The sequence below is a fragment of the Geotrypetes seraphini genome, chromosome 2, assembly GCF_902459505.1.
Source record: "Geotrypetes seraphini chromosome 2, aGeoSer1.1, whole genome shotgun sequence".
Taxonomy (NCBI): domain Eukaryota; kingdom Metazoa; phylum Chordata; class Amphibia; order Gymnophiona; family Dermophiidae; genus Geotrypetes; species Geotrypetes seraphini.
In genome coordinates, this window is record NC_047085.1 from 521001531 (window position 1) to 521064110 (window position 62580).

General features: G+C 45.4%; 2 protein-coding genes and 1 pseudogene across 5 annotated transcripts; 1 reads left to right on the forward strand and 2 right to left on the reverse strand.

The window, feature by feature from the left end:
• Nucleotides 1-1119, reverse strand: part of LOC117354696 — a 15629-nt pseudogene extending 14510 nt beyond the window's left edge.
• An 11053-nt stretch (nt 1120-12172) lies between these two features.
• Nucleotides 12173-25301, reverse strand: LOC117354698 (gastrula zinc finger protein XlCGF28.1-like). Of its 3 annotated transcripts, none has more exons than XM_033932576.1 (4): nt 25154-25301; nt 23832-23958; nt 19751-19864; nt 12173-15196 (listed from the first exon to the last, which is right to left on the reverse strand). In XM_033932576.1, the coding sequence occupies exons 1-4, from the start codon at nt 25175-25177 to the stop codon at nt 13983-13985; spliced, it is 1479 nt and encodes a 492-aa protein (XP_033788467.1). In that variant the 5' UTR covers nt 25178-25301; the 3' UTR covers nt 12173-13982. The 3 variants fall into 3 exon arrangements, with proteins under 3 accessions (XP_033788467.1, XP_033788468.1, XP_033788466.1); XM_033932577.1 differs by lacking the exon at nt 25154-25301 and adding an exon at nt 24651-24810 and having other exon boundaries at nt 12173-15193; XM_033932575.1 differs by lacking the exon at nt 25154-25301 and adding an exon at nt 24651-24807.
• A 6504-nt stretch (nt 25302-31805) lies between these two features.
• Nucleotides 31806-57675, forward strand: LOC117354697 (oocyte zinc finger protein XlCOF6-like). 2 transcript variants are annotated; one of them, XM_033932573.1, is made up of 4 exons: nt 31806-32541; nt 33796-33922; nt 36815-36934; nt 54681-57675. In XM_033932573.1, exons 1-4 carry the CDS (start codon nt 32518-32520, stop codon nt 57242-57244), a joined length of 2835 nt encoding a protein of 944 aa, XP_033788464.1. In that variant the 5' UTR covers nt 31806-32517; the 3' UTR covers nt 57245-57675. The 2 variants fall into 2 exon arrangements, with proteins under 2 accessions (XP_033788464.1, XP_033788465.1); XM_033932574.1 differs by lacking the exons at nt 31806-32541; nt 33796-33922 and adding an exon at nt 54520-54590 and having other exon boundaries at nt 36857-36934.
• The last annotated feature ends 4905 nt before the right edge of the window (nt 57676-62580 follow it).

Below are 62580 nucleotides of genomic sequence, written 5' to 3' on the forward strand. Positions count from 1 at the left end.
GATCTCTCAGTAGGGCAGTAATTCAGTCTCAACCCAAATCTCCCTTTATGGGACTCCTGATCTCTCTCCTTTGCCACAAGACCTACCTGGGCTGAAGCTCCTGCAGCCATTTCCCTCTCTACTGCTCTACCATTAGAAATGAATATGGCCGAGGGAGAAAGAAGAAAAGGGCGGGAAGGGAGATTGAGAGCCGGAAGTTTCTGTCAGAAGCAGAGAAGACTCGTTTCCTGTTGACATCACAAAAGGGAGGCAGAGCTTCACTCGCAGCACATTGTGTACAGAGGGAGGCATAGTCTCTTCTTGTTGGTCCCGCCCCTTTCAGTGCTGATTGGTCAGATAGTTGCTGGGGGTGGAAGACTAGTTCAAACGTTCCATCCTGTATCACTGAGACAGAGGGAGGGGTTTGGGCTCCTCCTGGCACTCATTGGTCAGAATGTTCCTGGGGCGGGGAGAGGAGCAGTTTAACCCTTTCAGGACCATAAGGATCGTAGGCCAATTTTTGTGGTTTTGACGACATTTTTATGGTAAAAAGGGCTTGCAGATGCCAAAAAATTGATTTTTTTTGTGAAATATCATTATTTTTTTTAAAAAAAATCAAACTTCTGCCTTATGGACAGTGTGGCAAGTGTAGCAACGACGCTAATGAATGAATGTCGGAACCAGTTTGTTTACATAAAGGCAGTATCATATGGAATCCGTACATATCAAATTTAGAACTGTAGACTATCCCAATCAAAATTTATAGGATTTTAAAGTTATGGGACAAATATGTCCCTTGGTCCTGAAAGGGTTAAGAGTGGTCCCAGGGCTGGTGCTCAGTTAGGCATGAGGAGATGTTTTGGGGTGTACACAGGCACATTAGGTTCCAATTCCCCCTTTGTGGGACTCCTGATCTCTCTCCTTTACCACAAGACCTACCTGGGCTGAAGCTCCTGCAGCCATTTCCCTCTCTGCTGCTCTACCATTAGAAATGAATGTGGCCGAGGGAGAAAGAAGAAAAGGGCGGAAAGGGAGATTCAGAGCCGGAAGTTCCTGTTAGAAGTCGAGAAGACTCGTTTCCTGTTGACATCACAAAAGGGAGGCGGAGCTTCACTCGCAGCATATTGTCTACAGAGGGAGGCACAGTCTCTTCTTGTTGGTCCCGCCCCTTTCAGTGCTGATTGGTCAGATAGTTGCTGGGGGTGGAAGACTAGTTCAAACGTTCCGTCCTGTAGCACTGAGACAGAGGGAGGGGTTTGGGCTCCTCCTGGCACTCATTGGTCAGAATGTTCCTGGGGCGGGGAGAGGAGCAGTTTAACCCTTTCAGGACCATAAGGATCGTAGGCCAATTTTTGTGGTTTTGATGACATTTTTATGGTAAAAAGGGCTTGCAGATGCCAAAAAATTGATTTTTTTTGTGAAATATCATTATTTTTTTTTTTAAAAATCAAACTTCTGCCTTATGGACAGTGTGGCAAGTGTAGCAACGACGCTAATGAATGAATGTCAGAACCAGTTTGTTTACATAAAGGCAGTATCATATGGAATCCGTACATATCAAATTTAGAACTGTAGACTATCCCAATCAAAATTTATAGGATTTTAAAGTTATGGGACAAATATGTCCCTTGGTCCTGAAAGGGTTAAGAGTGGTCCCAGGGCTGGTGCTCGGTTAGGCATGAGGAGATGTTTTGGGGTGTACACAGGCACATTAGGTTCCAATTCCCCCTTTGTGGGACTCCTGATCTCTCTCCTTTACCACAAGACCTACCTGGGCTGAAGCTCCTGCAGCCATTTCCCTCTCTGCTGCTCTACCATTAGAAATGAATGTGGCCGAGGGAGAAAGAAGAAAAGGGCGGAAAGGGAGATTCAGAGCCGGAAGTTCCTGTTAGAAGTCGAGAAGACTCGTTTCCTGTTGACATCACAAAAGGGAGGCGGAGCTTCACTCGCAGCATATTGTCTACAGAGGGAGGCACAGTCTCTTCTTGTTGGTCCCGCCCCTTTCAGTGCTGATTGGTCAGATAGTTGCTGGGGAAGGAAGACTAGTTCAAACTTTCCGTCCTGTAGCACTGAGACAGGGGGAGGGGTTTGGGCTCCTCCTGGCACCCATTGGTCAGAAGAAGGATAACTGCAGGTCTTTCTTGTTGGGCCCGCCCCTTTCAGTGCAGATTGGTCAGATAGTTGCTGGGGAAGGAAGACTAGTTCAAACGTTCCGTCCTGTAGCACTGAGACAGAGGGAGGGGTTTGGGCTCCTCCTGGCACTCATTGGTCAGAATGTTCCTGGGGCGGGGAGAGGAGGAGTTTAAGAGTGGTCCCAGGGCTGGTGCTCGGTTAGGCATGAGGAGATGTTTTGGGGTGTACACAGGCACATTAGGTTCCAATTCCCCCTTTGTGGGACTCCTGATCTCTCTCCTTTGCAACAAGACCTTCCTGGGCTGAAGCTCCTGCAGCCATTTCCCTCTCTGCTGCTCTACCATTAGAAATGAATGTGGCCGAGGGAGAAAGAAGAAAAGGGCGGGAAGGAAGATTCAGAGCCGGAAGTTCCTGTTAGAAGTCGAGAAGACTCGTTTCCTGTTGGGTACAGGATGTTGACATCATAAAAGGGAGGCGGAGCTTCACTCTCAGCGCTCCGTCTTGTCTTTTCTCTTTGGTCCCGCCCCTTTCAGTGCTGATTGGTCAGAATGTTCCTGGGGCGCGGAGAGAAGGATAACTGCAGGCCTTTTTTGTTGGTCCCGCCCCTTTCAGTGCTGATTGGTCAGATAGTTGCTGGGGTGGAAGAGGAGTTAAAATGTTCCGCTCTGTAGCACTGAGAGGGTGGGAGGGGGAGGAGTTTAGGCTCCTCCTGGCACTCATTGATCAGAATGTTCCTGAGGCGGGGAGAGGAGGAGTTTAAGGCGGGAGCAAAGGCTGGAAGTCCTGCTCTATTACATGAGGGCTGGAGGATAACAGGGCTTTCTTGTTCGTCCCGCCCCTTTCAGTGCTGATTGGTCAGATAGTTGCTGGGGCGGGGAGAGGAGTTTAAGGAGGGAGGGGAAGAGCTAAGGAATGCTGGAAGGGCAGGAGAATAACTGCAGGGCTTTCTGCTCTTGTGTAGGAGAGAGACTGACCCCCTCCCTCCCTCCAGTCAGTCTCCCCTCAGTTGAAGGAAATCTCTATCTACTTCAGTCTGTGACAGAAGGGGGCGGAGACTCTTCAGCCGTGGGGTGGAGTCTAGGTAACGTAGTGGCGTCCCGCCCCTTTGTGACGTCACCTGGGAAGCTCCTCCCCTGGATCTAGACAATGAGAGGAATGCTTAAAAGATGAATGCGAGGAGGGAGGGTTCTTGAGTGAACAGACTTGTTGGGTCCTCGGCCCTTTTCTGCCCTCATACTCAGTTTCTATGAAGATTCTGCTCAGGCAGGACATTGACTGGGAGAAAGAGATTCAGCCCAGCAGAAAACTTACAAAGGCGGTTAATAAAACCCAAGAAATCAAGAAACCAAATAGATACATCCAGTTTGGTGACTCAACAGAGATGGATGTGGGGCTCGACTGGACTGAGCTGAAGCTATGAATTTAGCTCACTTGGATTTCATTTGGCTGCTAGGTTTATGTTTAATTTCTTTTATTTCGCCTTTGATATTACATGACATAAGAATAGCCTTACTGGATCAGACCAATGGTCCATCAAGCCTAGTAGCCCGTCCTCAGAGTGGCCAATCCAGGTTCCTAATACCTGGCCAAAACCCAAAGAGTAGTAACACTCCATACAGAATCGCAAGGTTAAACTAAACTAAACTAAACCTTAGGCTTATATACCGCATCTTCTCTATAACAATAGAGCTCGACACGGGTTACAAGAAATTAGAAAGAACAGATACAATATGGATTTGGAATAGTATGGAAATGAAGGAATTTACAACTTTTCAGAATCCCAAAGAGTAACAAGATTCTAGAACCCCAAAGACTAGCAACATTCCGGAATCCCAGACAGTAACAAAATTCTAGAACTCCAAGGAGTAGCAACATTCCATGCTACCAATCCAGGGCAAGGCTTCTCCCATGTCTTTCTCAATAACAGACTATGGACTTTTCCTCCAGGAACTTGTTCTTAAAACCAGCTATGCTATCTGCCCTTACCACAACCTCTGGCAATGCGTTCCAGAGCTCTGTGAGTAAAAAAATATTTCCTCCTATTGGTTTTAAAAGTATTTAATCGATCCACTTGTACCTGTTCTACTTCACTCAGGATTTTGTAGACTTCAATCATATCTCCCCTCAGCTGTCTCTTTTCCAAGCTGAAGAGCCCTAACTTTTTAAATCTTCCCTCCTACAAGAGGAGTTCCATCCCCTTTATCATCTTGGTCACTCTTCTTTGAACCTTTTCTAGTGCTGTTATATCTTCAGATAAGGAGACCAGAATTAAATGCAGTGAAACAGGGGCATTATAACATTCTTAGTCTTGTTAACCATCCCTTTTTTAATTCCTAGTATCTTGTTGCTTTTTTGAGCACCACTGCTCATTAGGCGGAAGGTTTCATCGCAATGTCTATGACACCCAGATCTTTTTCTTGGGCGCAAACTCCCAAGGTGGACTCTAGCATCTGGTAACTATGATTCGGGTTATTCTTCCCCAATGTGTATCACTTTGCATTTGAAAGCAGCAGTTAGGATCTGCATACTGATATCCTGGATTTGGCGCTAAGGCCCTGAAGCAGTGGTTACCGGCCACAAAATGTTCATCGGCCTGGTCTGTTTGTGTTCAGTGGTTTTTAACATTAATCATTCTCAGCTATTTTTTTGCTCCCACCTGCTAACTTTAAACTTGTGAGAAAGTTTTTTGCCTATGATGCTTTGGTGGAAGAGTGCTTTGGTGTGGGTACATCTTTCCGTTTGTCTGAGACTTTTCTTTCGCTTAAGTAATAAGCTAGCTTTCTTGGCTTGTATGGTGCTTTTATTTCATAGTGATATTTTTGTATTATACTTCCCTCCATTCCTCCCTGTTTTTTGTGGTTGTATACATCACTTTGCATTGGTCCACATTAAATTTCATCTGCCACTTGGACGTCAAGTCTTCCTTTTTCCTTTTATAATCCACATCCATTTTAACATCTGCAAATTTAATCACCTCACTTGTTCCAATTTCCAGATCATTTATGTTCAAATACAGTGGTACCTCGGTTTATGAGTGCACTGGTTTGCGAGTGTTTTGCAAGACAAGCAAATCATTCGCAAAATCGGCGCCTCGAAAACCGGGCGTGCCTCGATTTGCGAGCAGCACCCCCCGCGATCCTTTGGACTTATCTTATTTGAGCAGTTCTTATTAGGAAAGGACATCAGCTGACAGGCCTTGAGGATGTGCAAAGACTCAGGCCCTGTCCACATGTTAATCAGGCCCTTGTCTAAGTGTTGAGTTGGAGGATGATCACACGGTAAAAGCACGAGGTAAAGGGAGGGTAATCACGAGTTAAAAGCATGTACCTATCTTTGTATCCACCAATGTAAAGCCATGTACCTTTGTACCCACCAATCATGAGATGTGTAAACAAGGGAGTTACTATGATGTCATTAGCTTAGAAGCATAATAAATAGGGACTCTGAGCTAGCCCTTGCTAGCGCCTCCTCCCGACTCTAAGATTGCATGTGTGCGTTTCCTTTGTGGGGCATTCCTACATAAAAGCCAAATTCAGAGATAAGGTCCAATGCTGCTGGTAAAGAATCCTCAGACCTGGTAAGAATCAAAAACATGTCATCCGCAAATGCTAAGGTCTTTAGCTCTACCCCATTAACACGAAGGCCCTGCACTTCATCAAACCCCGAAGAGTGCAAAGCAGGTGTTCTAAAGAAAGCAGAAAAAATAATGGTGAAAGGGGGCAGCCCTGCCGAGTACCTCGAAGAATAGGAAAGGAATCCTTGCATATCCCATTAACCAGAAGAGAAGCCCTCGGGTTGGAGTCGAGAGAACGCACGGCACTAAGATAAAAGCCACCCACACCAACATATTCAAGGGTACGAAACAAGAAGGACCAATGGATACTATTAAAGGCTTTAGAAGCATCTAAACTGACAAACAAAGCTGGAATGTGATCAGATTGACAATGGGCTAGTGCAAAAAGAGACGTCTCAACAGAAATGTAACTTCATCTTTCTGGAGAGAGATCTCACTTTGCTCTAACAATATTTTTACCTATATACCTAAAATAATTGTGACATCATTTTTACTACCTTCATATAATTGGTTAAAATATTTTCCCCTCCATATAAGGCACATTTTTATACACTCCATGCATAGTAAGAGGGTGTGGTTATCACTAACAAAGATATTCCTAAGTTTACAATTCATAATACTGAATTTAAAGAAATGAAAAGAAAAACAGCTCTAATGTATATTTTCCTAAAGTATGACTTACAAAAATATTCATGTGGAAAGACAGAAACTGTTCCACCTCTGATCACAGACCTTAAAATTCAAAACTGCTTATCTTTAGCAGTCTACAGCTCCCTGTCTCAATGTTAAGAAGGGGAGGGGGGTTAAATAGTTCTAAAAAAAAGTATGCTAATATGTTCCTCTACATTTTTGTGTAAGTTGCCTAATACAATTTGAGGTAAATATGTTTTAGTCAAAAGAAAGCCCTTAAGTATTTGAGTATTCACTTATATTTCAACTTCTGTATTCCTTATGTATCCACTTTCTTTAGCATCTCTCCAGACTGGTACAGTTCACTGATGGGTAATAGCTCACCATGACCAGCAGGTGGAGACTGAGACAATACTTTGGCTGTAATACTAATATATACTTTTTTTTTTCTTATTTTATTTCTTTATTAATTTTCAATTTAAATCAAGCTAAGCACTTGTACAGAAAGCAATAGTCATAATAACAAAATAATCATGAAGTAATTTAACATTCAATAAGAAAACATTATTTAACTATTTAAGCTCAAATCCTCCTAAAGGATCCAAGATTTTAAATTAGCGAAAAATTAAAATTATAGAAATTATTTTGCAAGATGTTCAAAGCAGAAGCGCTGAAAAATGAGGTTCTTAATTATATTAGGGTTCAAGATGATTCTCCATCCAGACGAGACGTAGCTACAAAAGTTGTCAATTGAGATGGTTCAAAGAATACATATTTAACAGAACGGTAACACACTATACATTTACATGGGTGTCTCAAATAAAAGGTAGCCCCCAGAGAAGTAACCCCAGGTTTCAAAAGGAGAAATTCACGGCGACGCTTCTGTGTCTCCCTTGTAAGATCAGGAAACATCTGTACTTTACAACCAAGAAAGATTTTTTGTCTATTTTTAAAGTAAAGTCTTAATAACCATGTTTTATCTAACGGAAGCGCCACAGTTAGAATCAAAGTTGTTGGTGATGCCAAGTCTTTATCAGATGTCTCCAATAATTCTGAAACATTTAAAGTTTGTTGGCCCAATTCTTTTTGTTGATTTACAGAAACTTTCATAGGCAGATAATAGACACGTGAGAATGGTGGTAACATTTCTTCTGATACTTCTAAAATTTCCATCAAGTATCTCTTAAGCATTTCTCTTGGATTTACCATTTCTAATTTAGGAAAGTTAATTAACCTTAAATTATTACTACGAGAATTATTCTCAAGCATTTCAACTTTCCTTCTCAAGTTGGTATTGTCTTTAATTAAAGTCTCTTGAAGTTGTTTTGATGTAATTATTTCCTTTTAAATTTTCTGAATGGTTTTATCTGAGTCAGACAGTTCTTTTCTTAAATCTGTAAGTTCTTATATATGTTCTGTAATTTTTCCTTCCAAATATTGAAATTTAGGCGTAGTGAGCTTTACAAAACCAGCAATTAGGTCCCATAATGAATCTAAGGTTACAACTTCAGGTTTTACCAAAGAAATTGAAGCTTGTAAAATAGTAGAGTGCTCACCATTCTGTAGAGAATCTTCAGGGCCTGTCTCTTGGATTTCACCCCCTTGTAAAGCTGGATTCTCTTCAGGTATATTTGTTAGGGCTCCTTGAGCATGAGCCCCAACCTCCAAACCTTCTCCCAGATTTACACTTGCCTCTGAGGGAGAGAACACCTCCAACTCCCCACCCCTGGGAGTGGGAGAGGGTTTCCCCACCCCTGGGAGAACTGGTAACCTGAGAGTGTGGGGGCGGCTCCCTTACATCGGGGCTTCCATGCCCTGGAGGAACAGCTATGGGTTCGCCTCCCTGTGTCCTCAGCGGGCCGCCTTCCGACGCTCGAGAAATCTCCTGGACTCGCCTCAAGAGCCGCTCGATATTGCCCAGAGAGGGAACCTCGGGACGCCGCGAGACAGCAGCAGAGCTCCATCCTCTTCTCTTGGGCATAATTGTAAGTAATCAAAAACCCTTTCCAGAGTTCAGTTGTGAAGAAATTCTTGATTTGTGAGCAAGCCCAACGCGAGCAGCTCAGCGCGTCTGACTTGAAGCAGCCATCTTGGATCATCCTCTCACTAATATATACTTTTATATACCGCAATACCACAAACTGTTTAGAGTGGTGTACAGAGGAAGAGACTGTATACAGACAGTGATAATACAAAAAACTTTAGCTGTGCTTCCCTCTAGTCTAAGCAGTCTCAGCAGGTGTGGTAAGCTGTGTTAGTCTTCCCTAAAAATGGTTAGTGTAAGCCAATTGGAAATTGTTTAGTGGCCTTCTTGTCCCTGTTTGGTACCATAATGAGCTTGGGGGGACCCTTTTGGGAGTCCGTGCGACCTCGGGGGTGTCATACTTGACGGGTCACAATTTGAGTCCCTCCCCCCATTTCCTCCACCTCCCCAAAATTTTTCTAGGGGTGCCTCAGCTGTAAGCCTTGCCACCGATACCGGCAAGGCATATGGCTAAGAGAGCCAGTGGAGACTGCTCTGACAGAAGAAAAAAAAAATCCTGAGGCAGTGCCAGTCTGAAGGGAGCCTTCAGTTATTTGTAATAGCTTTTTATTGCTAACTGGTACTTTTTTCCTTAGCTAGGTCGCATATTGCGCAATGAGAACCTTTCAAGGGAAAAAGTGCTAGTTGTGCTCCAGCCATGTGGATGATACAGCCGGCCTGTGCTTGCGATGTACCAGCCACCGAAGGAGAATCCTCGTCCGCTTTGGGTGCCAGCGTCCAGGGAACCCCTTCGTGAGTGCCTCGCATGCCGGTAGCTGACAGCGGGGAAGCCCGGGCTTCCCTCACCGTCCACACAAGGATCCTCCCGGCCGACAGTCATGGAAATAAGGTTTCTTTTACTACCGATGCTACTGGAAACATAGAAACATAGAGTATGACGGCAGAAAAGGGCCGACGGCCCAAAAAGTCTGCCCACTCAAGAACCCTCCCTCCCTCGAGAATCCATCTCTGGAGCGACCCACCTGTCTATCCCATCATCCCTTGAAGTCAAGCGTGTTATTGGCCTCGACTACCTGACGTGGAAGACCATTCCATCGATCAATTACCCTTTCGGTGAAAAAGTATTTCCTGGTGTCCTCATGAAATCTTCCCCCTGTGTTTTAGCGGATGCCCCCTTGTCGCCGTGGGACCCATAAGAAAAAAGATTTCTTCCTCCACCTCAATGCGGCCCGTGATGTATTTAAATGTTTCTATCATGTCCCCCCTTTCTCTGCGCTCCCTTACTGCTGTTGCCGGCTTGCCTGAGATTTTGGTCTCTGGCGCAGCCTCCAAAAAAGCCCCAAAATTGCAACCAAACACTTGAGACAGAGGGGGAAGCCACACATTTAGTTAGTTAATTTTATAGCCTATCCTCCATCATGAGCCCTGAATGGGTTACAAGGACACATACAGAGAGTCTTCAGGATCAGTGACACATAACTTAAAGAGAACTGAGACTGTTTCGATGACATTCATGCTATGGAGAACTAAAGCATAATATGGAGAAACTAAGAATCCACATGATTTGCTGAATCTAGAGAATACAAGCAGAGTCTCATAATGGTTATCTACATGGCTCAGGTGCTAAGAGTCTTGGTCTGTTAAAGTTTGAGATCAGGAGTGCTCTGGTTCATGAACAGTAGCGTTTTTACTGCTTTTTGGAAGGGCAGTAGTTTATCAATTGCCCTGATGGCAGGAGGGAGTCGATTCCATAGTATTTAGTCTCTTTCGGGCTGTCTCCAGGTGGAGGCAATTTGTTGGAGGACTGGAAAGCCTGAGTTCCAGTTGCGATCGGAGAGGCCCTTGAGGACGATAAGTTGGGAGCTTCCTTGTTACATAGTCAGGTGTCATGTCATGGAAGCTTTTAAACACCAACACTAGTTGCTTGAAGATGTTGCACTGGTGTATTGGGAGCCAGAGGGCCTGGTTCGAAAGGGCCAAGGTTCTTTAGGGGTCACACTGCAGCATACAATACAATGTGCAGTGGCAGCAAAAAGGGTGAATAGAATGCTAGGGATGATTAAGAAGGGAATCACAAACAGATCGGAGAAGGTTATCATGCCGCTGTACCGGGCCATGGTACGCCCCCCCCCCCCCCCCGCCCTCACCCCCCTCCCCGGAATACTGCGTCCAGCACTGGTTGCCCGACATGAAGAAGGACACAGTCCTACTTGTAAATATAAAACCTTTCTAGATAGAACTTTTATGTACCAAGCAAACAAACAACAACACTGGCTAAACAACTACATTAATGGAGCTAGACTGACCTAAGTCGCTTTTAGAAAAGTCATAAAAACTGTCTTATTCGACAGATATATCACCTAAACATTAACTACTCCAAACACTAATTCCAATTTTTTCCTAATATGTCCCCTCTGAAAATTCTTAACAAATTGTATTCTGTAATTCGCTACTTTTTTTTCTAAAAGGGCCCCTCTGAAATTCTAAATAAACTGTATATTGTAATTCACTGCAATTTTAAGATTCTGCATACTGTAATTTCACTGACTATCTGCATATTGTAACTCGCCGATTGTCCAGCTCTCTTAGATGTGAACCGCCTAGAAATCGCACGATTGTGGCGGTATAGAAGAATAAAGTTATTATTATTATTGAAAGGGTCCAGAGAAGAGTGATTAAAATGGTTAAGGGGCTGGAGGAGTTGCCGTACAGTCAGAGATTAGAGAAACTGGGCCTCTTTGCCCTTGAAAAGAGGAGAAGAGATGGACATGACTGAAACATTCAAGATAATGAAGGGAATAGAATTAGTAGATAAAGACAAGTTGTTCACCTTCTCCAAGGCAGAGAGAATGAGAGGGCACTCTCTAAACTTAAAAGGGGATAGATTCCGTACAAACGTAAGGAAGTTCTTCTTCACCCAGAGAGTGGTAGAAAACTGGAAGGCTCTTCCGGAGTCTGTTATAAGGGAAAACGCCCTCCAGGGATTCAAGACAAAGTTAGACAAGTTCCTGCTGAACCAGAACGTAAGCAGGTAAGGCTAGTTTCAGTGGGGGCACTGGTCTTTGACCTAAGGGCTGCCGCGTGAGCAGACTGCTTAGCAAAATGGACCACTGGTCTGACCCAGCAGCGGCAATTCTTATGGGACACATTTTTGTTTCAGCTCCCCACAGGAGAGAAGAGTATAATCATCCTTCAAGACATGAGTTAGCAAAGATACCCCTGCTAGTTTCCACTTGCCAGAAATACCTGGAGAATAAGATAAATTCCCAATTAGTAACATGAGGATCCTGACCCTATAATGAAACAACTGGCTTCCAGACTGCCAAGAGTGGTTGAAAGAGGACACTGCTCGGGTCTTGTCTAGGCAGGTCCTCCAAATGGGCATGGAATAGATAAGTTAAATGAAAAGGGTAAAAGTAATCCCTCTCAAAATTAATATCAGTATATAATTGAGTACCCAGGACCCAATCTCTCAGATGACATATAAAACAAGCTTGGTTATATAGGTGGATGTCTGGCATACCCAAGCCTCCTCTGTCCCAAGACCCTACCAAAGGAGCCCATTTCAATTTAGGTCCCCTCCCCCCACCCAGCAAAAATGAGACGGCAAGGAGTATAAGCTCCTAATGAATGCGTCCTTCTTGAACAAGCATAAGGGGAGTGTTTGTAAAACATAGAACCACTTGGGAAATAAAACCACATGATAGAGATGGACTCTGCCACTTAGCCAAAAGAGATCTCGTCTCATGTAACTATTTATCAACATTAAGGTGATAGATCTTATGAACATCCATAGTCATCTGTATGCCCAACAATGAAAAGAAGTATCAGCCCATTTTAACAGGAAAGAAGGGCCCCCAACTCAACGGAGATGGTTTGAAGAAGCTAAAGCTTCCAACTTTCCACATTTATTTGTCTTATTATTCCATTGCAAGGATAAAAACCATCTGGGCAGCTTACAATCTAAAATCAATTCCAACATAAAAATAAGATCATATTATAACAAACATATAAGATTAAAAATGAACTACAATTGTTATAGGAAAGTAGGGAGGGATACATTAGGATCTAACTTCCCATGTCTTCCAGAATACTTTCAGAAGTCAAGAACAACTATTACAATAAGCATCATTAAAGAGAAATGTTTTTAATTCAGTTTTGAACTTATCAATTATACTCAATAGTCGAAGATTCAGAGGCATAAAATTCCAAAGTTGTGGACCTTTTACTGAGAAAATGTCTGTCCTAATATGCTCATGGACAATTTCTCGATATATTGGAATAAGTCATTTTTGATTTTCAGATCTAGACGGAGTATATGGAGTCCAAAACATGCAAGATATTGGTGTTCACCCGTTGTTAATACTTTAAATGTCAATAAAAGTATTTTATAAGTGATACGGTATGGAATGGGGAGCCAGTGAGCTTCTTTCAAAAAAATGGGTAATATGATCAAATTTATGAATATTAAACATTAACTGAATAGCTGTATTTTGAATGTCATTTTTGACATACCCCAGCATAAAGAGCATTACAATAATCCAATTGGTGGATTACTAATGAATGTGCCAATATGTTTAAGGCGTCTGGGAAAAGTAATGAATGAACAGATCGAATTAATCTTAATTAAAAAAAAGAAGTTACTACCTTTGAAATCCGTAATTCATCTAATAACTTTGAATCAAATATTATCCCAAGAAGCTTCATAGATGTAACTAAGGGGATTGGTATATTGTTTAACTGAATCTTTAGAGGTAAAGCAACATGATGATAAGGAGTACAGACTAGATGTTGATTTATTCAAAGCAAAACCTTAAAAATCCCCATATTCAGAGACTTTCCAGGAATTCTGGAAGAGACTTATGCGATGTAGACAAATAGACCAAGAGGTCATCCGCAAATGCTGCAATTCTGAAGCGAGTAGCAATAAGCAGAAGACCGCAGATCCCAATGTTGGTTTTGAATCTCAAATGAGGATCCAATGACTGCACAAATAAAAGTGATCTTGTCCTCTGCTACATCTGCTCTATCACAGAATTCTGCACCTCAAATCTTACCATCTCTGGCATTCACAACTCATTACCCTGCCCCCCAAACCCGACTAATCACTACCCATACATTGAGGAACCTTCAGGCTGTCTCTTTTCCAAGCTAAAGAGCCCTAACTCAGTACATATATATCTGGCTTGGACCCGTTGTGGATTATTTTGTGGCTTTCTAGAGTTGAAGGGTAAATGAAGCTTTTATTACATTCACTACATGTATATGGTTTGGACTCTGTGTGGATCATTTTGTGACTTTTCAGATGTGAAAGGTGACTGAAGCTTTTATTACACTCAGTACATTTAAATGGTTTGTCTCCTCTGTGGTTCATCTGGTGAACTTTTAGATTTGAAATGTAAGTGAAGCTTTTATCACACTCAGTATATGTAAATTGTTTTTACCCTATGTGGGTCACTATATGTCTTTTCAGATTTGAAATCTGAGTAAAGCTTTTATTACACTCAGTACATGTATATGTTTCGACCCTGTGTGGATCATTATGTGACTTTTTAGATGTGAAGGATAAACGAAGCTTTTATTACACTTGGTACATGTAATTGGTTTGTCTCTTCTGTGGATCCTCTGGTGAATTTTTAGGTTCGAAATCTGAGTAAAGCTTTTATAACACTCAGTACATGTCTATGGTTTGGACCCTGTGTGGATCATTTTGTGTCTTTTTAGAGTTGAAAAGTGAATGAAGCTTTTATTACACTCAGTACATGTATATGGTTTGGACCCTGTGTGGATCCTTGTGTGATTTTTAAGATTTGAAACGCGAGTGAAGCTTTTATTACAAACAGTACATGTATATGGTTTGGACCCTGTATGGATCATTGTGTGATTTTTAAGATTTGAAACGCGAGTGAAGCTTTTATTACAAACAGTACATGTATATGGTTTGGACCCTGTATGGATCATTTTGTGACTTTTTAGTTTTGAAACGTGAGCGAAGCTTTTATTACACTCAGTACATGTATATGGTTTGGAACCGGTGTGGATCATTTTGTGGGTTTTTAGAAATGAAAGCCGAGCAAAGTTTTTATTACACTCAGTACATGTATATGGTTTGGACCCTGTGTGGGTCATATTGTGTCTTTTTAGATGTGAAAGGTAAGCAAAGCTTTTATTACACTCAGTACATTTAAATGGTTTGTCTCCTATGTGGTTCATCTGGTGAACTTTTAAATTTTTAACGCAAGTGAAGCTTTTATCACACTCAGTACACGTATATGGTTTGGACCCTGTGTGGATCATTTTGTGACTTTTTAGATTTGAAAGCTGAGTGAAACTTTTATTACACTCAGTACATGTAAATGGTTTGGACCCCGTGTGGATCCTTGTGTGATTTTTAAGATTTGATACGTGAGTGAAACTTTTATTACAGACAGTACATGTAAATGGTTTAGACCCTGTATGGATCCTTTGGTGTCTGTTTAGATTTGAAAGCTTAGTAAAGCTTTTATTACACTCAGTACATGTAAATGGTGTCTGATTTTTATGACCCCTTTTGTATATTTGGAATTCTTTCTGGTGTTTTTTTCCTTTCCTCTTACCATGGTGGTCTTCTGAAGTAACTTTATTGCTATTATTAATTTGGAAGGCTCTCTTGTCCTCAGGGATGTTACTGAGCTCGCTATCAGTTCTCTCACACTTAATGCCTTCATCTGTTAAGTCTCCTGCAGAGTCTCTCTGTTCCTTTGATTCCTGCTTACATTTCTTTGTGTTAATCCTCTCAGGGCTCTGGGAAATATTCTCACATACATTTTCTGACTGTGTTTGACTTTGTTCCATTTCTACCACATCTTCTCCTTGATTCTTTTGTCTCTTCCATTCATGTCGGATCTGCTGATCTGCTGGATATAAAGAGAAGATATTTCTCATGAGTTAGAAAACAGCAGTGGTTTCTAAGATATAACCTGTGTAGAATGAGAAAGGATAGGTTATGTCGCACCAGAAATTTCCATGTGTGGCTTTGAGAATTGGTCAGTTTCCTATTTGCAAAGCATTTTTTCAAACATTTATCTCTAGACAGTGCAAGCTTGTGAGCTGTTCCTTGCAAATGGGAGCGTGGAGTCAGTTCTCTCAAGGGTGCCATTAATCGGAGTACTCAGAGAGTAATCTACAGGTTTTGCATGTAGGTACAGGAATCGCATATATGCCCCGACTTAGTACTACGGACTTAATGTGTCTGTTCATAATGGTAAGAAAGCTCCTACCCAGACAAATTCCTCTCACTGGGTCGTACCTGCTGATTGCCTAAACTCCTTCTAAAACTCTTTCCCAGCTTACTCAAATCTACTTGTTATACCCTCATTACATAACATCTATAACAGCGGTCTCAAACTTAAACCCTTTGCAGGGCCACACTTTGGATTTCGAGGTACCTGGAGGGTCTTATGCTCTGGAACATTACCCGACTCACTGCTGCAACCTCACGGAAGCGCTTTCCTCCGTCTATATGCAATTGTCCTCTCCAATCCACCTCACAATCGCGTACAGACACAGGAAAGCGCTTGCTTGAGGTTACAGCAGTGAGGTGGGCAATGTTCCAGAACGTAAGGTAACCACTGGAGGCAATGCAGCTTGTGCGTGTGTACGTAATCTCGTGCTGGAGGTGAGAGCTGAAGGCAGTTGCAGAGGTGACTACCGTACACTTAAGGCACAAGTTTTCCATAAAGATTCATTCTTTATAATACCGAAGGCCTCAAAATAGTACCTGGTGGGCCTCATGCAGCCCCTGGGCCACGAGTTTGAGACCACTGATCTATAACAAATCTATTTGGTCACCAATCTTCAGTGAAACTGGCCTGACTTTTGGCACCCTGGAATGCACTTCCCTCAACTCCCACACTTCCTTCACTTGAAGAATCACACACAAGATTCAAATGAGGTCTCAACATCTTATTTAAGGATGCCTTTGACCAATTATATGCCTCTAAACCACCTACTTGGCAACTGGACTTGGTTATCAGTGATCTAAAATAGAGAATGACACAGTGGCTGTTACCCGCGGCTAGTCACGGGTAACCCGCCAAAACGGTGGGAAAAAACCTGTATTCACCATGGCTACGGGGACAAGACCATTCACCGCCCCTTGTCCCCACAGTTAATGGAGGGAACACGCACGATCACCTATTGCGCTCCCTCCCTCCTTAATGCCGCCGCCGAGTTTAAACATCTCCCTACTCCCTCCCTGCCCCTTACCTTCGTGGCCACGATTTCTAAACTGCCTTCTCACAGCAGCCAGAGCGTTGAAGCTGCCGTAAAGGTCATCTCTGCGCAACCAGAAGTTGCATCAGAGACGACCTTTCCGGCAGTCATATGCAACTTCAACACTCCGGCTGCTGTAAGAAGGTAGTTTAGAAATAATAATAATAACTTTATTTTTGTATACCGCAGTACCACAACAGTTCAGAGCGGTTTACAGAGGAAGAGACTGTACACAGACAGCAATGTTACATACAAGACATTCAGATTAGCTTAGCAAGTCGAGAGAAGTCAGGTATATCCGGAGGCATATCAGAGATACGAGGCAGGGAGGGAGTCAGAGAAATTTATCAAAGAGATAGGTTTTAATTGATTTCCTGAAAGTTTGGTAGGAGGGTGAATTTGAAATGAGGGTGATTAGACATTTATTCCTTTTGCCTGCTTGGAATGACAGAGATCTATCAAGGAATCTCTTGTAGATACAGCCCTTTAAGGATGGGAAGGCAAACAGGTAGGCATTACGTGTGCGGGTGGGGCCTGAAAATTAAAAATGTTCCGAAAGGTAGATAGGGGAAGAGCCTGTTAAGGTTTTCAAGCAGAGGCAAGCAAACTTGAAGATGATCCTTGCCTCCTTCAGCAGCCAGTGCAGTTTTCTGTAATACGGGCTTACATGATCCGATTTTTTGAGACTGTAGATGAGGCGAACAGCAGCATTCTGTACGATTCTCAAGCGGTTGATGGTTTTCTTGAAGGATCTGAGGAATAGTGGTTAGTGGCCAGTAGGGGGCGAAGTCTATGGGACGGTAATGGAATGGACGTCAGGACACGATGGTGCAGTATTTTCTGGAGTTTTTCTACAAAAGCACCTGCTTTTCGTATGATTCTGGGTAACTCTAGTTAGATACAAGCATATGTATTAGTTAAGGCCACACCCAATAGAAGCGTATGAAAAGTTGGTGAATAAAAATCTGAATATGGATGTAGCCAAGGCCAGAAAAACAGGAAAAGCACAATAATATTCTTTTTATGTACTTTGCTATTAAGATAGATCATAGAGGAAATCAGGATATACATGAACTCCATCTCTGTTTTTCTATGTCTTCTGCTTGGCTTTACTCCATTTTGTGTTCAGCCTATATCCCTAGTCTTTATTCAGGTTTTTCCCGCTTTTAGTCTCGTGGTCTAATTGATACCAGATGGGCTTGAGCTGGGTATACTGGGCATAATAGAGAAAGTTTTCTTGCACTAAATATTAATGAAATACATGTTATGAATGTTTGGGGCCCCCAAATGTGTGATATGTGGTGATATGAATGATTTGTAAAAGAAGGGGTACTTAAAGTGAAATGGTTTATAGAAAGAACACTAAAGAAAAATCCTGAACACAGCATCTGGAAATGGTTAAGTTAGAATCAGAGACCTGTAGCAGTCTCTAGCATAGAAAGGGGGGCACATGAAGCCCACTCTTAGAAAGGCTTCTGTGTAAGTATCGGTGTAATTTGAAACTGTCAGTTGTTCAAAGCAGGAAGAGGGAGTACCCCTCCTCCAGGATAAGGCTGAGAACATTTCAGCAGCTTGCCTGATACATAGACACACTGTCTGTAATAAGTTTTTAAAAGGAAAAAATAATATTGGATATGTTATAAAATATTAATGTATATTCAAGGATGAATGTAAACAAACAAATATGATTTCTGAAACTTTTAAACATATAAAGGAATTTTCTTTGTCCAAATTTAAGGACCACCTCTGTTAGTTGATTGGCTGACGTCCAATGATGTCAAACTGGACTGAAGGTATATATTGGGGAGCTTCGAAGTATCGGGTTGAGATCGTTATCAGAAGGCCAGCATTTTGGCAACTATAACGACCTCCCGCTAACACAACTAGCCTTTTGAGGTCCATGATGGAAAAATAAAAGCAATAAATAATTATTTTGGTAAACCTTGCGTTATGCGTCATTTCCATGTTTTTGTTATTTTGCACACCTTGAGTGAAAGCTAGCAGCTTAATTGGCAGCTGCAGCTTTATGAGTGCGCTGGTGTCTCATTATCCATGCTCAGATCCCAGCTTTCCTAGACTCACACTGGCTTCCAATACAAGCCCGCATCCAATTTAAACTATACTGCATGTTATTCAAAACATTAAACGGAACGGCACCCACCCACCCACCTAAACAACCATCTAAACAGGAACCTCTCAACCAGACAGAGGAGAACCCAATCCCCTTTCTCCTACCCCCTTTTAAAGGAACTAAACGCAAAAAGATGTATGACAACTTACTAGCAACACATGCAGCTAAATTGGATCCCACCATCACCAACCTACTGACAGCTTCAACTGACCTCAAGGCTTTCCGCAAAGAAATCAAGACCCTACTATTCAAGAAATTCACACAAATGTCCTAATCCCTTCCTTTTCCCCTCTCGCCCCCTCTTAGAATCCTCACATCAAAATTGTTTTAGACCTTACGCCTTTAATTGTATTCCTCTTACTGGAAAAGTCCAGCTATCTTTTTGTTGTACTAGGTCCAACTTCTTTAATTGTATTTCTCTTCCTGGAAATGTCCAGTTATCTTTTTGATGTAATCTGCTTAGAATGCAAGGTACAGGCGGACTATAAGCCATTAATGTAATGTAATGTAATAATGTTGCAGTAATCTAAGATGCTTAAGATTAGTAATTGGACCAGCAGTCGAAAGGAGAGGAAGTCAAAATAGTGTTTGATGGTGAGAAGTTTCCAGAGGGTACAAAAGCATTTTTTAACCTGAGCATTAGTATGGTCTTCGAAAGTCAGGCATCGATCCAGGATGACTCCAAGGATTTTAATAGTAGAATTAATTGGGTAGTTTAAACCGTTTAATTTCAAAGAGGTATTTGTTAACTTGTAGGTAGGACTTGCCAAGAAGATCTTGGTTTTTTCTGGGTTCAGTTTTAATTTGAATTGTGTGGTCCATTGTTCTATCTTGGTGAGGACGGATGAGGTGAATTTTTCCGTCTCTTGTGTCAGAGAGGTTATGGGAATGATATTTGTGATGTCATCTGCGTATATATATGATCTCCCGAGCTAACACTGTGTGACCCATAGGTTAAGTCTTTGCTTACAGACCAAGTGACTGATCCGCATCTAGAAAGGGGTAGAACCCCCAGCAGTTACCCTACAAAGGTGTTTAGCCCAGTACCTCTTATCACTGCACTCACCTGAGCAGCTGCTTTTCCCAGTTTCTCTTTCCTCTGATCCTGGCTCATCCCTGATGTATGTCTCTTCTCCTCGTTCGATCTGGGATATAATGTCAGGGATAACAGTTGGAGAGCCTGTTTCGGGGGGTAAAAAAAGTGCATTTGTTTTCTTAAACTCTTTATACTTCATAAAAGTAGCATAAACTCTTTACTCATCTTTATAAGTCTAATTCCCGTTCTAAATAGTACAATGTACGTATTATCACCCTCATTTCAATCTATGCAAATATCTTCATCCTTTATACATTATGTAGGTCTCCTTCTTCACACTCAGAACATCTGGAATAAGGTGAAATAAAACGCACTAAGTATGCTCAGACTGATGTGAACTGGGAGAAAGGGCAGGAAGCCAAAATCATTTTCCCACATCCCTCTCCAGCAAAGAATCACCATTTCAACAAGTGTAGTAAGAATTAGGTTACTTCTTGGTATTTTTTGCAGCCTGAGTCCTCTCCCCAATATTGCAGATGACACATTCATCAGATACAAAGTAAACAATTATCACCCGAGATGCGAGTATCATATTTTTCAGACCATAAGACGCACTTTTTCCAAGGGGGTGCGTCTTATGGACCGAATACACCGCGTATTCCCCCTCCCCCCCGTACCTTTTTAAAGTGGCATGGGGAATATTAGGATGAGAGGGAGAAATGTTGGATATGGTGGTGGAAAGGGAACAGAGGGATAGATTGAAGGTGATGCAAGTGGGAGGAATGTTTGGCATAGTGATGGAGGGAGAGATGTGGCATGGTGTTGGAGAGGGGTGACAGAAGGAGAAATGGGCAGGAGGCAGGTAAGGAGTGGTGAAAAATGCTGCACGTGATCTGGGGACAAAGAGAGGAAGAAAAGTTGGACTCCTGGAGGGACAGAAAGAGATGTTGGTTGAGGAATAGAACGAGGTCTGGAGGAGAGGAAGTATGCAGGAGGCAGAAAGAAAGAAATATTGTATGCACAGTCAGAAGTAAGTACAACCAGAGACTCAAGAAATCACCAGACAGCAAAGGTAGGAAAAAGGATTTTATTTTCAATTTAGTGATCAAAATGTGTCAGTTTTGAGAATTTATATCTGCTGTCTATATTTTGCACTATATTTGTCTATTTTGCTATAGTGACATTGCATATTTTAAAATCATCTGCCTTGACCTCTTTGAAAACCCCCCCAAATATAAAGGATAATTAACATTTTCTCTGCGTACAGTGTGCTTTGTGGGTTTGATTTCATTTTTATTGTTGGTAGATCATTTTGACTTGGTCATTTTAAAAGTAGCTTGCAAGCCAAAAAAGTGTAGGTACACCTGCTCTATAACCTCTCTCTTAGAACCAGGCTTACTGAGCGTTAGACACTAGGCCAGCATTCCTCCCCTCAAGGGTCATCTGTGGAGATTGATCTCTTAAGAAAGTCCTCAAATGATAAAAATCCCCATTACCTTCGCAGCCCCTTCAACACCTTTCATCTCCCCTCTGATACCATTTCTGAAGTTGTACTGGTGTAACATTAGTTCTCTAGAACAACTTATAGTCTGTTTCTTGATCCCTTTGTTTCGTCTTCCCTTTTCCCATAAATTCTTCAAATTTAATGGCTTCCTGCACATATCCCTCTTCACATCTCACTCTGTATATAACTACTCACTTGTAAAAAGTGAATAAAATCAGCAGCATCAGACTATAATTTTTCCTCAAGTTCCAAATTCCCTCAGAGTTCCCTGTTCTGTAGTCACTTGACCCCTTTGTTTCCTACCCATGAACCTCCCTAAACATAATCCTAGACACAAATTCTGGATTAAGTCTAATGACCATCAGCTCAGAATAGCAATTGTCATTTAACAGTGTATCCATCACTTTGTCCCAGATATCCAGCGTTAATTGAGTTGAGTTCCTACTGTAAAGGGCCTAGCAGCCCACATCCTCTACTCTAAAGCAACTTCTCCTAAAATGTCCTGTTATAAATTGATCCAGTAGCTTTTCTCACCTTGCGTGTGATATGCTAAGACTGTTTGGAGTGGCGCCACCCAATTATAGCCCTCTATATAGGATAGCTAAACTAAACTAAACTAAACCTTAGGTTTGTATACCGCATCTTCTCCACGATCGTAGAGCTCAGCACGGTTTACAGGACTAAGATAGACTAGAACGCCAAAGGATGGTTGTGGATTAAGATTAAAGGAGGAATACAGGGTTTTAGGGTACCAGAGAGGGGGGAGGTGTTACATTTTTGAGAAAAGCCAAGTTTTCAGATGTTTTCGGAAGAGTTGGAGGGAGCTCGAATTTCGGAGAGGGGATGTAAGGTTGTTCCAGAGCTCGGTGATTCTAAAGGCGAGGGATGTCCCTAGTTTTCCAGCATGGGATATACCTTTTATAGACGGGAAGGATAGTTTTAATTTTTGGGAGGATCTGGTGGAATTGGGATTAGAAGAATTCCAAGTTAGTGGAATAACGGGAGGAAGAATGCCGTGAAGGATCTTGAAAGTTAGGCAGGCACATTTGAAGTGGACCCTGGAGATTATTGGAAGCCAGTGAAGCTTGGACAGAAGTTGTGAGACGTGATCAAATTTACTTTTTGCAAAAATAAGCTTAGCCACAGCATTCTGAATCTCCTGGAGTCTGAGGAGGCTTTTCTTAATTAGGCTTAAGTAGATAGAGTTGTAATAGTCTAATCTGGAGAGGATGATGGATTGTACAAGGATGGCAAAGTGTTTTTGATGGAAACAGGATCTCACTTTCCTCAGCATATGAAGGCTAAAGAAGCATTTTTTTACCAGGGAGTGGAGGTGGTCATTGAAGGATAGTGAGGAGTCCACGATGATGCCCAGAACTTTACTTGAGAACTCAAGCTGTAGTGTGGGGCTGGAGGAGAGTGGAATGGAGGTGGGTAAATGGTCTAATATTGGACCGAGCCAAAGTAGTTTTGTTTTGGACTCGTTTAGTGTCATTTGAACAGTGAGGGTCCAGTTTTGGAGGTTCGATATACATGAGAATATGTTCTCGGAGAGGTTAGTGAGGTTTGAGTCGGTCTCGAGGAGGACAAGGATGTCATCAGCATAAGTGTAAAGTGTTTCAAGGGGGGATAGATGGAGGAGTTTCAGAGGACACATAGATATTGAAAAGAATAGGAGATAGAGGTGAACCTTGCGGGACTACACATATCGGTTTCCAGGGGGAGGATGAGGTGCCGTTCATGTTAACGGTGAATTTTGAGAACTAGTCTAGAACTGTGGAGTTGATGCTTATCTCGGAGAGTTGGAAAACTAGAATATCATGATGGACTACGTCAAAAGCAGCAGAAAGGTCAAATTGTAGAAGAACAGCGAACTTATTACGAGAATGAAGTTGTTAAACCTTAGAGATGAGTGAGGCCAATAGGGATTCGGTGCTGAAATTGGATCTGAATCCATATTGGTAAGGAAGGAGAATAGAGAATCTTTCTAAGCAGGATGAGAGTTGGGAAGAAATGATAGACTCTAGCATCTTGGTTAGGAGAGGGATATTTGCTATTGGACGATAGCTGGATGGAGTGGCGGTGTCTAGATCAGATTTTTTCAGTAGTGGGGTCAAAGCAATGTGTCCCATTTCAGAAGAGAATAGGCCCGATAGAAGGGCAGAGTTTATAAGTTTGGTGAGAGATGCGATGGCCTGTGTGGGAATTTTCTCAAATAGGTGGGAGGGGAATGGGTCCAAGGTACATTTGCAAGTTTTTAGTTTGAGGCAGAGTTTAGAGACTTGCGATTCGGAGACGAGCTCAAAGGCAGTCCAAGATCTGTCAGCTGAGATGGGGTTGGAGATAGGTAGTGTAGGGATGAAATCGGTGGGCACCAGGGAGTTGTAGGAGACTGTAGGCGGGAAGGAGCATCTTAGAGAAGTAACCTTTTCATAGAAGAATTTTGCTAGAACATCAGCTGACGGAGAAGAGGGGAGCGGGGTGGAGTCGTTTTTAGAGGTTAAGGAGCCTTATGGTCTTAATTGTGCTCACATGAGGCAAACTATCAAAATTGTCATTATAACAATGGCCCACTACTGCTAATAAACATGTGAATTTATCCCTTACCCAATGAGAGCAAGGTCTGATAAATCTCCTTCATCACTTCCCTGTAGAGCTCCTTCTGCTCTTCATCTAAATACTCCCATTCCTCCTGGGAAAAAGAGACAGCGATGTCCTCAAACGTCACCTGCATCTGAAATAGAAACCAGAAACACACTCAGCATCTTTTGCAGCAATTCCATAAAGTAGGGTTACTATATTTGTTAAATAACAAAAAGAGGACAAATGCCCTGCCCCCAACCCCACCCAAACCTTGTCTCCTCAACTCCTTTACTCCCCTTCTCACCCCCGGATGGATACTTCTCCAGTGGCAGGGGGGGGGCAGCTCACACATGGGTGGGAGCTGCATCACTCATAGTCCTGCCATAGGTACCTGTGGTAGAAGCTCTTATTACGAGTCGCTGGAGATGAAATGAAAGGCCCCAGCTCTGTTCAAACTCGGTGGCATGGCTGGAGGGTCAGCGCATGTGTGTGACATTATCACATCCACGCATGCTCAGGCAGAGCCAGGATCTTTCCTGCCCCCTTCAGCAGCTCGCAATAGGAGCTTTTGCCCCCAGACCACCAGTAGCCATGGCAGGACCGTGATTGAGACGACTCCCACCCACGCGAGACCTCTGCTGCCAGAACAAAAGTAAATTAAAATTTAGATTGGACTGGGACAAAGTGCCAGATTACATAAAAGCATTGGTAGACCCAGAGAGTGGTCCCAGGGCTGGTGCTCGGTTAGGCATGAGGAGATGTTTTGTGGTGTACACAGGCACATTAGGTTCCAATTCCCCCTTTGTGGGACTCCTGATCTCTCTCCTTTGCCACAAGACCTACCTGGGCTGAAGCTCCTGCAGCCATTTCCCTCTCTGCTGCTCTACCATTAGAAATGAATGTGGCCGAGGGAGAAAGAAGAAAAGGGCGGGAAGGGAGATTCAGAGCCGGAAGTTTCTGTCAGAAGCAGAAAAGACTCGTTTCCTGTTGACATCACAAAAGGGAGGCAGAGCTTCACTCGCAGCACATTGTGTACAGAGGGAGGCATAGTCTCTTCTTGTTGGTCCCGCCCCTTTCAGTGCTGATTGGTCAGATAGTTGCTGGGGGTGGAAGACTAGTTCAAACGTTCGGTCCTGTAGCACTGAGACAGAGGGAGGGGTTTGGGCTCCTCCTGGCACTCATTGGTCAGAATGTTCCTGGGGCGGGGAGAGGAGGAGTTTAAGAGTGGTCCCAGGGCTGGTGCTCAGTTAGGCATGAGGAGATGTTTTGGGGTGTACACAGGCACATTAGGTTCCAATCCCCCCTTTGTGGGACTCCTGATCTCTCTCCTTTGCAACAAGACCTACCTGGGCTGAAGCTCCTGCAGCCATTTCCCTCTCTGCTGCTCTACCATTAGAAATGAATGTGGCCGAGGGAGAAAGAAGAAAAGGGCGGGAAGGAAGATTGAGAGCCGGAAGTTTATGTCAGAAGCAGAGAAGACTCGTTTCCTGTTGACATCACAAAAGGGAGGCGGAGCTTCTCCCTGGACAGGGATCTTCCAGCCACACAAGTGGGTGACGTCCCCTTGACGGAGCCGACCCGGCAGTCTAAAAGCTGCAAAGCTAAAGAGCTTTGCACATGCGCCAGCCTTCCCCCCTACAGGGTCCCACCCCGCACCTATATAAGCCCACCCCCAACCGGCAAAATCCAGTTTTAAAAGTTTCCGCGATATCCGACTCGGTAGTCTTAACGGGTCATCCCGTTTACATCGCTTCAACTTTTATTTCAAACAACTTACTTTTCTTTCTTCAAACATGCCTGAAAAAGCCAAGCCTGGCTTTAAGAGATGCACCACGTGCGACCTCAAGATGTCGGCAACGGACCCGCATGTCTCCTGCATTCGCTGTTTGGGTCCTCTCCACCTGCCTTCTTCATGCGCGCTCTGCGCGCAACTGAACAAGCGCTCGCTGAAAATCCGAGCGCTCAAGATTAAAGAAATGGTCCTGCTGAATGCGGCCTCCGCTCTCCCCTCCGCCTGTCAGCAAGGGGTATCGGAGCCGCAAGGACCGCCTCACAAGGTGCCGAAGCTGGTAATTCGGACACCAGCTCAGGCACCAGCGTCCCCTGCGTGTGTCTCGTCGATGCCGATGACGTCACACGCAGGGACGCTACCGATTGGCTCTCTGGCTCCTGGTCTACCGATTGGCTCAGTGCCTACTCCCACTGGCCAATCACGATCAACATTCTCCCTCTCGGTCCCGCCCTCGGCACCGACTGCTTCCACACATCGGCACCGAGCTACTGCTAATAATGAGCCTGCAGCCCTGCATTCTGCCTCCCCAGACCGGTATAGGCAATCTGCTTCAGCCAGCCCACCCAGGAAAATGAAGAGGAAAACTAAACATGTTATCTCCTCCAGTTCCTCCTCCTCCTCCTCTTCAGGCTCTCATACTGCTGCTGCTGCTGCTGCTGCTCCAGTCCTGGCTCAGCCCCAACTCTCTCACCAGTCTCAAACTTTGATGCAACCTGCCCTATTTCAACTATTCCAACAATTTCAACTGTTTCAACAACAGCAACTACTCTCCGCACAGCCTCTTGAACTGGGCACTCGGATTCCATCCTCACCTCCTCGGACCCAGCAGGAAGCCATACTCTCCGACTCGGTCTCCACTACCTCTTCTATGGCAGCGGAGCTGGAATCTTACTATGCTTCCTCCTCGCGCTCACCCTCGCCTGGTCTGCAGACGGATCCCCTGCTCTCTTCTCTGACTCAGGACGACACTCCATCTGAACGGGACAGAGCATCGCCCCCGGAAGACACCTCCTACCCACGCTTCCTATCCAAGATGGCGTCTTCTTTACATTTGACCACCACGGCCCAGCCGGACCCCCGGGAACAGAGACTTCAGGTACTTAAATATCTTAACATCCCGAAGGAAGTAGTCTCATTGCCCCTTCATGCTACTCTGGCTGATTCCCAGAAAGCGATATGGAACACTCCCTACTCGTCCCGGGTCACGAAACGCAGTCTGGAGCATAAATACAAGGTTCAGGATGTGGCGGGATTTGGCAAAACTCAACTCCCCCACCAATCCCTGGTGGTCCGATCTGCCTTGCGGAAATCCAAATCCTCCAAAGACTTTGCATCTACTCCACCAGTCCGCGAGATGCGCATCATGGACTCCATGGGTAAACGAGCTTACCAAAACTCCATGCTATCTGGGAGAATAGCGATACATCAGTTCTTCTACACTCAATACCTTTATTCTAACATGGAGGATTTGAGAAAACTGGTAGAGACCTTACCGGTGCCCACTCAGGATGCTTTCAATGCCGTCCTCTCCAACTTTGAGGAATGTTCCAAGAACCTTATCAGAGCAGCGGACGATGCCTTTGATACCGCCATGCGGGGGGCGGCTACAGGTATTTCCACCCGCAGACTGGCATGGTTACAATGCTCTAAACTGGGGGTGGATATTCATGATAAGGTGGCAGATGCTCCTTGTCTCGGAGACAGCTTGTTCGGGGACAAGGTTAAGGATCTCATTGAAGGGCTTAAAGAAGATTGCACCACACTGGATGCTCTGGAAGAAGATTCAGCGCATCACTCAAAACAGCCATTTAAAAAGCAACTGCCCTCTCAACGGCAGTTCAATCCCAGGAAGTCGTTTTCTTCTGCCAAACAGTTTACTCCATATCCGCAGAAGCAGTTTCGGCCTTCTCGGCACCAGTACTCCAATAGAGCCCCTCGAGACCGTCGCTCTCCTAAACAAGCTCAACCTACGGGTCAAAAGCCCCAACCCTCCTTTTGACAACCCTCCTCTTCCAGCTGTTCCGGTGGGAGGGCGGTTAAAGTTTTTTCTCCCAGCCTGGCAGACTATTACCACGGACACATGGGTCTTGCGCATTATTCACCATGGATACCGCCTGCGATTCCTGACTACTCCTCCTGGGTGCCCCCCTTCATACCAGTCACTTCAACCATCTCACCTGCTTCCTTTACAACAGGAGTTGGCTCGGTTGTTGGACATTCGAGCAATAGAGCCAGTCCCCGAACACCAGTGGGGCCAGGGGTTCTATTCCCGTTACTTCCTCATCCCGAAGAAGTCGGGGGGCGTCCGCCCGATTCTGGACCTACGGAACCTAAACAAATTCATATTAAGGGAGAAGTTCCGCATGCTCTCGATCTCCGCCATCGCTCCCCTGCTCCAGGTAGATGCTTGGCTCACGTCCATAGACCTTCAGGATGCGTATCTCCATATTCCCATTCATCCCTCACACAGACAGTACCTCCGGTTTGTGTTTCAAAACCGGCACTACCAATACACAGTCCTCCCTTTTGGCCTATCGTCATCCCCAAGGGTATTTTCCAAGTGTGTCATCACGGTCGTAGCGCATCTACACAAACAGGGCCTGTCTGTCTTCCCTTACCTAGACGACTGGCTCATTTCAGCTATGACGCCCTACCTCACAAGCCAGGCGTTGGAAATAACCATCAATCTCCTTCTACAGTTGGGTTTTCTCCTCAATTTTCCAAAATCTCATCTCCTCCCATCTCAGTCGCTGCAGTTCATCGGGGCAACGTTTCAGACGCAGCAAGCTATGGTTTTCCTTCCGTCACTGCGAATGCAAGTCATCCAGCAGCTGATGTCCCCCTGGTACCCAGGGCTCTGGGTCACAGCCAGGGACATTCTCACCTTGCTAGGACACATGGCGGCCACAGTACAAGTGCTGCAGTTTGCTCGCCTAAAGATGAGACCGATCCAATGGTTTCTCAAGAAACATTGGAACCAGTTCCTTCAACCTCTTTTCACGCCAATACAATTAACGTCCCAAGTGCTTCAGGACTTGCAGTGGTGGGTTCACGTGGATCCCCAATCTCATGGGATTCCGTTTCATCCGCCGCAGCCTACTGTCACGATCACGACGGACGCCTCCAAGAAAGGCTGGGGCGCCCATCTCTTCACTTGGTCCACGCAGGGCACCTGGTCCCCTGCATTGACTCGATACAGCATCAACTTCCTGGAACTGCATGCCATTCATCTCGCGCTACAGGTGTTCCAGCGCCACTTACACAGTCAGGTCATACGAATCCGCACCGACAACCAAGTGGCCATGTTCTATGTGAACAAACAGGGGGGGATGGGCTCCGCTCACTTGTCCAGAGAAGCAGTCTCCATTTGGAACCTCGCTCTCCAGCTCCACTCCACCCTGCAAGCTGTCTACATTCCTGGCACGGACAACCAGCTCGCAGACAGACTCAGCAGGCAACTCTGTCCTCACGAATGGTCACTTCAGAACACAGTTACGCGAAAAATTTTTGCAAAATGGGGCACTCCATACGTAGATCTATTTGCATCCCAGACGAACGCCAAATGTCCCAGATTTTGCTCCAGGTACGGAGAAACAACCTGTCTGGCAGAAGACGCGTTCCTCCTCCACTGGTCTCAGCATCTCCTCTATGCGTTTCCTCCGATTCCTCTGATTGGAAAGGTCCTTCAAAAGGCCATCGCAGACAAGGCCTCCCTAATCCTCATCACACCGTATTGGCCACGACAAGCTTGGTTCCCCGTCCTCCTCAACCAGGCGTCTCAGGCTCCTTGGATTCTCCCGCAGTTCCCGGATCTTCTCACGCAACACGGGGGGCAGCTGCTACATCCCAATCTGAAGTCTCTCAGATTGACAGCCTGGCTTCTGCTCCCACGCTGACGGGGGATGCGGCCTTCCCTCCGGAGGTACTGCACATCCTTCTTGCCTCTAGAGCTCCGGCGACTCAACGCTCCTACGCCGCCAAGTGGACACGTTTCCAGAGCTGGTGCTCCACCCGTCGAGTTCACCCCAGCACCTCCACCTTGGCTCAGGTCCTCCGATACCTTACCTCTCTGCAGGTCTGCGGACTTTCCTACAACTCCATTCGTCTACATCTGGTGGCCATCTCAGTGTACCATGATCCCGTAGACGCGATCTCTCTGGTACGCCATCCAGTGGTCAAGCGCTTCTTCAAAGGCCTTCTTCGTCTTCATCCTCCCTTGCGACCTCCTACACCGGTCTGGGATCTTAATCTTGTGCTGCAGGCTCTCATGGCTCCACCATTTGAACCTCTCTCAGTTACACCACTCAAATTTCTTACCTGGAAGACTCTATTCCTTGTTGCTATTACCTCGGCTCGCCGTATTGGAGAGCTACATGCCTTGGTATTTTATAGTCCTTATACACAATTTCTTCATGATAAAGTACTATTAAGGACTCATCCTAAATTCCTGCCCAAAGTGGTATCAGCATTCCATTTGAACCAATCCATTGTGCTGCCTACTTTTCATCCACCACCTCACCCTTCGCCGGAGGACGAACGACTCCACACGCTGGACTGTGCCAGAGCTCTCCGCATCTACCTGGACAGAACTGCGACTCCTCAGCGCCCGTCTCAGTTGTTCCTCTCCATACGCCCATCTTCCTCTCCTAGACCTGTTACGAAGCTGACATTGTCCTCTTGGATTACACAGCTCATTGCGTACTGTTACGCATCTACCTCCAGTCCTGCTCTTCTGGAGATCCCTCCGCATGTCACGGCTCATGACCTCCGAGCTATGGCTACCACCTGGGCTAACCTTCGCCTTGCTCCTCTCCAAGAGATCTGTCGAGCGGCTACCTGGTCCAGGATTCATACCTTTGCCAAACACTACTGCCTTGATGTGGAATCCGGCGCAGATGCATCACTGGGTTCTACTGTCCTGCAAGCGGCTATATGAGGCGTCAACCTCCCTCCTCCTCTCCATCTCAGGTAACAGATCTTTATTATTATTATAATAGTATGATTATATTCTGTTACCTTCAGCTCGGGAGGCACCCACTTGTGTGGCTGGAAGATCCCTGTCCAGGGAGAAATAGAAGTTGCTTACCTGTAACGGTAGTTCTCCTTGGACAGATGGATCTTACAGCCACACAATCCCACCCAGCCTCCCCTATTGTTGCCGCCAGCTTTATACCTAACTGGATTTTGCCGGTTGGGGGTGGGCTTATATAGGTGCGGGGTGGGACCCTGTAGGGGGGAAGGCTGGCGCATGTGCAAAGCTCTTTAGCTTTGCAGCTTTTAGACTGCCGGGTCGGCTCCGTCAAGGGGACGTCACCCACTTGTGTGGCTGTAAGATCCATCTGTCCAAGGAGAACTACCGTTACAGGTAAGCAACTTCTATTTCACTCGCAGCACATGGTGTACAGAGGGAGGCATAGTCTCTTCTTGTTGGTCCCGCCCCTTTCAGTGCTGATTGGTCAGATAGTTGCTGGGGTGGAAGAGTAGTTCAAACGTTCCGTCCTGTAGAACTGAGCCATGGGGAGGGGTTTGGGCTCCTCCTGGCACTCATTGGTCAGAATGTTCCTGGGGCGGGGAGAGGAGGAGTTTAAAGAGGGAGGGAGCAAAGGCTGGAAGTCCTGACTCCTGCTACATGAGGGCTGGAGGATAACTGCAGTGCTTTGTTGGTCCCGCCCCTTTCAGTGCTGATTGGTCAGATAGTTGCTGGAGTGGGAGAGTAGTTAAAACGTTCCGTCCTGTAGCACTGAGAAGGGGGGAGGGGTTTGGGCTCCTCCTGGCACCCATTGGTCAGAATGTTCCTGAGGCGGGGAGAGGAGGAGTTTAAGGAGAGAGGATAGGCTGGAAGTCCTGCTGGAGGGCTGGAGGATAACTGCAGGGCTTTGTTGGGCCCGCCCCTTTCAGTGCTGATTGGTCAGATAGTTGCTGGGGGTGGAAGACTAGTTCAAACGTTCTGTCCTGTAGCACTGAGACAGAGGGAGGCACAGTCTCTTCTTGTTGGTCCCGCCCCTTTCAGTGCTGATTGGTCAGATAGTTGCTGGGGAAGGAAGACTAGTTCAAACTTTCCGTCCTGTAGCACTGAGACAGGGGGAGGAGTTTGGGCTCCTCCTGGCACCCATTGGTCAGAAGAAGGATAACTGCAGGGCTTTCTTGTTGGGCCCGCCCCTTTCAGTGCTGATTGGTCAGATAGTTGCTGGGGGTGGAAGACTAGTTCAAACGTTCCGTCCTGTAGCACTGAGACAGAGGGAGGGGTTTGGGCTCCTCCTGGCACTCATTGGTCAGAATGTTCCTGGGGCGGGGAGAGGAGCAGTTTAAGAGTGGTCCCAGGGCTGGTGCTCAGTTAGGCATGAGGAGATGTTTTGGGGTGTACACAGGCACATTAGGTTCCAATTCCCCCTTTGTGGGACTCCTGATCTCTCTCCTTTACCACAAGACCTACCTGGGCTGAAGCTCCTGCAGCCATTTCCCTCTCTGCTGCTCTACCATTAGAAATGAATGTGGCCGAGGGAGAAAGAAGAAAAGGGCGGAAAGGGAGATTCAGAGCCGGAAGTTCCTGTTAGAAGTCGAGAAGACTCGTTTCCTGTTGACATCACAAAAGGGAGGCGGAGCTTTAGTTAGAACACTGCGTGCTAGTAGGCGGGACTTTTTAACTAGTCTTCAACCCCAGCAACTGTCTGACCAATCAGCACTGAAGGGGGTGGAGCCCTGCAGGAAGGCCCAGGCCTCCCCGAGTGCTTGGTGTGGAGCTCCGCCTCCCCTTCGTGACGCCATCAGCCGGTAGCCAACAGGAAACGAGTCTTTGCAACTTCCTTTAATTGGCGGCTTAAGCCGCAACTTCCGGCCCCAGAGCTCAGGTTCTGCCCTTTTGTCCTTTCTCCAAAGCGTCGGCCACAGAAAGAGCCCCAGATTCATTCAGAGAGGAAAATGCCCGCAGGAGCTTCTCCCCAGGTAGGAGATTCCCCCCCCACTTCCGGTTCATTGGCAGATCCACCGGAAGTCAGCAACAGAGCTCCAGAGACCAGGTCTCAGCCCAGCCAGAGAAAGGCTCCTACAAACTGCAAAAGCAGAGAGGGAAATGCCCGCAGGAGGTTCCTTATGAGAAAGTCAGGGTTGAATTTATCAAAACAAAAAAGAAGCCAAGTAAGGACTTCAAATGAAAGCTAGTCTATGAAGTATGACCCAATTGACTATGTGAAAGTAAGCTCAGAGATCTGAAACTCTGAAGGAAAAGCTGTTAAACCTCCCTATGAAGAATTCGCCTTCCAGTCATCGCAGTACAGACTCAGCTGTAGAAAGTCAATAAAGTCCTTCTCCACTTGCAAAAAATATATTTGTTGTCTTCTCTAATTTAACAATCTCGCTGCCACCACTATGTTCACTTATCTTTTCAATGTGGTTTGAGGGGTCCCAACGCGGCCCCGTTTCGTTGTCTGCTTCAGGAGACCCGATTCTGGAAGTTTCAAACGCTTAAAGCTCTAATTTACTGCTCTTCTTAGTCTGAACGTGTACAGGTTTTGTGATGTTCAGTCACATCGCTGCTAGGTCTAGATGATTGTCAAAAAAGTTCCAACCGGCCAGGTAGGAGGTTCAGCAGAAACACCCCAAAGGAAGGCCAGAGACATGTCCTGAAACTTAAATGCCGGAATTGCTCTGGCCTTTTTTTGGTCTGCTCATTTCATCCAAAGGCAAGACTCTGTCTCTTTGCTGCTGGGACTGGGGAAAGGCTCTGAGGGCAAGGAGAGAGATCAGAGGCTCACAAAGGGAGATTTCACTGAAATCTTACCGAAATGACCAGGACCGGAACCTAACCACACCATATTCCGGAAGAAACTGAAAACTCATCTATTTGACACTTAATCACGTGTATCCTCTCCTCCCCCTCGCCCCCCTCTTTAAGTCGCCTTGAGCCTACCTAGGTATGAGCGATGCAGAAATAGAAGATTAGATTTTGAGTGTGACTGGTTTCAGTTGCTGTCGTCCTGCTCTGGGATGATGAATTACTAACTGCAAATTATATACACACATAAATCTTTCACTCTGCGCTAATGAGAGGTCTCCTGAAATCCAATCTGACTCTAGGACTCTGCGTTATGTGATTGTGAATGATGCAGACCCAGCAAATTTTCCTCCTCCCCAAGGAGCACCAACCCTGGGAGGCCTCTTTCTGGAAGATGCTGAGTGTGTTTCTGGGTTCTATTTCAGATGCAGGTGACGTTTGAGGACATCGCCGTCTCTTTCTCCCAGGAGGAGTGGGAGTATTTAGATGAAGAGCAGAAGGAGCTGTACAGAGAGGTGATGAAGGAGAATTATCAGACCCTGATCTCACTGGGTAAGGGATACATTGACATGTTTATTAGCAGTAGTGGGGCATCAGTATGAAGACAGTTTTGATTATGTTTGTCTCGTATGATGAACACAAATGAGACCGTGAGTGTCTTGCTGTCCTGCACATAGAGAGCTACAGGTATATCTTGGGGGGGGGGGGCACCATTCCAGGCAGTTGTAGCATGTCACACAGAAGGTGAGAAAAAGTCAAATTATAACGGGAAATGTTAGGAGAAATTGCTTTAAAGTACAGGTTGTGGGTTGCTAGGCTCTTATAGGGGAGTCTAATTAGGAACCCAATTAATACTGGATATCTAGGACAAAGTGAGGGATACACTATTACATGACAATTGATATTCTGGGCTAATCGCCATTAGATGTAAATCAAAATTTGTGCCTGGGATTATGTTTAGGGAGTTTGATAAGTTGAAAACAAAGGTGTTAAGTGACTACAGATCAGGGAAGTCCGAGGGAATTTGGAACTTGAGGGAACATTATGGTCTGAAGCTGCTGATTTTATCCACTTTTTACAAGCGAGTAAGTTATATACCGAGTGAGACGTGAACAGGAGGGATATGTGCAGGATGCTATTAAATTTGAGGAATTCATAGGAAAGGGATCAAGAAACGGGCTGGAAGTTACTCTAGAAAATCTCTGTTACACCAGTACAGCTTCAGATATGGTATCCGAAGGGAGATGGAAGATATTGGAGGGGCTGTGGAGGTAATGGGGATTTTTATCTCTTGTGGTGAACATGTACTAAAGCCTGCAAATACTGGTCATCAATTCAGTCATTAAACAGGTATGAGAAATAACGGATGAAGTTCTGGAGTTGGACCCGTGTTTTGCCTATTGGGTGGAAAGCGGGGCACAGACCTAGAAGACCAACTAAATATTGAAGATTATTATCTTGTGGCAGCTAGATGTGAGCTGGAGAGACACTGGAGAGGGGACAAGTTCCCTGTTCAGGAGGGAGTGTTGAGGAAACTGGAGCAGTTCTCATGGATGACTAAAATTGCAGCTGTGAGGCAATACACTTTGTATAAAGAGGAGAAATTATGAGCATTGTATGGGAGTGGAAACAGGTGAAGAGAAAAGGAAAGTTAAATTTATGTTGCAGTAGTGGCGTGCAGTGACATTTATAGCAAGGGATTCAGTAGATGAGCTAAACCAGGGGTGACCAACCTTGGCCCTTGCCAAGACAGCTTTCCAGGATTTTCACAATGAATACGCATGAGATCTATTGACATACAATGGAGGCGGTGCATGCAAATAATCTCATGCATATTCATTGGATGAATCCTGAAAACCCGATGTCACGTCTTGGTCTCTTTCCGAGATTCACCTATAACATTTACCACTTCTCCTTTTGACTTCTGTATTGATGTGAAGAAACTTAATTCTGTATCGCTATCACCATTCTGAAATCTATTCTTCAGAGTTATACAAAGACTGACATTATGTGGTATAGAACTGCAGATTAAATAAAAAACATACTTTGATCATTGCAGGCTTTGTGATATTTTGAGGCTGAAGCAGCAAGTTATTGTGGACTTAAAAATGAGAGACAAAAGCAGAGAGCAGTAGACACATGACCTTCAGAGTGCTTGCAACAAAAAAATTAAAACAAGCTTTGCCTTGTTACCCATTCCTTCTTCAGGTCATATTCAAATAGGAGTGACAGTAGACAATGCAAAGTCATTGTCACTATGAGCCAAACTGATGGAAAATGTTACAATTCTCTTGTATCACTCTATGGTATGGCCACACCTCGGATACTGTGTGCATTTCTGGTCACCGTATCTCAAAAACGATAGAGCAGAATTAGTGCCTGTGTCACTGGGAAGTTCCCTTCTCCCTCAGTTCTTCCTTTTGCAAGCGGGTTGCAAAGATGGTTTTCTTCCGCTCTGCATCTGACTTTTTATTTTTGGAGTTTTAAAATCTGATTTCTGGGAGGCTTTCTGGTACCCAAGAGATCCCCAGTACTTTTAGAGGGCATCTCTGCCTGGAAGAAGACACAGATTCTGTAATTAGAGGTCCGTAGCTGGGGGGCAGCTCTTCTCTTAGAGCACTTGCCTAGCTGGCCTGCACTAATATTCTGGACAGCTTTGGGTTTGGTCCCCTTAGAGCGCAACTTGCCCCTGTTTAGTCAGGTGCTTAAGTGCAGTCCTGAGGGATTCACGGGTGCTGGCTGCATACCCCCCTCTCCCACCCAGTTGCTGTCTATTATTTTCTGTGGGATACATTAGGGGGTTTAAAAATGGACATTTGGAGGATTTAGGTACCCCCACCTCCAAAAAAAACCTTTTCTACTTTTTTTTTTTTTTGCCCTTCCGGCTGTTTTTGCTACAAAATTGTGGTTGTGGTTGTCATCTTGGATTTTTCAGTCCATTTCAATCCACCTCCATCTTCCTCAAAAACAACTCCATTTGACTTAAAATTAATATAAATGGACTCCTCGGACTGTTTTGCCTCACATCATGCTAGACTTACGGTGGATGGTTAGCAGATGGTGTCTGTACGCCACGTACTGCAGGGCACATGAGAGTGGGCACAGGAGCGCTAGGCATAATCCCCTCTGGTCCCTCCAAAGGGTTTTTGGGTTAGAAAGCCCTTCTAGAGCTCTGATGCCTTTTGCTTGTTTCTCATGATTAGGGGGATAAAACCTATAGTCCAGACTACTGTACCCATATACTGGAAAGAAGATTATCAAGGTAAGAACCTAATCTTCCCATAAAGATGAGTAAAGAGTTTCAAGTTCAAGTTTTATTCATTTTAATATACCAACCATCGACATGCATCTAGCCGGTTTACAATACTAAAAAATGAAAGAGTGTTTATGTTACTTTTATGAGATATAAAACTTAAGAAAATTAATGCAATTTTCTTACCTCAGCAACAGGTTCTCCTACCTTCACCCCTAAGATTATATCCCACATCGAACCAGAGGAAAAGCCTTACCTCAGGGATGAGCCAGGCTCAGAGGAACGAGAAACTGAGGAAAGCAGCTGCTCAGGTGAGTGCAGTAATAAGAGGGACTGGGGTAAACACTTTCTGTAGGGTAACTGCTGGGGGGGGTTCTACCCCTTTCTAGATGAGGATCCATCACTTGGTTTGTAAGCGAAGTCTTAACCTATGGGTCACTCAGTGTTAACTCAGGAGAGTTAGAGGGAAGATCCAGGTTCCTCTTTATCTGTAACTTCCTACGTGTGTCAGAAATCTTGAAGCTCAAAACTGTGTCATGAGGGAGTTAAAAGGAAGACATGTTTTGTGGTGCCAGATCCTGGGCTGTGTGCAGAAGCCTGGGAAGTAGCAGGGTCTCTCTCTGCATGTTGTCCAGCTGGCTTCCATAAATGCGAACACTTCAATGTGTCACTTTAACACGTCATGTAGAGCGTATTCTGTAAGTTAAGCTTGTAACTGCGCCCCGTCCATGTCCCTCCCCAGTGAATACCCCCTTGTGACCGAGGGTCCCTTGGGAAAGAATATATCGTTTTCCACCTCTACACGACCTGTGACGTACTTGAATGTCTCGATTCTGTCACCCCTTTCCCTGCGCTCCTCTAGGGTATAGAGCTGCAGCTTGCCCAGTCTTTCTTCGTATGAAAGACCCTTGAGTCCAGCGACCATCCTAGTGGCCATCCGCTGGACCGACTCAGCTCGAAGCACATCTTTCCGGTAATGTGGCCTCCAGAATTGCACACAGTATTCCAGATGAGGTCTCACCATGGTTCTGTAGAGTGGCATTATGACTTCAGGTTTGCGGCTGACGAAGCTTCTATTGATACATCCCATCATCCGCCTTGCCTTGGATGAGGCTTTCTCTACTTGTTTGGCAGCCTTCATGTCTGCACTGATGATTACTCCCAAGTCCCGTTCTTCTGAGGTCGTAGCTATTGTTTCTCCATTCAAGGTGTATGTTCTGCATGGATTTCTGCTGCCGAGATGCATCACCTTACACTTCTTTGCGTTGAAGCCCAGCTGCCATGTGGAGGACCAGTTTCCCAACTTGATCAGATCCTGCGCCATACCATCCGTGAGATCGCTTTCACCTGCTATATTACACAGTTTGGCGGCGTCAGCAAACAGCGCTACTTTTCCCTGAAGCCCTCGGGTCAAGTCCCTTATGAATATGTTAAAAAGGGATGGTCCCAGGACTGAGCCATGCGGCACTCCGCTAGTCACCTCCGATGTCTTAGAGAGGGTGCCATTGACCACCACCCTCTGAAGTCTTCCACTCAGCCAATCATTGACCCATGCCGTTAGTTTCTCACCTAACCCCATCGATTTCATCTTGTTTAATAGTCTACGGCAGGGGTGCCCACACTTTTTGGGCTTGCGAGCTACTTTTAAAATGACCAAGTCAAAATGATCTACCAACAATAAAATTTTTTAAAACACAAAGCACACTGTACGCAGAGAAAATGTTAATTATCATTTATATTCTGGTTTTTTTTTCAAAGAGATCAAGGCAGATGACTTTATGCAATGTCACTTCAGTAACAACCATACAAAAATAGACAATAGCGGGTTTTAGCGCAGGGAGCTGCGCTGAATGCCCTGCGCTGCTCTCAATGCTCATAGGCTCCCTGCACTAAAAACGCTATTGTGGTTTAGTAAAAGGGGGCCATAGTGCAAAATATAGACTGCAGATTTAAATTCTCAAACTGGCCACATTTTGATCACTAAATTGAAAATAAAATCATTTTTACTACCTTTGTTGTCTGGACATTATTCAAATCTTGTTGGTCTCAGGCTCTGGTTGTCTTCTGATAACTCACTTGCCAGGGTCTCCTGCCCATTTGTTGTTTTCTTCTTTCACCATGCTAACCATCCATCTTCCATCTCTGTCCAACCCTTCTGTTTCCCTTCCCTCCCCCCAAGTCTGGCATCTTTCCTTTTTTTCATCACCATCCACAGATCCACCTGTTCTCAACTACCCTTTCATCCTTCATCTCTCCCTCCTTCCCCACCCCCCAGGGTCCACCATCTCTCCCTTTCTCTTCCCAATTACCTTCCTATCCAGTATCTCTATTCCTCCCTCCATACCATCCCTTGTTTCCAACTTCTTCCCTGTCTGTTCCTTCCCTCCCTAAATCCCATTGTCCACCATCTCTCTCCTTCTCCTCTATTTTTAAGACCCATTATTTCTTTTCCCCAAAGTCCGGCATATGTACGTCTCTTTGAACCCCTTCTCTCCCTCCCTCCATGTACTTCTACACCAAGGCCCCCAGAAAAAGAAATGTACATGTGTTTCACTTTACACCCCCCCTCCCCCGAAGGCCTGACCCCCCCTTGAAGGTCTGCACATTCCCCCCCAAAGGTTGACTCCCCCCTGAAGGCCTGCACTACCCCTTGAAGGACTGCACCCCCCCTCCCGAAGGCCTGCCCTCCCCACATCCATTTACCTAATTCCAGCAGAGAGCAGTCTGCAGAGAGGATCGCTGGTACTTTAGCGATCCTTGCAGGTTGCCATAGGCCTCAGGAGCTGTCTTCCCTCTGCCCCAATCCTGTCTCTGACTCAGAGGAGGGGCAGGACCAGACAAAGGGAAGACCTGAGGCCTATGGCAACCTGCAAGAATTGCTAAAGTACCACCTGCCACCGGCTGTCTCCCATTCGTCCCCTTTGGAGATCCCCACAGGAACAAGGAAGTTAAATTATTAGAATACTTAGGCACAGGAAAACAAAGAAATGCAGAAGAGACATACCTCCAAGAACTGCCCCATGTGTCACAATGCTCATTAGTGGAACTGAATAAAAGACAAGTACAATGGATTTAGAAGGGGTGCACAGCCGGCCAGGTCCGGGTCATCCTGCCCTTCCTTTCCCCTGGTCCGCGCTCGGGGCTCGCGCCTGCCTGGTCCCGCACCGACGCTCAAATGGTGCCGTCAACTGCTGCGAGTCTGGCGATAACCAACAGCACCATTTGGGTGGCGGTACAGGACCAGGCAGGTGCGAGCCCCGAGCGCGGACCGGGGGAAAGGAAGGGCAGGAGGACCGTACGGCTGTGCATCCCTCCAAGCCGTGCACCCGGGGCGGGGGCGGGAGCGGACCGCCCCCCCCCCCCGGTACGCCACTGATTGGGAGGCCGATTTTGGGGGTTTTAAAATTGTATATCGGGCAGCACTAGGCCTCGGCTCTTACCTCAATCATTACAGACGCTTCTATTTCTTGTGGTGCGCTGAGCTCCATCCCCCACCGACCCTTCATCCCGCCCTTCCAGCACTCTGATTGGCCGGCGTTCTTCAAGAGGCGGGCCAATCAGGATGGGAAAAAAAAGAAGGGAAGAAGGGAACCCGCTCTGCGATCGACTGGGGTCGCCTGAGCGAACGACCTGTCGATCGCGATCGACGTGTTGGGCACCCCTGGTCTACGGTGTGGGACACTGTCAAAGGCTTTACTGAAATCCAAGTACACTATGTCCAGAGACTCTCCCGAGTCTAGCTTCCTGTCACCCAGTCAAAGAAGCTGATAAGGTTGGATTGGCATGACCTGCCCCTAGTGAATCCATGTTGACAGGGATCCCTCAGATTCCCCTCATCCAATATCGTGTCTAATTTCCCTTTAAGTAGAGTTTCCATGAGTTTACACACTATTGATGTGAGACTTACTGGTCTGTAATTCGCAGCCTCCGCTCTGCAACCCTTTTTGTGCAGAGGAACAACATTGGCAGTTTTCCAGTCCAGGGGGACTCTCCCCGTACTTAGGAAGAGATTGAAGAGCATGGCTAACGGTTCCGCCAAAACATCGCACAGCTCTCTGAGCACTCTTGGGTGCAGATTGTCCCGGTCCCATGGCTTTGTTCACCTTGAGTCTTGACAGTTCTTTGTAAACATCAGCTGGCGTGAACTCAAACTTCTGAAATGGGTCATCCATGCTTTGCTTTGCATCCAGCCGAGGCCCGTGCCCTGGTGCCTTGCAGGTAAAGACTGAACAGAAGTAATCATTCAGTAGTTTGGCTTTATCGGAGTCAGTTTCCACATAATTCCCGTCTGGCGTTCTAAGGCGTACTATCCCGTTTGTGTTCTTTTTCCTGTCGCTAATGTATCTGAAGAAGGATTTGTCCCCTTTCTTGATGTTCTTCGCTAGAGTTTCTTCCATACGAAGTTTGGCCTCCCTGACTGCTGTTTTGACCGCTGCAGACTTTGTCATGTATTCAATGTTTGCTTCTCTTTCCCCCATGCGTTTGTATGATAGAAATGCTCTCCTTGACGAGGTATGATACCTCATCTGTGAACCATTGGGGTTTCCTTTTTCTTTGTTGTTTGGTTACCGATTTTATGTAGTGGATAGTTGCCTCATGAAGGGTCGATTTCAAGGTTGACCACATAGCTTCCACATTATCAGTTACTTCTTGAACCTGCAGCGTCTGGTAGACAAAATCTCCCATGCGTGCGAAGTCAGTGCCCCTGAAATTGAGTACCCTTGTTTTTGTTTGTGATCTAGGGAAGCCTTTCTTAAGGTTAAACCATACCATGTTATGGTCACTGGTGGCTAGCGTCTCTCCCACCGAGACGTCCGAGACGCTTTCCCCATTGGTAAGTACCAGGTCCAGGATGGCCTGGGCCCTAGTGGGCTCTAGTACCATTTGTTTGAGCCTTACTCCCTTCATGGACGTTAATATCCTCCTGCTGTCACAAGTTGTCGCTGATAGTGTGTTCCAGTCTACATCAGGCATGTTGAAGTCTCCTAATAGAACAGCCTCCCCCCGTAAGGTGATATTCTCATACCACACCAAGGTACAGGCATTTTTCTCCACCTCTGGCCAAGTTTACCCAGATGGATTCCCCAGTATACTTGACATCTGTGATCCTGGTTGTCTTAATGCTCTCTTTGATATAAAGTGCTACCCCACCACCTAACTTACCCTCTCTATCTTGTCTAATCAGGTTGTATCCTGGTATGGTTATATCTCACCCATGAGAGTCTGTGAACCATGTTTCGGATATTGCTACTATGTCTATGTCTGCATTAACTATTTCTGTTTCTAGTTCTAGAAATTTATTCCCTAGGCTGTGTGCGTTAACATACAGCCTAGGGAATAAATTGTGCCTAAGTGTGAGGGCATGGTGTGCAAATAGACAGGGCATCAGTGGGCTATAGGCGATTCTTATACCTACATGCAAAACCTATAGATTACTATTCGAGCACTCTGATTTATGGCACTCTTGAGAGAATCGAGTCCCTTAACTCTCCACACTGCCATTACCATGAAACAGCTCACAAACTTGCACAGAGAGAAATGCTAAAAATAATTTCCAAATAGGAAAACTGACCAATTCCTGGTGCGACATAACCTATCTTTCTGTTACACAAAGAATGAGTCCTGACAAATGGTTTAAAACCCCAAATCGCGAGCTGTTGCAGAAGGAATCAGTACTTCAACTCGGACTCCTTCATTACCTACATTGGAGTCTTGTGTGGCTTTTATGTTTTTATATTTAAGACAGCTAAGGACCCTTTACGACTCCTGAGGAAGGCATTTTTATTTTATACATTATTTGGTTTTTATCCTGTGGGTCACTTGTGGATTGCTTTTAAGAATTTTGTTTTAAAGTTATTCGAACGCTAATTAAACTATAAACTGGTACATCTAATCTTCTGTTCCACAATCTCTCCTGTTGTTTTGCTGCTTATTTCCTGTGCGGAATCTTTTGGTACTATTTGGATTTTGTTGTTTTGTCGTTTTCAGAATTGACCACAGAAGTGATCATAGGTACTATTAAGAACATAAGAGCTGCCATACTTGGACAGACCGAAGGTCCATCAAGCCAGTAGCCAACCCAGTCCCAAGTACCTGTCAAAAATCCAAAGAGTAGCAAAATTCCAGCGCTGAGATTGTGTTGACATAATGCTTCATTCCACCAGTGCCTAAGAGCCAACATCATCAGTGATGTCACAATGGCTTGACTGTCCTGTACTAAAGAACATAAGAATTGGCATACTGGAACAGACCAAAGGTCCATCAAGCCCAGTATCTTGTTTCCAACAGTGGCTAACCCAGGTCTCAAGTACCAGGCAGAAATTCAAAGCGTAGCAACATTACAGAGCTCTTATTGTGATGTCATAATGCCTCATTCCACCAGTGCCTAAGAGCCAACATCATCAGTGACGTCACAATGGCTTGACTGACCTATACTTGGCTCACATAAGAACATATTATGGTGGGGAGGAAGTGACGTCACTCAACCGAATGGCAGGGTGAATTGTGAGCTACGAGTGCATAAACAACTTCCCGCGAGCAGCATTACTCCTGATTGCGGGCGCTGGGTGGATGTGAGTGTATGGCGAGTCACCGGAGATTGGAAAAGTTCTGTTTTACTGAAGCAGCGAGCGGCAAACGGACGGTGAAGGGAGCATCATTGCCTTCCGTGCAACACAAGATGGCGCAGTCTCCGGGAAAATCTCCGCAGCCGCAGGCCTCTGCTCTTCCAGACGAGAGTACCTCTGCATTAAAAGTGACACTGGAGGTTTGGTTTCAAGATCTCAAGGCCGAGATGAAGGGGGTAAGAAATGATGTTAAGACGGCGATGGCTGAGCTCCGGGCAGAAGTTAGGGAGTTGGGAGGTAGGGTCGAGGCGTCCGAGCAGCATGTGTCCTGATTGGAGGATACAATGGAGGAAACAAAGACAGCGATGGCCCAGCATGTGAAGGAGATGGCAGAGTTACAGGCTCAAATCGAGGATCTGGAAAACAGGTCCCGCAGGAGCAATCTATGCTTTAAAGGAATACCGGAGGATGAGAGGCATAAGGATTGCAAAGCAGTGGTGCAAGAATTTTTTAGTCAACTGTTGGGACTTGATGAGACAATGGACTCCGCTGATATTGTCCTTTTGCGGGCCCATCGCGGTTTGGGAGCGGGCAGATCGGGCGTTCCTAAGGATATTATTGCTTGCTTTGGGGACTACTTAGTAAAGGAAAAAATACTCCAAGCGGCCCGAAAACGACCACAATTTCAATGGCATGAGATTATAGTGGGAGTCTATCAGGACCTGACATTAATTACACTGCAGAAGCGTTGGACTTTCAAAGAAGTGACTCAAGTGCTACGGGCAGAGGGGGCATTGTTATCGCTGGTTGTTCCCGTTTGGAGTGTGGATGACTGTTAATGGCAAGTCTCGCCGGGTGGACACTGTGGGAGATGCATGGTTGGCGTTGAAAGAACTGGGTTGCAATAACTTGCCTTCTGAACCGGTGGTGGCGACCACCTCGAAAGGGGGAAGATCAGGGGAGCCCTGGCGTACTGTCACCAGATCCACTAAAAAGCTGACTCCGATGGAGACTTGAAGGATTGATAACATCTGGAACGGACTGTAGTGGACGATTGGAATGGGGATTGGAGCAGTCCCCACTTATACCTGTGAAATTTTGGTCTATTGGACTTTTTGGTACAGTGCTAGGGGGAAGTGGTGGTGGATAGTGGGGGCTGACTCTCTGGCCTCTATTGTGGTTTTCTGAGGGATGTGTGAATAAGGTCAAGGAGTAAGTGAGGGGACATGGAATCTTTGGAGTATGTGGGGTTGTTTGGAAGGGGGGGTTTCTTTGGGAGTAAGGCTGTGAGGGTGCGGTTTCTGAGTGGTTTGGGGTGTTTGAGTGAGGACTGGGAGTTGGTGGGTTGGGTGCAATTGTATTATTGAATTTATGTGTGGGAGATGCTAACATATCATCTAATGGGGGATGTGAGTGGATGGGAAGTATAGGGAGTCAGATGCCTTTTGGGGGAGACTTCAATCTTTCTCGATGGCTGGTCTGGGCTATACTAGATCAGCATGTGTGGGGGAAGGGGGGTTGTGGGGAATACTATGGGTTCTGATAGGGGACTACGGGAGATGAGGGGGGGACAATAATCACTGCGGATCGGGTCATGAAATGTTAACGGGTTGAACAGTCCAGGGAAAAGAAGTATTGTTTTCAGGGAACTGAAGAGATTGCACAGGGATATATGCATGTTGCAGGAGACTCACTTGAGGCCTAAGGATGCTGCTTTATTGCGGCACCCTGCTTTTGAATATGTTTGGACACATCAGGGACAGACTATATCTAAAAAAAACGGGTGGGGTTGCGATTTTGGTGAAAAGGGGACTGGGACTAGTAATAGATCAGGTATATAGGGATCCCCAGGGGAGATGTTTAGCTTTGCGAGGGACCCTGCAGGGGCAACGGGTGACACTAGTGAACATTTATGGTCCCAATGTGAATCAGGCTGCATTCTATTGACACTTAAAGGAAGAGTTACTACAGTTTATTCAGGGGGTGGTTTTTATGGGGGGTGATTTCAATGTATTCTCGGATGGGAGATTGGACCATTCCAAGGGGGGAGGGGGATTTCAACGAGGGTCAGTTGTGCTTTCCGGATATTCATGCGTACCTGGGTTTAGTGGATTGCAGGCGCCTTCTGCATGGGACTCAACGAAATTATACTCATTACTCACATGCTCAACATACATGTACACGAATAGATGGGCTTTGGGTTCATAGGAACCAATGGGACAAGATTAGGGAGGCTGAAATTGGGGTTATTCAAGTTTCAGACCATGCTCCAGTTTCGGTGGATTGTGATGGAGTTGGGGTAAGGGGAGGAACCCAATATTGGAGACTCAATGACTTGTTGCTTACCGTGTCTGAGGTGGTGGCAGAAGTTATTCAGAGTATAGACACATATTTGGAGTTTAATGATACGTGGGAGGTGTCTGATGGGATCCTATAGGATGCATTGAAATCAGTGTTGCAGGCGTTTTTATAAAGTGGGGAGCCAGATTTAAACATAATAGAGCTCGAGCGCAGTTGGACTTGCGTGAACGTCTGATATCTTTGGAACTGGTTCATAAACGATCCCCGGATTCTCAATTATTGTTGCAAATATGTCAGGTAAGGGGAGAATTGACTCAGCTTCAGATGGAAGAGTATAATCATATGCGTAAGTGGTTTCAGTCTACCTTATATGAGCATAGTAATAAGTGCAGTGCCCAATTGGCTTGCAACATTAAAATAAAACAGGCAAAATCCTCTATTGCAGCAATTCGAGATAGGAGGGGGGATTTGCAGGTCACGGATGCGGCCATAGGGAAATCTTTTTTGGATTTCTGTCGATGCTTATATACCGGGGATGGAGATGGGGGGGCTGTGGAGGTACCTAATTTTTGGGATGAGGTTTGCTTGCCGGTCCTGTCTCCCGAGGATCAAGTGCAACTTAATGAACCGATCACGTTGGGGGAGGTTTTGGATGTCATCAGGGGATCCAAGCCTGGGAAGTCACCTGGACTGGACGGTTATACGAGCCACTTTTATAAGAAATTCGGAGATCAGGTGGGTCCACTTTTGGTATGTATTGTGAATGGGGTTCAACAGGGAAATCTCTTACCAGGTACGATGGGTGAAGCGGGTATTGAGATTCTCCTAAAACCTGGGAGAGATCCGTTAAACTGTGGTTCTTATAGACCTATCTCCCTGTTGAATGTTGATGCAAAAATTATTGCTTAAGTATTGGCCTTACGTCTGGGGAAAATTGCTGCCAAGGGGTTCATTCAACGGATACAGGTAGGAGATAATATTAGGCGTACTTTACATTTGATGTGGAAAGTGAAGCAGAGGCAGGACCCTGCGGTATTGATGGCAGTTGATGCGGAGAAAGCCTTCGATCGCGTATCGTGAGACTTCCTGTGGGCGGTGATGGGGAATGGGAGGACCGTTGAGTGAATGGGTTCGAGCATTATATCATGCCCCAAGAGCATGTCTTTGGATTAACCAGGCATATACTGACTTCTTTTCAATCGCACGTGGGACTAGGCAAGGGTGTCCCTTATCCCCCTTGCTATTCGCACTCTACATTGAACCATTGGCGCTTATGATGCGGCATCATCCGACTATAAAGGGGATTTTGGTGGGGGGGATGGAACATCATATAGCTCTCTTTGCTGACGATATCCTTCTGTACATAGTAGAGCCGAAACGCACGGTGCCTTTAATATTGCATATTTTTGAGGAGTATGGGCGAGTTTCTGGTTTTAAGATTAACTTACCGTATTTGCCGGCGTATAAGACGACTGGGCGTATAAGACGACCCCCCAACTTTTACAGTTAAAATATAGAGTTTGTTATATACTCGCCATATAAGACTACCCCTTCTTCCGCACACCTTCTGCACAACAAATAAAACTTAAAAGAACATCAGAATTACACTTGGGGAGCCTGGGATGGTTGCTCTTTGGCGTCGGTTCCCCTTTAAGTGGGCAACCAGGGGTCTTAAGTACCTGGGTATTTATTTGCCTGGGGACCATGACTTGTTTATATGAGGTAAATTATGGGCCGGCCATCCGACAGATTCGGTCGGATCTCCGACGATGGCAGGGGCTTTGGCTCTCCTGGGGGGTACGTATAGCGGTCCTCCAAATGAATGTTTTGCCCCGGTTGCTCTTTTTGTTCCAGATTCTGCCTGTCCCCATACCGGTGAGGACATTTAAGAGGTTACATGCGGAATGTAGGGATTTTATTTGGCAGCATAAAAAGCCTAGAATTTCTCAGAAGGTGATGTGAGCAGGTAGAGCTCAGGGGGGGAAGATGGTTCGTAATCTTCAATTACCAGGCAGCCCAGATGAAGATGTTATTGGAGTGGGAGCTGGGTTCTCATAAGTAGGGGGTGTTGTTGGAACAGGCATTTGCACCCCAGGGTAGTTTCAATACACGGCTTTTGTCATCTCAGACGGTCCAACAATGGGCAGTTGAGACGGATAACCCTTATATCTTACATTTAATCAAGTTGTGGGCTGATTTGAAAAAGACTTGTAATAATGGATTGGATTATTCCACTTTTGCTTCCTTGCGGGGTGAGCCCCAATTCTTGGCGGGTCGGACCAATCCTGTCTTTGAGAGGTGGGGACAGTTGGGCTTGCGGCGTTTTCGTGATTTTTTGAGGATGGGGACTGTGCTCTCTTTTGAGGCTTTGCAATGCACCCATGGGGTACGGGCAGGAGACTATTTGGCTTATCTGCAAGTGACTCATTATTTGCGTGCTAGGGAATGGGAGCGAATTTCTCCTATTGAGACTGAACAATTGGAACAATTATGGGAGACTTTGCAGAAGGTGCCCAGGACAATATCTGTTATCTACCAGTACCTTAGAAGGCGGGCGATCCTGAATATGTGGTTCCGCCGTTATTGGGAGCAGGATTTGCATTGCACATTCACGTCTAAAGAATGGGACACCATTTGTTTAGAGGTGGATAGAGCTTTGATACAAGAGAATGCCTATAAGGTATTGAGTCGGTGGTATTATACCCCAGAGAGGATTCATAGGATGTATCCCCAAGCCTTGGATACTTGCTGGCGCTGCCATCAAGATGTGGTAACATTTCTTCATATTTGGTGGGAGTGTCCTGTGTTAGCCCCTTGTTGGGTAGATGTAGTGGGGGCCCTGTCACACATGTTGGGGGTTAAGATTCTAGTCACCCCCCTACATTGTTTATTGGGGGTGTCTAACAACTGTGAGTTCTGATGGCAAACCCATTTAATGCAAATGGGGCTAGCAGCCGCTTAAATATCTCATAGCCAAATATTGGAAGCACTCCCTGGTTCCAGATTTGAATGAATGGAGAGTGAAAATATTTATATTGGGGAAAATGGAATTATATGTGGCTAAACATAGGGGTTATTATTTGCAGTCGATACACACCTGGAATGTTATTACTCGGAAATTAACTTTAGAGGGGGGGAGGGGGAACATTGATCCCAATGTGTATTTACAGTGTTTGGGGGGGGAGGTAATACTTGGTTGTTTGATATATGCATGTTATTCAGCTCTGGAGACCACCGGTAGTTGGTGGTTCTTTACTGTTTTCTATATGAGTATTTAATGTGTTGTATTGCTTAATTTCTTTGTTTGAAACTTCAATAAAAATTTAAATAGTAGCAGCAGGAGGCTATTAAACTCTATGAAGGGAGCAAGACTCAGGCAACTGGTGTTGGAACCAACAAGGGATCAGGCAATATTGGACCTGATACTTACCAATGGAGAAAATGTCACAGAGGTCTCAGTGGGCGACACATTGGCCTCCAGTGACCACAACATGGTATGGTTCAATCTCAGGAAAGGTTTCACTAAATCTACCACACTGACCAAGGTCCTCAAATTCAAGGACACAAACTTCGAAGACATGGGAGATTTCATTCATCAGGCGCTGCAAAACCAAGCAGAAACCGATAACGTGGAAGAAATGTGGTCGACTCTGAAAGCCACCATGCAGGAAGCAACAAACCGCTATGTTAAATCAGTAAGTAAACGGTGAAGGAACAATAAGCCACAGTGGTTCTCTGCGGAGATCTCGGACCTCATCAAGGAGAAGAAAAAAGCATTCATCTCTTACAAACAGGGAAAACAGGACTCTAGAGAAGACTATCTGGCCAAGTCAAAAGCCGTCAAAACAGCAGTTAGGGAGGCCAAATTCTGCATGGAGGAGTCTCTAGCGAAGAACATCCAGAAGGGAGATAAATCCTTCTTCAGGTATATCAGTGACAGAAATAGGAACTCAGGCGGGATAGTATGCCTTAGGAAACCAGACGGAAACTATGTAGAAACGGACTCGGAAAAAGCCAAACTGTTAAATGAATATTTATGCTCAGTCTTCACCCGTGAGGTGCCGGGACTCGGCCCTCAGCTACAGACAAGGGTTGACTCAGTAGACCCGTTTAATAATTTTGAGCTTACGCCCAGCAGTGTCTACTGCGAGCTGTCAAAGCTCAAGGTTAACAAGGCAATGGGGCCTGATAACCTACACCCCAGGGTGCTCAGGGAGTTGAGTGATGTCTTGGTGGAACCGCTATCCGCGCTCTTCAATCTCTCCCTTAGTACAGGTAGCGTCCCGTTGGACTGGAAGACAGCTAACGTCATTCCACTCTACAAGAAAGGATCAAGGATGGAGGCAGCGAACTACAGACCAGTGAGTCTCACATCAATAGTGAGCAAACTAATGGAAATTCTAATCAAACGCCAATTGGATATGATCCTGAACGAGGAAAATCTACGGGATCCCCGTCAACATGGATTTACCAAGGGGAGATCCTGCCAATCCAACCTGATCTGCTTCTTTGACTGGGTGACGAGGAAGCTGGATGTTGGGGAGTCCCTGGACATCGTATACCTGGACTTCAGCAAAGCATTTGATAGCGTACCACACCATAGGTTGCTGAGCAAGATGAGTTCTATAGGATTGGGCGACACATTGACGAAATGGGTTGGGAACTGGCTTGGAGGTAGGCTTCAGAGGGTAGTGGTGAACGGCACCCCTTCCGAAATGACAGAGGTGATCAGTGGAGTGCCGCAGGGCTCGGTCTTGGGCCCGATCCTATTCAACATCTTTATAAGAGACTTGGCAGAGGGGCTCCGAGGTAAAATAACATTATTCGCCGATGACGCCAAACTAAGCAATGTAGTGGGCAAAAGCACAACAGACAAAAACTCAATGCCCGACAACATGATGCATGACCTACTCCTACTGGAGCGCTGGTCTAAAGACCTGGCAACTCAGCTTCAATGCCAAAAAATGCAAAGTCATGCACCTGGGCAGCCAAAATCCATGCAAGACTTACACCCTTAATGGTGAGATCCTAACAAGAACTGTAGCAGAACGAGACTTAGGGGTGATCGTCAGTGAGGACATGAAGACTGCCAATCAAGTGGAGCAAGCTTCATCCAAGGCTAGACAAATCATAGGTTGCAAATGCAGGAGTTTCGTCAGCCGTAAGCCTGAAGTCATTATGCCATTGTATAGATCCATGGTGAGACACCGTCTGGAATACTGTGTGCAATTCTGGAGGCCGCATTACCGTTGGATGTGCTGAGACTGGAGTCGGTCCAGAGAATGGCCACCCGGATGGTCTCTGGACTCAAGGATCTCCTGTACGAGGAATGGCTAGATAAATTACAGCTCTACTCACTTGAGGAACGCAGAGAGAGGGAGACATGATCGAGAAGTTCAAGTATCTCACAGGCCGCATCAAAGCAGAGGAAGATATCTTCTTTTTCAAGGGCTCCACGGCAACAAGAGGGCATCCATGGAAAATCAGGGGCGGGAAACTGCACAGTGACACCAGGAAATTCTTTTTCACTGAAAGGGTGGTTGATCGCTGGAATAGTCTTCCACTTCAGGTGATCGAGGCCAGCAGCGTGCCTGATTTTAAGGCCAAATGGGATCGACACGTGGTATCTATTCACAGAGAAAGGTAGGGGAGGGTCATTAGGGTGGGCAGACTAGATGGGCCATGGCCCTTATCTGCCGTCTATTTCTATGTTTCTATGTTATATTATGGCTAGGCCCAAATTTGTCTCCCTAGTTCTGTAACACTGGCTTCTGGATTCTCCTTACAAATCGAGTTTTCTGCCAAGATCCTAGGAGTCCTTTTTGACTCCTCACTCTCTTTCAAGGATCAAATTAACTCTGTGATTAAGAAATGCTTTTTCAATTTGCGCATGTTGAGGAATGTTAGACACCTCTTTCATCAACACCATTTTTCCATTCTAGTTCAGTCAATCATTTTATCTCATCTTGATTATTGCAATGTCATTTATCTTAGTATTACAAAAACCTGTCTTTCCAGACTACAATTGGTCCAGAATACTACTGCTAGATTGATTTTTGGGAAGCATAAATTAGACCATGTGACACCATTGCTTCATAGTCTTCACTGACTCCCTGTGTATTTCAGAATCCGGTTCAAATGTGCCTGTGTCATCTTTAAAATTCTGCATGGTATTTTCACTCCCCTAGTTCCTTTATCTTGGAATCTTTATAGATTCTCTTTTGCAAGGAGTGACCAACAATTCAAACTATCCTGTCCTTCTAGCAAATGTATCAAAGGAGTCAAGATCTTTGGTCAATCTTTGACCTTCAAGTTCCCTCAACTTTGAAACAATCTTCCACTCTTTTTAAGAAGCTCTGTCTCCCTTCCCTTTTTTCGTAAGTCTTTGAAAACTATCTTGTTCACTAGGCATTTTGGTAACTAATTCTCTTTTATATCTCCTTCTCTATAATTCTTATTACCTAAACTAACTATTGTAAACCGAGATGAGCTTTCCTCGATTGAAGTCTCGGTATACAAAGCAAAGTATTAGATTAGATTAGATAAGAGCTCGCTCCATAAAGCTTTGTCTTCTTGCTCCCCCTCGGTCTTGGGAGGCCTTGTGTGCTCGTTTGGGCACCGGAATTACCGTATTTTCGCGGATATAACGCGCGCGTTATACGTGATTTTACGTACCGCGCATACCCCTCGCGCGTTATATGCCTGAGCGCGGTATAGAAAAGTTTTTAAACATAGTTCCCACCCCGCCCGACGCCCGATTCACCCCCCCAGCAGGACCGCTCGCACCCCCACCCCGAACGACCGCTCGCACGCGCTCCCACCCGCACCCGCATCCACGATCGGAGCAAGAGGGAGCCCAAGCCCTCTTGCCCGGCCGACTCCCCGACGTCCGATACATCCCCCCCCCCCCGGCAGGACCACTCGCACCCCCACCCCGAAGGACCGCCGACTTCCCGACAATATCGGGCCAGGAGGGAGCCCAAACCCTCCTGGCCACGGCGACCCCCTACCCCCACCCCGCACTACATTACGGGCAGGAGGGATCCCAGGCCCTCCTGCCCTCGACGCAAACCCCCTCCCCCCAACGACCGCCCCCCCCCAAGAACCTCCGCCCGTCCCCCAGCCGACCCGCGACCCCCCTGGCCGACCCCCACGACACCCCCACCCGCCTTCCCCGTACCTTTGTGTAGTTGGGCCAGAAGGGAGCCCAAACCCTCCTGGCCACGACGACCCCCTAACCCCACCCCGCACTACATTACGGGCAGGAGGGATCCCAGGCCCTCCTGCCCTCGACGCAAACCCCCCTCCCTCCAACGACCGCCCGCCCCCAAGAACCTCCGACCGCCCCCCCAGCCGACCCGCGACCCCCCTGGCCGACCCCCACGACCCCCCACCCACCTTCCCCGTACCTTTGGAAGTTGGCCGGACAGACGGGAGCCAAACCCGCCTGTCCGGCAGGCAGCCAGCGAAGAAATGAGGCCGGATTGGCCCATCCGTCCTAAAGCTCCGCCTACTGGTGGGGCCTAAGGCGCGTGGGCCAATCAGAATAGGCCCTGGAGCCTTAGGTCCCACCTGGGGGCGCGGCCTGAGACACATGGTCGGGTTTGACCCATGTGCCTCAGGCCGCGCCCCCAGGTGGGACCTAAGGCTCCAGGGCCTATTCTGATTGGCCCACGCGCCTTAGGCCCCACCAGTAGGCGGAGCTTTAGGACGGATGGGCCAATCCGGCCTCATTTCTTCGTTGGCTGCCTGCCGGACAGGCGGGTTTGGCTCCCGTCTGTCCGGCCAACTTCCAAAGGTACGGGGAAGGGGGGTGGGGGGGGTCGTGGGGGTCGGCCAGGGGGGTCGCGGGTCGGCTGGGGGACGGGCGGAGGTTCTTGGGGGGGGGGCGGTCGTTGGGGGGAGGGGGTTTGCGTCGAGGGCAGGAGGGCCTGGGATCCCTCCTGCCCGTAATGTAGTGCGGGGTGGGGTTAGGGGGTCGCCGTGGCCAGGAGGGTTTGGGCTCCCTCCTGGCCCGATATTGTTGGGGAGTCGGCGGTCCTTCGGGGTGAGGGTGCGAGTGGTCCTGCCGGGGGGGGGGATGTATCGGACGTCGGGGGGGGGGCATCAGGCTTTCAGAATGGGGACAGACCTTCAAGGGGGACAGGACTTCAAGGGGGGACAGTGCACGGAAAGTCAGGGGGGGTGAACGGAGAGTCGGGACAGCGCACGGAAAGTCAGGGCAGTGCACGGAAGTCAGGGGGGTGAACGGAGAGTCGGGACAGCGCACGGAAAGTCAGGGCGGGCGAAAGGAGCGTCGGGCATCATGCGCGTTATATGCCTGAGCGCGGTATAGAAAAGTTTTGGTACATATCATCGTGATTTCTGCGCGCTATACCCCTGTGCGCGTTTTACACAGGTGCGCGTTATATCCGCGAAAATACGGTAGGTCTGTTAAGGTAATATAGGTTACCTTATTAAACGTATCCCGACCCTTTCGGTATCGCTGAGTCGGATCGGTGCAAAAAATGTAAGAGCGCTCCTAAGTCTTTTTTTTTCATGCTTTTTGGAGTTGTCCGGTGGTTAAGTTTTTTTGGCGGCAGGTGGTCTGCTATTTGGAATGTCTCTTGGGATGTCCCGTACCTTTCACTCCGGCGGGATTTCTGTTGGATAAATATGAAGCCTTTCGATTTCCCCCTGGGGTTGGCCAGTTATATGTGCGCAAGGCGGGGTTGGTGGCTAAGAAAATTATTTTGGGGGGGCATGGGTATCGTGTCATTCTCCCTCTTACTGGTCATAAATGTTAGTGCTGGTTGTACTCAGATAGGTGACTTGGTTTATCCCACCTTGTTTATATGATATGTTTTGAATAACGTTGCTCATTTTACTTCTTGCAGAGCAGAACAAAAGACTGGGGAAAGTTCCTCCTCCTTTTTTCCTATTGCAATGGTTATCGAATGCTTTGGTATATACTGAATAGAGAGGCAGTGTAGTCCACTGGGGAAGGAAGTGGAGTTGAAGAATAAAATTATTGATTCTTTCTGCAACAGCTCGCGATTCTGGGGATTCAATCCATTTGTCAGGACTCATATGCTGTGTTCACAGAAAGAAGATTATCGAGGTAAGTACCTCTCATTATACACAGGTTCTATCTTAGAAGCCACTGCTGTTATCCAACTCATGAGAAATGTCTTCTGTTTTTATCTATCAGATCATCAGGTCCGACAAGAATGGAAGAGAATAAAGAATGAAGGAGAAGATCCAGTAGAAATGAAACAAATCCAAACACAGTCGGAAAATGTCTTTGAGAATATTTCCCAGAGACCTGAGAGGATAAACGCACAGAATTGTGAGCAAGAATCAAAGGAACAGAGAGACCCTGCAGGAGATTCAACAGATGAAGGCATTAAGTATGAGAGAACTGACTGCGACCTCGGTAACATCCCAGAAGACAAGAAACACCTAGAAAAGAGACCCTACCAAATTCATAAGCGTGATAAAGTGACTTCTAAGTTCCATCATGGCAAGAAGAAAGGGAAAACACATCAGAAAGCACTTCAGATGCACAAAGGGGATTATAAAAATAAGAAACCATTTACATCTATTCAGTGTAATAAAAGCTTCACTCAGCTTTCAACTCTACAAATCCACCAGCAGACCAACACAGCAGTCAAACCATTTATATGTTATCAGTGTAATAAAAGCTTCACTCAGCTTTCACATATAAAAAGACACATAATGATCCACACCGGGCATAAACCATATATATGTACTGAGTGTAATAAAAGCTTCACTCAGGTATCACATCTAAAAAGACACATAATGATCCACACAGGGCATAAACCATTTACATGTACTGAGTGTAATAAAAGTTTTGCTCAGGTATCGCATCTAAAAAGACACAAAATGGTTCACACAGGACACAAACCATATATATGTACCGAGTGTAATAAAAGCTTCACTCAGCTTTCAAATCTCAAAAGTCACAAAATGATCCATACAGGGCACAAACCATATATATGTACCGAGTGTAATAAAAGCTTCACTCAGCTTTCAAATCTAAAAAGTCACAAAATGATCCACACAGGGCACAAACCATATACATGTATTAAGTGTAATAAAACCTTCACTCAGCTTTCAAATCTAAAATTTCACCAGAGAATCCACATAGGAGATAAACCATTCACATGTACTGAATGTAATAAAAGCTTTACTCAGCTTTCAGTTTTAAAAATTCACCGGAGGATCCATACAGGAGACAAACCATTTACATGTACTGAGTGTAATAGAAGCTTCACTCAGTTTTCACATTTAAAAAGACACAAAATGATCCACACAGGACACAAACCATATATATGTACTGAGTGTAATAAAAGCTTCATTCAGCTTTCAGATCTACAATTTCACAAGAAGATCCACATAGGAGACAAACCATATACTTGTACTGAGTGTAATAAAAACTTTACACAACATTCTTATCTAAAAAAACACCAATTGATCCATACGGGGTACAAACCATTTACATGTACTGAGTGTAATAAAAGCTTCACTCAGCTTTCAGTTCTGAAAAGACACCAAGTGATCCACACAGGGAACAAACCATATATATGTACTAAGTGTAAGAAAAGCTTCACTCAGCTTTCACATCTAAAAAGTCACAAAATGATCCACTCGGGGTACAAACCATTTACATGTACTGAGTGTAATAAAAGTTTCACTCAGCATTCACATCTAAAAAGTCACAAAATGATCCACTTGGGATACAAACCATTTACATGTACTGAGTGTAATAAAAGCTTCACTCAGCTTTCAGATCTAAAGAGACACCAAGTTATCCATTCAGGGTACAAACCATTTACATGTACTGAGTGTAATAAAAGTTTCACTCAGCTTTCAAATCTAAAATTTCACAAAATGATCCACATGAAGTACAAACCCTTTACATGTACTGAGTGTAATAAAAGCTTTACTCAGCTGTCAGAACTAACAGTTCACAAGAAGATTCACGTGGGAGACGAAACATATACATGTACTGAGTGTAATAAAAGCTTCACTCAGCTTTCAGAACTAACAGTTCACAAGAAGATTCACGTGGGAGACGAAACATATACATGTACTGAGTGTAATAAAAGCTTTACTCAGCTGTCAGAACTAACAGTTCACAAGAAGATCCACGTGGGAGACAAACCGTATATATGTACTGAGTGTAATAAAAGCTTCACTCAGCTTTCACGTCTAAAAAGACACCAAGTAATCCACACAGGGTACAAACCATTTACATGTACTGAGTGTAATAAAAGCTTCACTCAGCTTTCACATCTGAAAAACCACAAAATGATCCACACGGGGTGCAAACCATTTACATGTACTGAGTGTAATAAAAGCTTCACTCAGCTTTCACATCTAAAAAGTCATAAAACGACCCACACAGGGCGCAAACCATATATATGTACTGAGTGTAACAAAAGCTACACTCAGCTTTCTGATCTAAAGAGACATCAAGTGATCCACACAGGGTGCAAACCATTTACATGTACTGAGTGTAATAAAAGCTTCACTCAGCTTTCACATCTAAAAAGTCACCAAATGATTCATACAGGACACAAACCATATACATGTACTGAGTGTAATAAAAGCTTCACTCAGCTTTCAGCCCAAAGAAGACACCAAAGAATTCACACAGGTCAAAAACCGTTTACATGTACTGAGTGTAATAAAAGCTTCACTCGGCTTTCAACTCTAAAATATCACCAAATGATCCATAGAGGAGACTAATCATAGACTTGTACAGAGGGTAATAAAAGCTTCAATCAGATTTGTCTAAAAATTCACAAAACATTCACATCGTAGAATAAGACCCTTGCTCTGAATCAACAGGTACTTTGTAGACTGTCTCCTGCCCATGCTGCCTTAAATCCCTAAATTGCCGCTGGAGGTCACAGCAGCCATCTTGTGAGTCTGTCTCTGAAAGTGATAGCAGCCATTTTGACTTGAGACATGGGCTGGGCAGGAGCAACTGGGGTTTGATTCTGACTCCAACATGCTACTAGACCACCAGAGCAGTAAGGTAGCAGTAGCGGCAGCAGGGCTGTGGAGTCGGTAGATAAATGTTCCGACTCCAGGTACCCGAAATTTCCTCCGACTCCGACTCCACAGCACTGGTTAATTTTCAGATCGTTAAAATGGAATGTCAAGTTGAGAGAAATGAGCATTTTCGACACCACCTTTTTGCTTTTAATCAAGGTTCTAAGGCCGCAGAAGCTGCTCGCAACATTTGTGCTGTGTATATAGTGGGTGCTATAGCTGAAAGAATCGCTCGTGATTGGTATGCCAAGTTCAAAAATGGAGTTGGTAGATAAATGTTCCGACTCCGACTCCTCAGTTTTATGTACTTCAGACTCCGACTCCAGGTACCCAAAATTTCCTCCGATTCCGACTCCTCGACTCCGACTCCACAGCCCTGGTTCTCAGAGAGGAGAGCAATGCTAGCAATGCGTGGGGGGTGCTTCTTTATGTTTGTGGAGAGGAGGACACCCACAGGCCAGAAAAAAATTCTTAGTTTTATAGTAACACAGTAAATGACGGCAGATAAAGACTTAAAAGGTCTATCCAGTCTGCCTAGTAGTTATTCTCATTAAAAATACATGATTAAATTAACTTGTCTCTTTTTGATATTTCTGGGCCATAGACTAAAGTCCACCTGGTATTGTCCTGAGTTCCAACTGCTGAAGTTGCCGTCCAAGCTCACTCCAGCCTATCCAACCATCCCGTTGTTTGCAGATGTAAAGTCTGGCCAGTAACATCCTCGTTCCAATTTAGTAGAGTTTCCATTGATTCCCTCCCCAGACCAATCCTACACCGAATCACCATATGTGGGTCACAAACCATACAAGTCTGTCCAATACCGGCCTTAGTTCTTTAATTTATACCATTTGTTTTCTAATTAGAGATCCTCTGTGTTTATCCCATGCATTTTTGAATTCCATCACCATTTTCCTCTCCACCACCTCCCTCGTGAGGGCATTCCAGGCATCCACCACCCTCTTTGTGAAAAAGAATTTCCTAACATTACTCCTAAGTCTTCCTCCCTGCAACCTCAAGTTATTCCCTCTAGTTTTACCATTTTCCCTTCTCTAGAAAATATTTGGTTCTATATTAACACCTTTCAAGTATTTAAATGTCTGTATCATATCTCCCCTGTCCCTCCTCTCCTCCAGAGTTAGGTCTTCCAGTCTCTTCTTGTACTTCTTTTGGTTCAAACCTCTTACTATTTTCATTGCCTTCCTCTGGACTGCTTCAAATATTTTTATATCATTTGCCGATATGGCCTCCAAAACTGAACACAATACTCCCAAGTGTGGCCTCACCAATGTCCTATACAGGGGCATCAACACCTCCCTTCTGCTGGTTACTCCTCTTTCTATACAGCCTAGCATCCTTCTGGCTGCAGCCACCGCCTTATCACACTGTTTAGATGCCTTTATTTTTATTTTTTTTATTTATTCAATTTTCTATACCGTTCTCCTAGGGGAGCTCAGAATGGTTTACATGCATTTATTCAGGTACTCAAGCAGTTTTCCCTCAGACACAATCACCTCAAGGTCCCTCTCTCTGTCAGTGCTTACAAGCCTCTCACCTCCCAGCACATATGGTTCCCTCAGATTTCTACCCCCCAAATGCATCACTCTGCACTTCGCATTGAATTTTAGTTGCCAGACACTAGACCATTCTTCTAACTTTTGCAGATCCTTCGTCATGTTTTCCACTCCCTCCGGGCCATCCACTCTGCTGCAAATCTTGGTATCATCCGCAAAAAGGCAAACATTACCTTCTAACTCTTCAGCAATGTCACTCATAAATATATTGAACAGAATCAATCCCAGCACCAATCCTTGAGAGATCACTTTTCCCTCCGAGTGAATTCCATTAACTACCATCTCTGGCGTCTGTCCATCAACCAGTTTCTAATCCAGTTTACCACTTTGGGCCCTAACTTCAGCCCATGGAGTTTGTTTAAGAGTCTCCTATGAGGAACTGTGTCAAAGGTTTTGCTGAAATCTAAGTAAATTACATCTAGCGCATGTCCGTGACCCAGTTCTCTGGTCACCCAGTCAAAGAATTCAATCAGATTCGTTTGGCACGATTTACCTTTAGTAAGCCCATACTGCCTTGGATCTTGTAATCCATTAGATTCTAAGAATTTCACTATTCTTTCCTTCAGCAACGTTTCCATAATTTTCCAATAACTGCAGTGAGGCTTTCCGGCCTGTAGTTTCACGCTTCATCTCTACAACCACTTTTGTGAAGAGGGACCACATCCACTCTTCTCCAGTCCTGCAGAACCTCTCCCGTCTCTAAAGATTTATTGAACAACTCTTTAAGAGGACCCGCCAGAACCTCTCGAAGCTCCCTCAATATCTGAAACCAAAACAAGGCCGAATGTGCATTTTGGTTATTTTTTGGTGATGAAGCCAAACCAACATTAATTTAGTCTCTATTAATAGAGAGCATCAGGCTGAACAATTTTTTGTGTGCGTATGAGGTCAGAGCAAAATCATCGTGGGTTCTGCTGCAAAGCACTTTGAACCTGTCACTACTGCTAAGGACATGATATCAGCAATTTGAAGAATGGCTATGGACATTATTCTTTGTTTTATTCTTTTTACATGCTGCAGTCTTGGGACTTTCTCAGTATCAAATTTAGCTATGAAGGCCTTGAAGTGACACACTATTGCTATTATATATAGTCAGTCATGGTACCACTGCATTCCTCATCTGTCTCTCCTCACTGAGAACATGATTCATCGAACCATCACATGATAGCAAATATCTGATTGGCTCTACCAGTGTTAGTGTCCTCTTGACTCCTCCAATCAGAGAGGCAGTTTCAAGTGTGCAGAGATTTGCATACAGGCTACTTGACCAATTGCTTTTGGTCAGGTCTTGGTCGAGTTATTTTAACTGTTTGATACAAAAGAATTGATCACTCCATCTGAGTTAATGCTTTTTCAGTCTGGGATTCTCTTTAACCTGCTTTCCATTTTTGGTTTTATTCCCTTCCACACCGGGCTAGAAGCCTTTTTCTTAATTCTTTGTAAGTAGCATGTGTGGGGAAGGGGTCCCGAGGAGAGAGGTGGGTGGTGTGTCATATAACTGGAGGGGGTGGGTGGGTTGGGTAGGTTTTATGGTATTCTTTTTACTGGCTGGATTGTTGGTCTATTTGTCTCATATTTTCTATTTCCAACCATGGTCATTATTATCTTGGTATTTATAATGTGGGGATGGGGGGAGTTGGTGGATATTATGTACCAATGAGATGATTTCAGTCATGTTCTTATTCTCTTTTAATTGTTGTATTTTTGCAATATCTTCAATTAAAATGGTTAAACATTAACCTGCTTTCCATCTCTATTTATTTATTGGGATTTGTTAACAGCATTTATGAAAAGGTTTACCCAAGTTGATGTACAGCAGCTATAGTTCAACTTAAAACTTTAAAATGACCAAATATAAACAGAAATACTTTGAATGAGGTAAACTTGAAAATAGCAAATTGAAGCCTAATAAAGTCCATCACCCTCTGTATTAAAGGCTTGAGAGAACATAGTAATATAGTAAATGACAGGTCCATCCAGTCTGCCCTGTAATTACATGCATTACAATTTCATGATTAGATGAAAGTGTCTTTTTTCTTTGTTATTTCTGGGCCGTAGACCTTAGAAGTCTACCTGGTACTATCCTTAGGTTCCAACTACTGGAGCTGCTGTTGAAGCTCACTCCAGCGTATCCAGACATAACATAAAACTTTTATAGCCCACTGAGTTCACAGTGGCTTACAAAAGAGTCAAGCTGAACAAAAACAATGAAAATATAAATCTGACATAGTTTGCCCTGAATGACTACATGAACAGGTTGCACACACTCTCAGTTCTTTCTTCCGTCTCTGGAGGAGGCCAAGGAAAAATCTATCAAACAAAGATGTGGTTTAAACATTCAAGGCCTTGGGAGTTCTTGGCATCCTACTAGTCAGAAACTAACCAAGAATCTCCCCGAATTACAAGTGGCAGGCCATTTTATTGGGATTATGCTTCCCCATAACGTGTATTATCGTATCCCGTTGCAATCTTTTTTTATACTTGCTATTGCTCCTGTATTCATATACGGAATCAAAGAGCCCATACATGAATACAAGATGTCCGGGGCAGTACTTGGAGAGACCCCCCAGGAAAGAGACTTGGGAGTACTGGTCGACAAGTCAATAAAGCCGTCTACACAATGTGCAGCAGCGAAAAGGGCAAACAGAATGCTAGGAATGATTAAGGGAATCACGAACAGATCAGAGAAGGTTATCATGCTGCTGTACTGGGCCATGGTACGCCCTCACCTGGAATACTGTGTCCAGCACTGATCATCGTACATGAAGAAGGACACGGTACTACTCGAAAAGGTCCAGAGAAGAGCGACTAAAATGGTTAAGGGGTTGGAGGAGTTGCCGTACAGTGAGAGATTAGAGAAGCTGGGCCTATTTTTCCTTGAAAAGAGGAGACTGAGAGGGAACATGATCGAAACATTCAAGATAATGAAGGGAATAGACTTAGTAGATAAAGACAAGTTGTTCACCCTCCAAGGTAGAGAGAACGAGAGGGCACTCTCTAAAGTTAAAAGGTGATAGATTCCATACAAATGTAAGAATATAAGAATTGCCGCTGCTGGGTCAGACCCGGGGTCCATTGTGCCCAGCAGTCCGCTCCCGCGGTGGCCCTCTGGTCAAAGACCAGCACCCTAACTGAAACTAGCCCTACCTGCGTATGTTCCGGTTCAGCAGGAACTTGTCTAACTTTGCCTTGAATTCCTGGAGGGTGTTTTCCCCTAAGGAAATTCTTCTTCACCCAGAGAGTGGTAGAGAACTGGAATGCTCTTCCGGAGTCTGTTATAAGGGAAAACACCCTCCAGGGATTCAAGACAAGGTTGGACAAATTCCTGCTGAACCGGAACGAACTCAGGTAGGGCTGGTCTTGGTTAGGGCACAGGTCTCTGACCTGGGGGCTGCCGCATGAGTGGACTGCTGGGCGCGATGGACCACTGGTCTGACCCAGCAGCGGCAATCCTTA

Coding starts and splice junctions, on each gene's coding strand:
- LOC117354698 (XM_033932576.1), bottom strand. CDS start 25,177: ATGGCTGCAGGAGCTTCAGCCCAG. Junction 23,959..25,153: donor CTGCAGGAGCTTCAGCCCAG/GTAGGTCTTGTT, acceptor TTTCTATTTCAG/ATGCAGGTGACGTTTGAGGA. Junction 19,865..23,831: donor TCAGACCTTGCTCTCATTGG/GTAAGGGATAAA, acceptor CCCCCGAAACAG/GCTCTCCAACTGTTATCCCT.
- LOC117354697 (XM_033932573.1), top strand. CDS start 32,518: ATGCCCGCAGGAGCTTCTCCCCAG. Junction 33,923..36,814: donor TCAGACCCTGATCTCACTGG/GTAAGGGATACA, acceptor TTCTTACCTCAG/CAACAGGTTCTCCTACCTTC. Junction 36,935..54,680: donor TGAGGAAAGCAGCTGCTCAG/GTGAGTGCAGTA, acceptor TTTATCTATCAG/ATCATCAGGTCCGACAAGAA.